This window comes from Ahaetulla prasina, chromosome 3 (genome assembly GCF_028640845.1).
Source record: "Ahaetulla prasina isolate Xishuangbanna chromosome 3, ASM2864084v1, whole genome shotgun sequence".
NCBI lineage: Eukaryota > Metazoa > Chordata > Lepidosauria > Squamata > Colubridae > Ahaetulla > Ahaetulla prasina.
In genome coordinates, this window is record NC_080541.1 from 70,114,560 (window position 1) to 70,186,648 (window position 72,089).

Consider the following 72,089-nt stretch of genomic DNA (forward strand, 5'->3'; position numbering starts at 1 on the left):
GAGGAAAATTTGAAAGAGATTTTTATTCAGGCCTTTGCCCAGATAGAGGAATGGAACCAGATGATTTTGAAGTTAATTTTGAAAAAATTTATCGTGTTAATTCCTGGTGGACAAGGCAGAGGTGTTTACCGAGAGATGTGGTTATTTATTTTACAAATAAGTGGATTACGTATGGAATCTTGCAAGCATTTTATAAAAATAAATTTCAAATATTAGGACAAGATATAATAATGATGAAGGAAATTCCTCCTAAAATGTTAAGAAGAAAAGAATTTGCCTTTCTGGTGGATGAGCTTAAGAAACATCAGATATATTTTAGATGGGAGGTTCCAGCAGGTTTAACACTGAATTATAAAGGAAAAAGTATTTTCTCAATACAATTTGTAAAGCACGAGATTTTTATACTAATGTATTAAAGATTGGGAATTCTTTGTTAACAGATGTTAAGTTGAATGGTGAATAGATGGTTGAAAATGTGTAAGATAGAAGAAGGGAGGAGAATGTTTAACTTTATTAAATATGATTATGGTTAATTTTTGTAAATGACTTATTGTGGATATAAATGTGTAATTTTAGGGGTACTATATGATATATTAAAGGTATAAAGGAATAGGAAGATGGAATATTGTTTAATTTTGGAGGATAGATAGTAAAATTTAGGAACTTGGATTAAATATTATATTTAAGAGATGGATGTAATGTTAATTAGAATGTAATTGTTATAATAGATATATTGTGGATGATATAGGTGTAATTTTAACAATGTTATTTGACATAAGTAAGGTAAAGTGAAGATTTTAATTATTACAATTGACACTTTGGATATTTGTAATATTATTTGTTGTATATATAAATGTTAAAGATGTGAAAAGATGGACTATTGCTTACCCTGAAGGTTGGACAGAAAAATTAAAGAAACTAAGTCGGAAATATGAACTATTTTTGAGAGATTGCTAAGGAAGAAAGACATTTTAGAAGAAACCTTGGTGAATATTGGAAGATGGAACGTTGTTTTGATATTGATTGATGAAGGTTGGATATTAAAACTACGTACTTTATTCAAGAATAAACACTAACTCAATTGGAAACTTTGGAGAATTCTAGGAGTGGAATGGTCTGATATATAATGGAGTGGAAGAAAAGTATCTTCTTTGTCTTTGGAAGGAGTGGAGGTTTTAAGGAACGACTATGGATTATGATTTGTGCTAGATTTTAATTTTGTTGTTAGTTTTATACCCTGTACTCGGTTCTCGGAAGTCCTGGGGGTGGGGAGGAAGGGAAGGGAGGGAGGGGTAGAAAATGGATTGATAGTTAATGTACAAAGATGATTGAAGATGTATAATTAATGTAAGATCGGACCTGCCTGGTTACTACTTTAGAATGAAGGGAAAGAAGGAGTAGAAGAGAGAAGGAGGAAAGAGAAGAGGAGGAGGAGGAAAGGAAGGAAGGAAGAGGGGAAGAGGGAGAAGAAAGGAATAGGGAGGAAAGAGGAGAGGATGTAGATAAGAGAGGGGGAGGATGGTTATGGAAAGTAGAAGAAGGTAAAGAAGGAGAGTAAAAGGAAAAGGAAGGGGGTGGTGACCAGGCGGATCCGATTAATTGTATATGAGGGTACATTAAATATGTTATTGGATATGTTATTGGATAAGAATGTCAAAATAAAACTTTTTAAAACAAAGATCATCTTAATTTTGTTTCTTTCCAATCCATTGTCCTTTTTGCAATTTCTATTTATGTTTAGGTCTTTTCTTTTATGTTTATCCTGCTTTCTTCTCCTATATAATTTTACTCATTTGCCTTACTTTATGTGGAAAAAAATTCTGGCTCATTTTCAGTACTTTTTGTTTCTTACTTTAAAAATGGCAATCTTTTAGGGCACTATATTCCATGACAAATTAAAACAGATAAAACAAATATGAGAACATTGATAATTTTCCTGAATCCAAATCCTGACTATAGTAAATTACCTGACCTATAGCAAATCCCACCAAAGTAATGTAAATTATATCAAGACTATAATTTATCTAATTTTTAAAAGCACATGACACCACCTCTTGGCTCTGCTGTTTATTAGTGAGGGATGCTGCCAATATTGGCTTGCTCTGATGAACACTTTAAAAACCACACCGATATATGTTTGCATTCCTCTTCAGTTCAAAATTTGTCAGAGAAGAAAGGCATTAAACCTGTCACCTCAGATAAAGATCAGATGTTTGATTTCAAACAGAAGAAAGCAAACATTCTACAGAGGATTCTGTTAACTCCTTGAGTGCTTTCACTGAATTTCTGGGTAGCAGTAAGCATACAAAGCTACTTTGGAAGTTCCCTGTAAGTTTTCAGGACCACCTGGTTGATGAATTTTCTTTACAGACAACGGCAGAAGTAAGATTAAAAAAAAAAAAGAAGGGCAAATAAAAAAAAATCTTATGGTTGTATCAACTTTGGAAACAAGGTTGGATACTTGTTTATGACATGGATGTCAACTTTTGGCTCTGCCTTTTTGTAACAGGTTGTCTCGGTGGCACCAAAGGAGTGAGCTGCTCTACAATCTACTTCATCGTAATAAAAGAACAAGGGAATTGCAGAAATGCTTTGGTCATATCTCAGGCTACATGAAGCATAGATTTTGTGCCTGTTCCATGCTTTGTGATTCCCTGTCAGAAAAGTCCACACTGCACTGCTGAAAATGCAAACTGAAATTTCTAATTTGAAAATACAGTGTCCACCTTGCCTACCTGCAAAGTATATGTCATCTGACACATACAACTATAGGAAGAGGTATAGCTTCAGTTTTGGCTTGAAAAAGCTTCACCTTCCAAAACTCAGATGTAGTTTCATTAGAAAAATCAAACTTCTGTTTGGTTTACATGACATGGTTGCATGGGTAGCTACAGTATAATGAATATTATTTAAAAAAAAGAAAGAAAGAAAATAGAGAAACCATCATGCTGGGATATGTCAATCTTTAACTTTTGGATCATATTAGCCAAGTTTGCAGAGTCCTTCAATGATTCTGAGCAAGACTTCTAAAAGATACAGCTGGTCGAAGTTTGTTTACCTTATTAGGATTCAGGATGCTAATCACAAACTATAAATACACTTACATATTATGCAGCCAATCACAAGCTATAAATACACCATATATTAAGACAGTTGGGTCAGATCTTTATAATTTGCAATATGTTACTGGAAGCAATCCAGTTTTTCAAATGTCCATAATGTGAGATTTTTCAACAGTATAATATTGATTAAGATGGGGTAGTACTATTATTAGTTATTGTTGTTGTTGTTGTTAATATTATTATTATTATTATTATTATTATTATTATTATTATTATTATTATTCATCTTTCTATTCTTTAATTATTTATTTAGATTTTTATCCTGCCTTTTGTTTTACACATACAACTTTCAGTACTCAAGAGTGGCAGGAACGCAAAATCTTAATTAAATGGAGCTGGCTTTTATGACCTGGATAGTAATTTTCTATATATAAAGGCCATGAGTCTTTTGTGCCATAAGGCAATTATTTTTATGAACAATGACATCATTCTCAAAAAGGGTGAAAACTAGATTTAATTTATCAAACTTTAATTAAAATGTAAAATAGCTAAAATTATTAATTTGCAAGTATGCTCTTATATTTACTCACATAAAGATTCTAATGGTGTAGCAACTTTCGGAGTCACTCTGAAAGTTGCTGGTGTTGTTATATGAAGTGGACAAACATAATTTCAACAAATATGTCTAAAGTATTTCAATTGCTTTCACATTAATTGGGCATGCATAAGGTTGCTTGTAACCCCCTCCATATAATTTCAATTTGTGATTTTGACCTTTGAAAAAAATCTAACCTATTCTATCTACCGGTATCTATCTATTTATCTGTCTGTCTGTCTATCTATCTATCTATCTATCTATCTATCTATCTATCTATCTATCTATCTATCATCTACCCATCTCTCTCTCTCCTCTCATCTAATATTTAAAATTTATAAGGCCACCCACTACAATGGTTCTACATTTCTCTTGATCAGAGTTAAAATGATATTGTAGGAGCAGGCGCTATCAAATTTTGTGTATGCAATGAGAAAGCACGTTTTTCAACATAAGGAAAATATCTCAAGGTAAGTGCTTCACAAAATCAAGCCACTATATTGAAGTGATGATGTGGCTATAATAGGAAATGTGATTTATCATCTTATTGAAAGCAATCTGAAATGGATAGTTCAGATTTTAGTGATTATGGCAAAGGCTGCTTGGAATCCAGCTGTGTTTATGGCAATCCAGTGTAACCTAATACACAGTCACTTTGACATAGGCAAGCTGTGAGACTTAATTACATTGGAATTGTTTAATGGATCTCAATACAGACTCAATACATGATGAATGCTCAAACAAGAATGATCTGTTGTTAGATTCCCCATATTGCCACTCATTATTTAACATGGAACAGTTTAGCAATTTTTATTGCATTCTTTTTTTGTCGCCATTGAATGATCAGATTGGTGGGTTTGATTAGTAGTTTCATAAGAAATAAACTTCTAGTTACTATGTAAATGCTTAATATATGTATGCATGTATCTATGTATGCATGTTTCTGCTCATGTTTCTTGGGAGTCTTTCATTTATTAGCCTTCTAATCTATTTTCTGCTTCCTGTTTCTGTGGCAGCAGATGGCATTGTCTCCATAAGTCTCTCTGTTGCCTTGTAAATACATTATTGCATAGGAACATTAAAGGGCAGGAGATGACCATATGGTATGTCATTGCAGGCTGCCCTTTAAGACCCAAATACCAAATTGTCATTTTTAACACCCTAGTTCTTGATAATAGATGTGTAATGTGATTTCTGGCATACATTGGGGTATGTGGAAAAAGCTAGAGAAACCGATTAACAGCTGGTATCTTGGTGCAGTTCCAGACACTCCTGTACTTAGTGCCATTACACTGAGCTGAAAGGGTCAGCCTTGGTGTGGCTTTCCAGTGGTGCTTCGCAGCAAACGCCTGATACACTTTTATTGGTTGTATTAGTGAAGTCTGCAAAAACATTTACTTAGGTTTGGAAAGCCAAAACTTTGGAAGGAATAATTAGGGTTTCCCTGTGGGTCTTCTCGTTTAAATTCAGATCTTTTAAAAAGGCACTAAATACCTGAGACTGAAGGGTGGAAGATGAGGTCTGAATTCCAAATAGAGCAGAGCAGAACAGAACAGAACAGAATAGAATTCTTTATTGGCCAAGTGTGATTGGACATACAAGGAATTTGTCTTTGATGCATATGCTCTCAGTGTACATAAAAAGACAAGATACACTCATCAAGAATCACAAGGCAAAACACCCAGTGACAGTCATATGGTACATTAAGCAATCAAATCATACTAGGAAACAATCAATATCAATATAAATGGCAAGGATTTACAAGTTACAGTCATGCAGTCATAAGTGGGTAAAGGTAAAGGTGCCCCTTGCACAAATGTGCTAGTTGTTCCCGGCTCTGGGAACATTTCAAAGCTGAAGAGCCAGCACTGTCCGAAGACATCTCCGTGGTCATGTGGCCGGCATGACTCAATGCCAAAGGCACACGGAACGCTGTTACCTTCCCACCAAAGGTGGTCCCTATTTTTCTACTTGCATTTCTTACGTGCTTTTGAACTGCTAGGTTGGCAGAAGCTGGGACAAGTAACGGGTGCTCACCCCGTTACACGGCAGCACTAGGGATTCGAACCGCTGAACTCCCGACCTTTTGATCAGCAAGCTCATTCTAAAAGCTGGACAGGTGCTCCTAAGAGTGTAGGCTTGGCTAGAAATATTCTGTTCTTTAAGTTCTCTCTTATTGAAAAGTGTGTCCCTTTTATTTTATTTTCCTCTTTTTCTAAATGAAAAGGACATTTTGTCATTCCCCCCTTCCCCGCCCAGTTCTATCCTTTTAATTTGTCCTCCAGGTCCAATCTTTTCTTTCTTTCTGCTGGCTCCAGTTCCTTTATCTGTCCTTTCTATGGAATTTCAGCTCCATTTTTTAAAAAATGTATCTTTCTGAGTTTAGGTTTCCAATTTCATTAATAAACCAAGGGCTTAATGTGATCTATCACTTCGCTTTGTTTCTTGGGTCCTGTTAGGATAGTTATCTGCTAAGTCTACCAGAATGGTATTCACAGAATCTGACATATTGTTCCTCAGAACATTTTCCTAGATAAGTAAAGATGTCATCCCACTCCTCAATATTATGTAGAAGATCATGGCCTCCTAACAAATCTAACGGCCCCAGAAGTTAAAATAAAGCTCTGTGTGTGTGCGCGCACATGCGTGCGTGCGCCAGAGGTGGGATTCACTTATCTTCCCTACCGGTTCACAAATGTGAGTGCACTGGCACCACCTCTCCATGTGCGCACAGCCTTCTGCGCATGCACAGTAGTTGTGCATTACGTCCGGGCGGGTGGGCGGGGCCTCCCGCAGTTGCTGCTACCAGTTCGCACGATCTGGAGAGAACTGGCTGAATCCCACCACTGGTGCGCACGCACACATGCACACACATGCATTTGGAAGTCACTTTATATTTCTGTTTAAAAGAATTTAGGGAAATAAAGACAAAAGAATCCTAGTTTATCTGTTTCTCTCCTCTCCTCATGTCCTTATCTCAGGCACAAAATAATATTTTTTTAAAAAAAACACAGCAACAACTGTTGTTTACTTTGGTCCACCTCTAACACCAAATAGCAGCAGTCCTGATCCTGCACAAGGTCTAACTCTGCCCACTCTCAAAAGCAATTTGAATCTACACGCACTTGTTCCTCTTCCTCCTTAGGTATAAGACTTGATTGTACTGATTGCTACTCACTATTTTCTAGGTAAAGGCTTCTCTGTTGTCTTCCTTCTAACCCCAATGTGTGAGAAAAATACAGCTCCCACATCATGTTACTTCTGGCAAATTAAAAGGAAATGTGGGGAACAAATGAAATATATTCTGGAATGCCACTCTCTGACCTCATAGCATATTTCCATCTTGAGATGGACTATTTCACAAGAGATAAAGAAACTCAAACTTTACTTTTAAAAAATTGTAAGTTAAAAAGTAAAGTTTTAAGTAAAACTTATAATAGCAAAATATAGTATAGCATCCTTATGATTTATATTGATATTGATTGTTTCCTGATTGCTTATTTGTACCCTATGACTATCATTAAGTGTTGTACCTTATGTTTCTTGATGAACATATCTTTGCTTTTATGTACACTGAGAGCTTATGCACCAAGACAAATTCCTTGTGTGTCCAATCACACTTGGCCAATAAAAATTCTATTCTATTCTATTCTATTCTATTCTATTCTATTCTATTCTATTCTATTCTATTCTATTCTAAGAGGTAACAATAAAGTTATTCAAAACATAGACCACAATTTAAAAAGGATATCCGACATTAAAAAAAAATCTAAAGGAAAATAAGATTGATCAGTGATACTAGTCCACTCCTAATTTTAGAGGAACCTTTGATACAAAGAAACTCCAAGTAATGTGAAACACATAAACCCTGACTTTGTACAGAGAGTATAAATAATAGTGACAAAATGTGAGACTTAAAGCACAAAGTAAAAATACAACCTTAAGCAATATTTCTAGTTAAATTTGTTACTTAGTTCTTAAAATGATTTAATAGCTGACGTTGGTCCCCACTAGCTTTATTGGACACTTTCCAAGCTTTTATAAATTTAATAGAGGCCCAGAAGCCTTGACACACAGTTTTTGCCCCTGGTATTTCAAAAAGAGTAAAAGCCATTCCACTTTTGGTGTGTGTGTGTGTGTGTGTGTGTGTGTGTGTAGAGTAAGAGAGGGATTGCCTTTTGTTGTGTACTAAAGAAAGTATATCATTATCATGAAGATATTTATGGTAATGTTATTTGGGGATCACCTTGGGAGCCTGGAGAAGAGCTGCAGACTAGATAAAGATATCTCCATTAACAGAAGCAGAGGAGACTTGGGAAGAAGGGACCCTCCCTAGTTTTCAAAATAGTAAAAAGGAAAGGAGGGGAATCCCAAAGATGCTTTTTCAAGAGCCAACTGGACTTTCTAGTTTTTTTCTTCAAAGACATTTCAAAGAGCCGAGGTGGCGCAGTGGTTCGAGTGCAGTACTGGCTACTTCAGCTGACTGCTAACTGCTGTTCAAATCTCACCAGGCTCAAGGTTGACTCAGCCTTCCATTCTTCCGAGGTGGGTAAAATGAGGACCCAGATTGTTGGGGACAATATGCTGACTCTTTAAACTGCTTAAAGAGGGTTGTAAAAGCACTATGAAGCAGTATATAAATCTAACTGCTATTGCTATTGCTTCTCATTCAGAGCTCATAAACCAGTGGTTCTCAACCTTTATAGTGCTGCGACCCCATTAATACAATTCCCCACGATGTGGCGACCCCGTTAATACAATTCCCCACGATGTGGCGACACCAACCATAAAATTATTTTTGTTTTGAATTTATCGCGCCTGAAGTTGTATTGGCTAGTGATCTGAATTGCTTGCGATTGCCTTGAGGACAGAGGCATTAAAGCGGAGACTCCTTCCCTATTAAGTTTATCATGCCTGAAGCCAGATTAGGCTAGTGATTGGGAGTGATTGCAGCAGGCTTGAGAGGGAGACATCAGAGCAAAGATTTCTCTCTTTTTTAATTCATGGCGCCTGAAGCCGAATTCGGCTAGCTATTTGAAGAGCCTGCAGCTGGCTTGTGGAGTCAACCATTGGAGCACGATTCTTTGACTCGCAAGTATACTTCCCATATTTCTGATGGTCTTAGGCGACCCCTGGCAAATCGTCATTCGACCCCCAACGGGGTCCCGACCCACAGATTGAGAACCACTGTCATAGACAGATATAATCTAACCTCTCTCTATATATATAATAACTCCAAGCAGCGAGCCTATTTAACGCATCTTCCTCTTCATGTTTTTTCCACTACAGCAACCCTGTGAGGTGAGTTGGGCTAAGAGAGAGAGTGACTGCTCGAAGGTTATTCTTCTTCCTGTCATTTTTAATTCCATTTTCAAATCAGCTTTGATTTTGTCAGGTAAAATGTATTTCTTTTCCATAACATTTTAAACTATTTTCTATTTATAGAGGCCTGCATTCTTAAAATTAACTTCTGGGTCCACTGTTAAAAAAGAATATCCTTCGATATGTCCAATGGTAAAATATTTTCCTTTATTCTGTAATTGTAAGTTGAGTTTGAGTTTTTTTCCCTTTAATGGTAGTCTTTAGTTCTTTCTAGTTCCCCCTAATGTTCACTTTTAATTTTTTTTTTTTAGTATTATCCCATAGGAAGGGTTCTTATAATTAATTCCAAAATCTTATTTCAAATTTATCACTTCCATAAAAACTTAATGAACACTGACATTTTAATCACCTATTTGCTGTTTATCTGAATAAATAAATAAGTTCTTAAACTTGTAGTTAAAACTTATTTTGTTAAAGATTGTAGGAAACATCTCTAGTGCTGTCAGATTTCTTGATCCAATGATTTCTAATAGCTTAAAAGTAGTTAACAAGCACTTTCCAAAAGCAATTAAAAAAGGACCAGTGGTGGGATTCACAATTTTTTACTAACGGTACTGTGGGCATGGCGTAGCGGGCATGGCATGGCTTGGTGGGTGTGGCACAGGAAGGATACTGTAAAATCTCCATTCCTTCCCCAATCCAGGGGAAGGTTACTGCAAAATCCTCATTTCCTCCTGATCAACTGGGACTCGGGAGGCAGAGAATAGATGGGGGCAGGGCCAGTCAGAGGTGGTATTTACCAGTTCTCTAAACTACTCAAAATTTCCACTACCAGTTCTCCAGAACTGGTCAGAACCTGCTGAATACCACCTCTGAAAAGGACATATACAAATTTAGTGTCCTTTCAAAGACACCAACTGTAATTTGAGCAACATGGCTATTCCCACATCTCTGGACCTCTTAACCTCTTGGAAACCACTGTCTTGCAGTTTCCTCATGAGAAATAGCTTTCTGGAGCATTTCTTCTTATACAGAGAGTAATGATTAAAAATCTCAGTTTACTCTCTGGCTCTTCATTCTAACATAGTCATCAGATTTGCTTTTGCAGAGCCATTTTAAATCCAGCCTTTCCTCCCTCCCGTCAATCCAGGTTTATCCTCATTGTAATCACTTTAGCCACATCCTACAGTAATAGTTTCTATTAATATTTCTCAGATAGATGAAATTATAGATTTCTTTAAATTTTTCATTTATAATTGCTTCCTTTCTTTATTTCTTTATTTAATTTTGTCATAACAATATACACAAGCAAAACAAGCATAACACAAAAGATTATATAATATATAAACATATATATGAGGAGAAACAAGGTAGTATAAGCACATATATATATAGGGGAAGAAACAATAGGACAGGAACGGTAGGCACATTTGTGCTCTTATGCATGCCCCTTAGAGTCCTCTTAGGAATGGGGTAAGGTCAACAGTGGATAGATTTTTAATAAAACTTTTGGGGTTATGAGAAGAGACCACAAAGTCAGGTAATGCATTCCAAGCATAGATAATTCTGTTACAGAAATCGTGTTTTCTGCAATCTAAACTGGTGCGGTTGACATTAAGTTTAAATCTGTTGGTAGCTCTTATGTTATTGTAGTTGAAACTGAAGTAGTCATTGGTAGGAAGGACATTACAACGGATGATTCTATGAGCTAAACCTTCTCTGCAAAACTTTAATCTTTAGATAATTATTTTAAGCTCTCGCTCTTTTGACCACAGTATTTTTTGTCTTCTCCCCCCCCCACCATATATATTTACCACATATGATCAGATGGAACTTGAAATTGTAACTTCATCTAAGTTCAAGATTTCCCAGATGATATTTTTATCATCTTGTCACCTTCATCAAAAGTTTTCCTATGAAATTCTTAGCTTCAACTTTATTTCTGTTCTGACAATTAGTTATGGCTCCATCCTCAACAGTTTTGTTCCTCAGAGTATAAAAAAGCAATCATAGCAATGGTGATCCAATCACATAGCCAAGATCCATGCTTGAAGACTGTATTGAGACAAACTGGAATGAAACACTTTTAAATTCTTCAGGATTCTTTCTCAGGTATAACTAGGAACATAAAAATGTTCCAGAGAAATAGTTACATTATTTTAGGCATCAAGTCTACACTTTAAAGTCAGTCCAGGGTGGAATTTGTAGTCTAAATGCATTTCTTAGTGAGAGATATTTTGCACTACATATGGTATCTATCTGGGATGAATAAAAATTATTGTTCATGCCAAGTTTTTTTTTGTTTGCTATTAAGAATTCTGATTAAAAATCTCATTCAAGTTAAACTTATAAAGTTTGACGAGAAGAGAAAGAAAAGAAAAGAAAAAAGCTGCAAGGAAGAATTTAAAAAGAAATATTGAAGAAAGCAAGAAAGAAAAAGTAAGAATATATTAAACAGAAAAGAAATATATAAAGAAGTGACTTCCAACCTTCCAACCATCACAAAAATAAACAAACTTTGTGACTCTTAACCCCTTTAAGGGTACAATCTCTTTATTCCAGGCAATTCAAGTAATTATATAGGTTTATTGTGTGCTAAAGCGCTCTACAAGAATCTGAACTACTAATAGTCAAAGTAAGTAGGCGGTAGATAAGAGTCAATGGAATTCAAAGTGGGTTGGACTTAGAGATTGTTAGGCACAAAGGGATTTGAGATTGATGACGCAGTTGGTCATCTTCTACATCACCTTCTCCAAAAGTCCATTGTTCATCCCAGCTCTGAAAACAGAAGGCTATTAGTAACTATGTTGTGGTTAATGTAATGGATGTCTTCCCCTTGCAGGAAATAGTAGTTTGATCATTTTATCAATTGCTATAGCAGAAAAAAAAATGATTCAATTCACATTGTAGTCATTTCATATTTTTCACTTGAAAGGTAATAAAATGTATGAAGCTAGTTACTGGCATATGTAAAACGGCACAATTTCTATTTAGCTTCATTCATTCCACATTTGCTGAGTTTGGAATTTTTGAAATTGAAAACCAGAGTATAAGGAACCTTGGATTGGAAACAAATGGAGACGAAAAGAAATAAATCCAAATTCAAGACTGATGTAAATCAGCCTAACTTCAGTGAACTGAGCACACTACTCTATTTAATAAACAGGGAACACTTTTGTCCTACTGCCAAATAGCATTTTAACAGGCTAATGAACCTAAATAGATAGATAACTAATCAATGAATATAATTTATTAACAATGTAATGTTCCCCCATTCTTGGCTTAGAAAATTTCCAACTAAACTCTCAAGGGGAAAGCAGATCTCTTTCAGCAGAAGTGCTAATACCAGGGCAATGCACCAAGCAGTATCCCAAAGCTATCTGGATACCTCCTGAACTGAACAGAACAGGTTATATGGTAACCTTTACCCCGAAAACAATTTTCTACTGATTTCCATAGGTCTCCTTTTGATGAAGTATCCATTATATTGTTAGCCTCTCTAGTTCTTGGACTCAAATATGCAAGTTGAAATATTTTATTCCGCTAATGGAGGAAGCTGGTCAGCATGCATTTTTTACTATTAGAAAGCCACTTATCACTATGTGTTCATATGTATATATGGTTCCGACTTTGATCCAGAGCTCATCATGAAATCCATATCTACGTCCACACTATGTATATATAAGACATAAGCATATCTATTTAACTTAATTTAAAAATTTAAACCAAACATTTATGTATTCATGACCGTAGCATCTAATACATTATTGTTGGTGCAACTGTTGTTGGTGCAACCATAGGTTTAGACTGGATTTGGAATTTTTGTCCACCTATTAAGTCCTTCCCAAGGATCTGGAATAGGCAGAAGTTGTTGTTTAATAATATTAAAAGATATGGTTGCAGGATGTAAGCTGTTCCAAGTAAAGCTGCCTTTTGCAATTGACTGAGGGTGAATTTGTCAATGCCGATAGTATTTAAGTGATGCTCCAGTGGTTTTGGGATTGTTCACAAGAGACCTACCACTTTTAGCACTATCTATGCTTTCTTTTGCCATAGTCATTCTATTTGTATTTACAGTTTTTTGTATTTTGTGATCTGCCCCCCCAATTCTTTTTTATTCTGCTTTCTGCTGTGTCCACTATTCAGACATTTTTATCGACAGTTGTTAAATCTGGGGTTATTATGTAGAAGGTGCTTGTCTGTTTGAATTCTAAAGTCCCAGATCATTTTGGCTTCTTAATTTTGTGCTCTCACCGGTTTTTGCTTGCAGGAAAATGGCATTTCTTGCAGATACTCCAGTGCATCCTTGTTGTCACTGGGCCATGCCGTTGTTTGTGGTCAGTTTGTGTGATCTTCTTGCAGCAACTAATTGTTCACTCTTTCTTCAGCTTCTTTGCAGAGGTGGTATTTGCTGTCTGTTGCTGTCTTCTCAGGTCTGGCATTGGATGCATTTGTTCTTAAGTCTTGGTCTTGTGCAGCTAAAACTAGTCCCTATGCCTCTTTCTTCAATTTCCTTGCTGTTAGCCCCTGTCTGGTCTTGTTATTATCTGTTTTGCTTTCTATTTTTTGTAATGCATTGGCCATGTAAAATATTTGCCTTACCATGTTATGTGTCTTCTATTCTTCATTTGAACTTTCTTGTAAGCTAGTTTGGTCTCTCCAGTATCCATTAAGCTTCGGTGAATTTATTAAACTGCAGTATTAACTAGTAAAAAAAAAAAAAAAAAGGAAAAAACGGATGAGGACCAAAATGATATACAACAATAATCCAATAAAATAAAATACAAGGTAAAGGTAAAGATTCCCCTCACACATATGTGCTAGTCGTTCCTGACTCTAGGGGGCGGGGCTCATCTCTGTTTCAAAGCCGAAGAACCAGCGCTGTCCAAAGACATCTCAGTGGTCATGTGGCCGGCATGAATAAAATAATCAATGCCCTTTTGCTAATTATAATTCTCAAATAAAATCACTGAGATGTTTCATTAATGTATCATTAATGCTTTACAACTGACAATGATATTATATAGACTGAATATTCTGCCCCTTGCAACTACAGGTAGTCCTTGACTTACAACCACAATTGCGCCCCAATTTCCCACTGAGAAACATGACGCTTGTTAATTGAGTTTTGCTCCATTTTACGGTCTTTCCTGCCACAGTTGCTAAGTGAATCAGTGCAGTTGTTCAGTTAGCAATGTGGTTGTTAAATGAATCTGGCTTCCCCGTTGACTTTGCTTGTCAGAAGGTCGCAAAACGGAATCACCTGAGCCAGGTATACTGCAACAGTCATAAATATGAGTCAGTTGCCAGGCATTTGACTTCTAATCATGGGGATTCTGCAACAGTTGTAAGTGTGCAAAATGGTCATAAATCACTTTTTCAGTGGTGTTGTAAACTTCAAACGGTCACTAAATGAACCAAAAAGTTGAGAACTTCCTGTATTGAAACACCTCTAAAAAGCTTCAGCAGTCCTGCCTAATTCACTCATCTGAACAGATGCGACATCCTTGAAATAGATCACAAAATACTAATACAGTCACATGAACAAGATTTTGAAGCAAGAAGTGCTTCAAATGCAAGAAGAACATAGTAATCTATTATTGGCCTTTAAAAGGATGTCACCTACAGGTAATTGCTCTGAAAGAAAGAAATTTCAAAAACAGGTTGCAATGTGAAATTGATGAACCAGATATATTCAGTGTTTCCTTCTCTTTATCATGCTTAGCCTTTTTGTGTATTGTAAAGCCCATTGGTGCAAAAATAACTTGTGTTCTCACTCAACTATTGATTTATAAACAGGCATTGTTAATAAGGAAACTATCTTTGTATTTTGCATGAATTCTTATTTATTTATTTATTTATTTATTTATTTATTTATTTATTTAGTCACACAGTATATATAAACATAAGCATGAAATAATTGTACAATATATAAGCATATATATGAGTATGAGTATGTAATGACTATGTTAATTGGATATAATGAAAGGAAACAATAGGACAGGAACGGTAGGCACGTTTGTGAATGGGGTGAGGTCAATGGTAGATAGTTTTTGGTTGAAGTTTTGGGGATTTTGGGAAGAGACCACAGAGTCAGGTAGTGTATTCCAAGCATTAACAACTCTGTTACTGAAGTCATATTTTCTGCAATCAAGATTGGAGCGGTTAACATTAAGCTTAAATCTATTGTGTGCTCGTGTATTGTTGTAATTGAAGCTGAAGAAGTCTTTGACAGGAAGGACATTGTAATAGATGATTCTATGAGTTAAACTCAGGTCATGTCGAAGGCGTCGTAGTTCTAAATTTTTTAAACCCAGGATTTCAAGTCTGGTGGCATAAGGTATTTTGTTGTATTCAGAGGAGTGGGGAACTCTTCTTGTAAAATTTTTCTGGACATGTTCAATTGTATTGATGTCAGATATGTGGTATGGGTTCCAAATAGTCGAATTTACAATCAGGTCTCTCCAATACCGGGATTATATTTCCAGGTAGCTGTTGGAAGTCTAACGTTGAAATAGTCTACAGCTCGTGAAACTTTATTCCACAAAAACTTTCCTTGCTTTTTTAAGATACCATAACTGTCTTGCTTTTCTATTTTTCTCTATGACATGAAAAATAGAGCTCTCTTGTACAACTTAAGTAAACTTGCACAGCAGGGAAACCTCACATAGATCACACATGTTCAAAGTAGGGTGTTTTTTTTTAAAAAATTAACAGCTATTATGCAACAGAAAATATTTGAGCCATTTTTAATGTGGCCTCCTCTACAATCTGCTATTTTATTGTAGCCTTGACAAATGTGTTCTGTAGCCTAGAAAAATATAGATATAAATTCAGTTAAACGAACAGAGAAGGAAAGGGACAGGGTAGCCAAAAATTAGACCAGTAAGTTCATATATTTTCAATTAAGAAATATGTTCTTTAAAATTGCAGCTTCTTAATACTTAGAAGATATTTTTAAATATTAGCCATTTAATCCTAATGATACATTAGAATTTTAAGAATGTTTCACCTAGAGTTGAATAGTTAATTTTAAGAAAAGCTGTTATTTAGCATACACATCCAGATCCATGCATTCTCTTTTTCTTATTTATATTCCAACATCTGGGACAGATGTATCTATATTATACATCTATCTATAAACTCACTTTCTTTGGAGAGGATACAAACCTTACTCTAGGCTGCAAAAATGGTCAGCGACAGGAATGGATTAAAAGAATTAAATTATATCCTGGGCTATGATGAAACATGATAGTGGCAACCAGTATTGAGTCTGTCTGTTTAGAGGTGAAAGGGTTAAAGGTTAAAGAAAGGAGGAGGATGTTTCACCAGGCTTCAGAAGATAAAAATGAAAGAAAAATGCTGAAGACAATTTTGTCTACTGGCACTATGGTGGCTATCAATTCACAAGCCTGAGACTTTTGGGACAAGCTTGGGACAAAAAATACTGTGCTTGCTGGATTGTCCTAAGTTATCAAAACGGCAACTCTTCAGAGAGTTGTCTTTTCCTGATCTTATGAGTGTTTAAGATGCATTTAGATTTTCTGCTAGTGCCCATTAAGGCAGTGGTTATATACTGGTAGTTGTTCTGACCCAGTTCCCCAAACACGACAAGCCCTCTGTAGTTGAAGCAATTATTCCTTCATTAGGAGTGTCAGGAGTCCTGGCAAAAAGCTTCTTTTTCACCTCAGGTTAACAAGTTTATCCAGCAGGGAAGATGAATAGTTGTCTGCCATATCTATTTATCTCCACCCCCTGCCTTTTATCCCCAGAGCTAGGGTGGGGCTTTGCTAGCAGTGGTGGCTCTTCCTTCCCAAGAATTGACCATGGATTTCCATTGCTCTCCTCTCCTCTCCTCTGCCTTGTTCTCATCTGTGCATCAGGCACTGGACCCAGCTGTTTTCTTCCTCATCAGCCACCTCCAGACCTGTTGACTCTCCAGCTGAGGGCTGATGGACGGCCCAGGTTCCGCCTCTCCCTCTGCCAGCTCCATTCCCGCTTCCGCCTTGGAGCTCTCAGATTGCCTTGATGCTGACCCTGACTCCCACACCTCCTCCTCATCTGATTCAGTTGCTGGAGGGACTGGCAACTGACAGGCCACAAAAGTGCTCAATTGCAATCTTCCTTGTGCATTGACTGATTGTTCAGGTTGTCTTCCTTTTAATCTGGCACTATCCAAAGCAGGTTGCGGAGTCCTATCATCCAAACCAACCATGCTTCCTTAGCAAATATATTCAATGTTTGTCAGAAAGACTTATCTGTACACTGTGCATTCACTCTTTGCCTGGAAATGGGCCTTTCTATCCCTGAATAGACCTGAAAGAACAAAACACTCCTTCAGTCAGATGCCTTCTCTGTCCTTGTGAGAGAAGAACACTGAACAATTAAAAACTCCTGACACATTCATGAAATTGGATGTATAATCCTTCATTTACATTTTGTTGAGATGTGCCCACCGGGTTTCCATGCATTCCATCAGCCGAGGGCCCAGGGTAGGGGTGGAGGGGTGGCGGTTGTGATTAAAGAGAGTCTAGAGCCGAGGGAGACCACTGTACCTCAGATAGCCGGGTGTGAATCCCTCTTTGTGAGGTGGGGTCATAGATGTCAGATGGGCTTGCTGGTCGCGTACCTGGCTCCTTGCTGTGTGACAGCTGCCCTGCCCGAGCTCCTAGAGGTGCTTGCCGGGGTGGCGGTGGAGACCCCCAGACTTTTAGTCATGGGGGACTTCAACCTGCCATCTGCCGGCTCGTCATCGACGGTAGCTCGGGAGTTCTTGGCTTCCATGACGGCCTTGGACCTGACTCAAGTAGTGGATGGCCCCACTCACATCGGGGGTGGCACACTGGACCTGATTTTTGTCTCTGGTCAGTGGTTGAGAGATCTGGACTTAAAGGAAATAGTCATTGAACCTTTGTCATGGTCAGATCACTCTCTCCTTCGCCTGGACTTTCTGACCGCTACCCAACACCGCAGGGAGACGGAACCATTACGCTGGTACCGTCCCAGGCGCCTGATGGACCCAGAGAGGTTCCGGACGGAGCTTGGGCCATTTCCTGAGGGTCTGGCTCACGGCACGGCAGAGGAACTGGCTGCAGCCTGGGAACGGGCTGCGGCCGGGGCTTTAGACCGTGTCGTGCCTTTGCGGCCTCTGACCCGGCGTAGATCCCAACCGCCCTTGGTTCTCCGAGGAGCTGAGGGGATGAAACGCCGGAGAAGACGCCTAGAGAGTTCCTGGAGGTCCAGCCGTTCAGAGGCTGATCGGACACTAGTTAGATCCTATACTAGGACCTACCTAGTGGCACTGAGGGAAGCGAGGCGTTGCTACGCCTCCTCCCTCATTGCGTCGGCAGATAACCGCCCAGCTGCCCTGTTCCGGGTGACCCGCTCCCTCCTTCACCAGGGGGAGCGGGATGACCCATTACAGGGACGTGCTGAGGAGTTTAACGGTTATCTATACGATAAAATCGTTCAGCTGAAGGACGGTCTGGACCAAGATTGCAGTGATTCGGACGAGACGTCTGAGGGCGGTCTTGGTGATGTTGTATGGGATGAGTTTGACCCTGTGACTCCCGAGGACATGGACAGGTTGCTGGGTAGATTGAATGCCACCACATGTTTACTGGACCCGTGCCCCTCCTGGCTGGTGCTGGCCACTCAGGAGGTGACACGAGGCTGGCTCCAGGGGATTACGAGTGCTTCCTTGTTGGAGGGAGTCTTCCGCCGCCTTGAAAGAGGCGGTGGTGAGGCCCTCCTCAAGAAGCCTTCCTGACCCGCTGTTTTAGGTAATTATCGCCCAGTCTCCAACCTTCGCTTCGCGGCGAAGGTTGTAGAGAGTATGGTGGCATATCAGTTCCCCCTTCACCTGGAGGAAACTGTCTATCTGGACCCGTTCCAGTCCGGCTTCCGGCCCGGTTACAGCACTGAGACGGCTTTGGTCGCGTTGGTGGATGATCTCTGGAGGGCCAGGGATAGGGGTTATTCCTCTGCCCTGGTCCTATTAGACCTCTCAGCGGCTTTTGATACCATCGACCATGGTATCCTGCTGCGCCGGTTGGGGGGATTGGGAGTGGAGGCACCGCTTATCGGTGGTTCTCCTCCTATCTCTCCGACCGTCGCAGACGGTGTTGACAGGGGCAGAGGTCGACCCGCGGCGCCTCACTTGTGGGTGCCGCAGGGTCCGATTCTCTCGCCCCTTCTGTTCAACATCTATATGAAGCCGCTGGGTGAGATCATCAGTGGCTTCGGTGTGAGGTACCAGCTGTACGCTGATGACACCCAGCTGTACTTTTCCACACCGGGCCACCCCAATGAAGCCGTCGAAGTGCTGTCCCGGTGTCTGGAAGCCGTACGGGTCTGGATGGGGAGGAACAGGCTCAAGCTCAATCCCTCCAAGACGGAGTGGCTGTGGATGCCGGCATCCCGCACAGTCAGCTGAGTCCGCGGCTGACTGTCGGGAGCGAGTCATTGGCCCCGATGGAGAGGGTGCGCAATTTGGGCGTTCTCCTGGATGAACGGCTGTCTTTTGAAGACCATTTGACGGCCGTCTCCAGGAGAGCTTTCCACCAGGTTCGCCTGGTGCGCCAATTGCGCCCCTTTCTAGACCGGGATGCCTTGTGCACAGTCACCACGCCTTGTGACGCCTCGCCTGACTACTGCAATGCTCTACATGGGGCTCCCCTTGAGGGGCATCCGGAGGCTACAGTTAGTCCAGAATGCAGCGGCGCGGGTGATTGAGGGAGCCCCTCGTGGCTCCCGAGTGACACCTATCCTGCGCCGGCTGCACTGGCTACCTGTGGCCTTCCGGGTGCGCTTCAAGGTGTTGGTGAATGTCTTTAAAGCGCTCCATGGCATAGGGCCGGGATACTTACGGGACCGCCTGCTGCTACCGAATACCTCTCACTGACCCGTGCGCTCTCACAGAGAGGGGCTCCTCAGGGTGCCATCGGCGCGACAGTGTCGTCTGGCGACACCCAGGGGAAGGGCCTTCTCTGTGGGGGCTCCCGCCCTCTGGAACGAACTCCCCCCAGGACTTCGTCAACTTCCGGACCTCCGAACCTTTCGCCGCGAGCTTAAAACCTATTTATTCATCTGCGCTGGACTGGGTTAGTGTTTTAATGGGTTTTAATGGGTTTTTAGTTCCAAATTTTAATTCTGGCCAATTTTAATAAGTTTTTTAATTGTATTTTTAATTTGTATTTATAGTATTGTATTTTTACTTGGCTGTGAACCGCCCTGAGTCCTTCGGGAGAAGGGCGGTATATAAATGTAAATAATAATAATAATAATAATATTTATTATTTTACAAAGATATCTACAGCAGTGTTGACTATCAATATCCCAACATTGACTGCAAGCCTTACAATAGCAACACAAAATAACCAATGAAGCAAAATGGATCCTCAAATTAGTTCACACCATACAGTGTCTGAAGGAATAGCGGAGTAGAGGAATGTCCTGCTATTGCCTCTTTCTTCTTTCTCCTGAAAATCTATTATCGGAATCCCAAAAAGAAATGAAGGACCGTGGAGCTGGGCTGCATGCTAGAGTAGCAGTGAAAATTATAGTTTGTTCTTATGGAGGAAGCCTCTGAAGGGTCACTGTGTCTTAGCAGGAATCTATTTATAAGGAGAAGATATCTTTGGATCTAAATCAAGGTCTTATAGCTGTAAACTAGTTCTGTAGAAGCTGTTAAACATTTTATAAATAATGCACCGGTCATACTTGTACAATATTAACCAAGAAATGTTTTATCAGCTAGATCGAATAAGAGAATATTAATGGGGTAGTTTGTGGATGCGGCTAGAAAAAAGCAAATATGGTTTGTATATTTTGAACCAGCATAAATGACTAGAACTGCGGCCCTTACTTTTGGCTATGGAGATATCCGTTGTATAAAACAGAGGAGTTACTGATTCAAATATTTCTGCTCTAGCTTTGTCAAAAGTGACCATCACTCATGCCAGTCATTCATATTGTCATAACCCTATTGTCTTTCATGTTAAAAAAAAAGCATGGAAAGTGAGCCACCAAAAATGAAAGTATTAATAAAATATACAACTGGGCCATGCCTTGCGTGGAAGATGGAATTAAAACAGAGATCCCAATTGATGAAAATAATCTTTTTTTCCCCCAAGAACACATTTCATTCAGACATCAGCAATCACTGTTTCTAAACCTGAATGGTTCTTTGGCTGCACAGTCACTCTTAATTTTCAAAACAGTCCTTCTGCTATGGCCGGTTGAGCCACAGAGGTGGATTTTCTCCTCTAGCACATTGTCTGGTTTCTATCCCCAGCTTTTCCATTGATAACCTTTATGACCTTTAAAAATTATTTATTCTCTTTGGGCAAAAGAGGTCTTGACAGCAGGACCAGCCATTGTACAAAAATATATGGAGAGAACAAGACCATGAAGCTTAGTACGTTGAATGTTCTTTGTCCTTATGCACTGGTCAAACTCAGAACATTCAAACTTGACAAAACTTGAGGAAAAATCTGACATAATTCAGTTCAATTATCTGAAGCTATACAGCATTAGGAAGAATACTATGCTATACAAAGCAAATGAGACTCAAATGATACACTTGGTTATCCAAAACTAAATTTTCCCTAATATTCCATCATATTTTTTCAGATTGCAATCTTGGATAAACATTCCTGGGCTATAGGTGAGATCAGATCTCTTTTTCAGAGGACGGAGAAAGAAGAGGAGGTCTGCCATTAAGGGATTATCCAAACTTGCATTCACTATCCAAGGAAACTCTTTAAGACCCTTGTCTTCTAACAACAAAATTCTGACAACAGGTATGGCACTTGTATTGCAAGCTGTGCTGTGGGTAATAGGAATGAGGTTGTGAATTTACAGACCCCAAAACCTTCCACATCTTAAATAGAAGAAGAAGGAGAAACAGCGGATCTTTCCATCTTAGTGTGAACCTGACGGTGCTTTAGCTACAGCAATTCATCCATCTACAGAGGTGCCTTATGAATCCTTCCTAATAGGATGGCTCTGTAAGGGGAATTAAGAACATTCAACTGTCTCATTCAATATTGAAGCAATCGTGATCTTGAGTTGGATTCAAGTCAACCGTTAAGTATTGTTTCTGTATACAGAGTCTGAACAGAACCATGGTTGCTGGATAATGACATCATCAAGATGATTGGATTGATACCTTCATTCTGCAACAACAGGGGATAGCTGGAGAACACTCTACAACTGTATGTAACAGAGTGCTTTTTTAGACTTCTGTAAGCTTGCCCTAAGTTTATAATGAAACACACAGAACTCTCTTAAACACCTAAAAAAAAAGAGGAACATCACATCTGAATAATTTGTTGTTGCTGGCTGTGTGAGCATGCTCAGTTTCATTCTGAGAAGTCTTGTGCCATCTGCTGGTCCTCAGCTGTAATTGGTAGCTGCAGATGCTTGAATTACTGCCCAGCTTGACTGTGACTTGAGGCGTTTCCTCATACTTATATTGCCAGTCTAAGTATGGGTTCCCTACTGTGTCAAGCAATTCTATTGCTGTAGACCCATAATAAAGATTTTTTAAATGTGAAAATTAGTCTTTGGTGAATAGGAATTATTTTCCTAGCTGCTGGAGATACTCAGGTAAAAGGCAGTGACATTTCACATGAGTGGGTCATTGTGTTATTGTTAACACTCAGCTATTATTGCTGCACACCCAGCAGTCGGCACAGATGTTACCCACTTTTTATCACTTAAGAACAAAGAGGTAATTATATTTAACCTTTTTCTCCCCAAGAAATCTAAACAATAAAATGTCACAATAGTGTGTTCAACAGTTAGCGATATAAATATTTATTTAAGTAGCAGCAATAATTCACTGAATGCAAAAGAGGGTCCTAACTAATTCAGAAGCTGACTTGAGCCATTGTCAAAGAGCATACTTTGAGTAGCTTACTCCCTTTCTCAGGTTAGAGCCGGAGTGAGATAAGTGTCAGATCAGATCTTTCCCAATGGGTTATTTGAAGAGATGCAGGTAGCGATCTCTGTAGACACAAATATCAGAAAAGTTAGGGAAATCTAACATCTGAGATATGTCTTGTAGATCAAGGGTAGGTAATCAGACAGGTTGCAATTCAGAGTATAAATATGTCTTGAAGATATATTACAGTTCCTATATCACCCTTTTTAATGTATTAAAGATACAGTCATGCTACTTCAAATGACCCTCACCTCCCCAGAATTAATGAAAGTCTTCCTTGGACATCTTTTGACAAATACACCCATGCTAGTTCTGTGCCAAGCTGAAGTATTTTGCTGTTGTAAGCCAGGGAATGCCATATATCAAGCATTCTGCCCAAATGCTCTCCTCCACTTTTCACACCTGTTCCTGCCATTTGTTCTTCGTTTGACAAATATTTCAGAGAAAAATAGGGGGTGGGGGCGCAAGAGTTTTGAGATTCCCAGAGCATCTCTACAGGAGGGACTGTAGGATTAGCACAAGAATCTATCACTTTTTCTATTCTTTGATGGGGTGAAGTTAACAGGCAAAACAACATTCTAGCAATCAATGCTGGCATTTTCTTTTCAAGGTTAGTTTTTCTCCCTTTCTTGATGATTAAACGCACTGGAAAGCAGCGTCAGAATTGGAATTCTGTGTTTCATTTTTGGGTTGCATATTTAACCACCTCGCTCTGAAATTCCTCTGCAAATAATGTAGTCAGTTCTGTTAGCAACAGAACTGGCAGATGTCTGGAAAGAAGGAGATGACAGCACCTCATATATTCTCTCAGTGCTGTTGATCTCCAACGATATTCCAGAAATCATTTGATAAAAACCAGACTTGGGGCAGAAGGATTCAAATGACTTGAAATAATTTACATGAAATGAGATATCAAGAGTTCTAGTGATGAAAAAAAATAAATCAAAATGGAGCTGAAATTCAGGGCTTGTTCAACTGAAATTCTATTGTTCGATTGACCTGAGGTGGTTCCTTCAGGCAGCTATTTTTAAAAGTCATAAAATTGTTAGTTACTATAGTGAACAGTTATAGTGGGAGTTATTTTTGAATAAACATGTATCTATACATACATGCTATGCTAATCATTTATGACTATTCATCTTAAATGTTCTCTTCTTGTTATTTCCTGCATGTGAAGAAAAAGGGTCATTTATTTTTCCCTTGCTGCCTAACGCTTTGCAGATTTGACGGTGATTTTGACACAGACACAGAGATAGATATGGGGAAGCGTTGCGTTATGCTCAGATAAGAATCTCCCACTCAGGTGCTCTAGGATCGGCATGGTGTATCCATCATCACTTTCTTTAATATGCTGACTTTTTTCCTGGGCTGACACTGTAACTGGACAATCCGGGGACGTGCATGTTTGAGAAGACACCAGTAGCAATGAAGCTTTGGAGCAGATGTGAGGATGCCATTGGCTGTTGCTCAGTTCAAAGGGATTTGATAGCACAGTTATGGTCAACACCGTGACATTTTTTTTAACCTCTTCCTGTAAAGGCCCCCTGTTTCTGCTGTTGTTTTCTTGCTGTTGTTATTTCCAGGGAAAAGTTGCTCATTCTGTCTCAGAGGCCAGTTGTAAACTAAGTCTGAGTAGCGACAGGCTTAGCGATACCATATTTTAAGTGGGGCCAAAATTAAAAAGACTTCCTAACCACACAATAATAGACACAATAAAAATCAGTAACTTCCACTTTGTGAGCCAACAGGCCCAGTCAACAATTAAAGGTAATTTCAGAAAATTGTTTTCATAGGACCACTATGGGTGCTGATATAATTAAAATGACTGACTGTGTAAATAGGGTGAAAATGTCTGAGGGAAAAAAAACCCCGTCTTAATATAAAGTTCAAAAACTTGAAGAAAGAAAGAAGAAATTCCTAACAAAATTAGAAGCTGAGCCAAACCTTAGGGGGTGCCAAATAATAACTGTGCCTAGACTGCCAAAATGTCTAGAACAGGCCCTGCCTAAACTATTTCATTGGGCCTTGACTCAGCTACTTCTGCAGGGAAAACAAAACCTGCTTGTTTCACTTCCAGAAAATAATTAAGAGGGAGAACATTAGAATTGAATTGCTACCTTTGATTTGATATTTCTGTTAGGTACAATAAACAACGCAGTTAAAAACCCTTTCCATACTGAAAAAGGTGAAATAGTGAGCTAGCAAATCTATGACCACTATAGTTTCTCATCATTTGCAAGAATGGTATCACCTGAAAAAGTCTTTCTTGCATGCCTTCATTGCAACTATATTGCTGTATAGGATTTGCCTTACAGTTACAAAATATATTTACAGTTATCACACTCATCACTTCTTTTCTAAGCACAACTTGCCACCTAGATACTTGGGTAATATATACCTGGAGCTAGCAATGGGCAAATCAATTTCCATTTGACCCAGTGTTGAGATTCAAATAATTTAACAACTGGTCCACCCAGGGTCAGGTTGGCTGTCGTGCGAGGCATGGCCCATCCCATTCCTCTGGTTCCATTGCATATGCAGGACGAGCCTCACACGATGGCCAACCTGACCCTGGGCAAACTGGTTGTCAAATTACCCCCTCCCCCACTGTCAAAGTGGATCCTGGATTCTGTGCTGCAATGGAGAAACAGGCAACGGAGCGGCTAGCATAAGGGAAGGAGGAAGAGCAGGGAGAAGAAAGAGGGAAAGGCACCTTCTCTTTCCCTCACACTGGCCAGTCCACTGCCCCTTTCTCCATTACAGCGCAGTGCAGTGCTTATGATCCATTTTAATAACAGGGTGTGTGCGTGCATATGTGTTAATTTAACAACTGGTTCGCCTGAACCGGTACAAACCAGCTGAATCCCATCACTGATTTATCCCACCACTGTTTCATCTTGTAATGTGTTAAAATCATCATGAAAATAAATTTACCTTTCAGATTTTACACATACTTTCCCTCAAAGCAAAGTTTTTATTCTGTTTATTCAAAGCAGCATATTATTTTTATTTTTCAAAATTGGCATTTAATAAGCAATATTTCAAAGTAGCTTTTTTTGAGCAGAAGGTTTATTGCATGGCACATTCCCAACCCCTGATCCCACGGTTTCCTCTTTGGTGTTGTGCAAGTTGAATGGAGAAAGCCTGTGTTGCTTCACATTTTAATGGAATCATTCGCAATTGAACACAAAACTAGCCTTGCCAATCAGAATCTTCAGAACTGATTAAAGCACTTTTGAAGAGCAATAAGCTTGTTGCCTTTTGCTGGAAAACAGACATCAACCAAGAAAAAAATATGTTTAAAAGATCCTAGCAGCCATCAATAAATGATTCCAGACTTCTGCACACATTCTAACTTTTCATTCACTTCTCCTTTACTATGCTATCAATAGTGCAGGGCACTGTTTTTTAATGATAGAAAGATTACCCAGAAATTCTGTCTAATAGATAGCTTGTTTGGTGACTGATATCAAATTAAGAAAATAATGTTATTTACATGAGACGCCACAAGTGATGATGTATCTACAATATCTTTCCTGCCTTGGGAAATGTAATTTCTTATCGTAAAGTAAATCTTTGAAATTAGGAAAACATTTTTGAGCATGATGCTTTCTTAAAGTAATCATCAAAGGATAGGACATCACTCACTGCATCCCATTTTGTGAATTCCAGAGTGCAGGTATCTTCAGCTCTAGGAATGGATAATATGGAATGGGGCAACTCACTACAGACAACTTGTCCTGGACAACTCACCACGCCAAGTTGTCATGAGACAACTTGCCACAGGACAATTCAAAAAATGTAAAATTTAAATTAGTTTTGACAGAATTGTGGCCCATAATAATAAAACAAAGAAGGTTAATCCAGTAATATAAGAGTTACAATAATTTTGATGAAAATGTGGTCACCAATAATAAAAGTAACTGAATGAAATGATTAATGCAGCATTGATTTGTCTCATAGCAAGTTGGCCACAGTGAGTTGGCTGCAGCAAGTTGGTCTAGACCTTGGATAACCAGCAGTCCATATCCAGGCCCCAAAACACTGTATCATCACCCTTATAGCACCTTGAGGTCAACTTGCTGAAATTCAGGAACAAAAGTTGCGAAAGGAAGGTTAGAAATGTACAAATTAGCCATGACAAAGTAAAGCATGTCTATGTCTAGCTTTGACTCCCTCCCTCCTTCAATCTTCCCTACAAATGGGTTGAAAATCTTCAGTACTTCCTTCCTGTTATAAGCATCTGCCGCAGTCCATCAATAAATAAGATGCAGCCTTGGACTTCAGAAAAGATGTAGCCCCTGCCCAACATGATCCATCACAACCCTTTGCTCTTGGCTTCTGCTCCTTTGATATTCACAGATGTAAGTAATTTCCTTGACCTAGTTAAGCAGATCAGAATAATCAATTAAGCCTTACCTTTTTTCTGTCTTGTGCCTGTGACCTCTCCTTTGTATATGTTGCTTGCTATTAGCTAATGCCACACAATCAATTTCTTTTCAGTGTAACCCTTGTAGGGCTCTACAAGATGTCCCAGTTGGAGGCCAATCCATATTTTCAATGAAACCCTCCCCACTTTAACATGCGAATGATTTCACTACGGCTCTATTATTTCTCGGAAGAAGATATTTCATTTTGCATAAAATATTCTGCATTTGACAGGGTGCCAAGATAGAACACCTCATGACGATCTTTGTGACAATCTGGCTACAGCATTAAGGTTATTAGGAACCTCAGTCCTGGGCTGAAAGAGATGCTTTCCAGCTGCTTTCCTCCCTACACCTCCTCCAACCAGCTAATTTACAGCTCTGTGACTCTTTTTGAGCTTGTCATGCCACTGACCAGAATATTATGGACATTTCTTACATGATGTAGTTTCATTCACATTAAGCTGCATGGTTCATAAGGTCGCAATATAAGAGCAACTTGAAATGTTATAACTCCAAAATTTAGTGGAGGGGAATGATAATTTAGTAATCAAGATTTTAATATTGGGGGAAAGAGCTTCTCATATCTAAATGCTCATATACTCTTGCCCGTTGTTACCTTACTAATGATTTGGATATCCATAGCATTAAAAAATATCTGCACCTGGCTTTTAATAGTATTTGAACAATTGGACCACTTCTCTTTTCTTTTCTTTTTTTCTTTCTTTTTTCTTTTGTCACTCAGAAGTGATTTCAAAGCTCTCAATCCCACCTCAGCCTACAACAAATGATGGTAAGGGGACAATAATTAATTGAATAGTTGCATAAACCTGCTATTTGTCTTTAACAAAGGCTATGGAAGAAAATATTAGTGAGACAAGCTCCCCTAATAGATGATAACTTATTTTTGAAAGTGAAAAATACTAGGACCCCAGCAGAGAGATCCCTTCTAAAAAGTCTTTTTTTGCTTGGGGTAAGTTCTTCAAGAAAGCTTCATGTGAAAATATCGGCCATATATATTTTAAGAGGTGGAAGAAAGAAAAATGGAAGGTGGAGGAAAAAGTTTAAAAAAAAAAAAAAAAAACCAAAGTACATTACTATCCCAAATTTTGCCTCAAAGTAGCAGCTTCCTTCCTCTGCCTCCATGTTTCCCTTCACTCCTTTTAAAAAACTGTGTTATTATATATATAAAGCTTTATATTATAGTTAACTTGCATTCTTTTTTGCTAGGGCTAAGAAAACGTGCTTAACTTGGACCATAAGCAGTGTGAACATGCAGGCCAAATCTCTATCTGGTCTACTGAGAAGAAAGCCACTGTTTCTTCAATATTGCTTTTTAACCCAATTTAACTCCATGTACTTCTAAATCCTATTACTTGCTTTTATTTCCAGTTATAAATACCGAAAAATTAAACAATCCTAATTTTCATCTTTATCCTTTCTTCAGGACTGCAACACTTGGCCATTGGTCTTGTATCAGAAAGCACAAATCAAGGAGTTGTATCATACTGGGCATGGCATGGATGGATGACAAGAACAAGCTTGAACAATTAAACCTGTCTTCCCATATTTAGTTGATATGCAGGATGTCCATAAATAGTATTTATTGAACCCTGAAGGAATAGATATATATTCAGTGTCCTTGCGTGGAACCTCCATCAGATTGCAGAAGGAGATGTTAAAAAGTCTCATAAGTTTTCAACCATTTTTTTAAAAAAAAATTGTAAACCATTATTATTGCGCAAAATTGTGCAATAGCACCCACCATCTGACTTCCCTATGGAAATGTCAATGAAAGTCAGAGTATCTAGCTAATCACCCTTTTACAGAAGGATCAACCTGAAGCATTCTCAAAAACACTAGATGCAGATTCCAGATGTCCAAAAATTATGCCAAACAGCAAATAAGTAAATAATGAAATATACAGAACCAGGGTGTCAAACTCGATTTCATTGAGGGCTGCATCAGGGACGTGTTTGATCTTGGGAGGCTGGGGTGGGCATGGCCAGCTCGATGTCACTTGTTGGAAGTGCCTGAGGTGGCCCGAGCGCTCTGCAAGTGAAAAGGGGCTCCCAAGCTCCGTTTTCGGCTGTGACAGCCTCGTGCAACCCTCTGCCAATGAAAATGGAGTTGGGAGTGCCACCTGCTGCCCTCATGAACTCTATTTTTGGCTGTGATGGTTTCTTGCAACTCTCTGCCAGTGAAAACAGAGCTCAGGTGGGTCGCACACAGCCTTCCCGAGCTCCATTTTCACTGGCAGAGGCACCGCGGGCCAGTCCTTTGCTGTTTCCAAGGCAGCCCTGTGGCCTGATCCAAGCACCCTGTGGGCCAGATCAGGCCCTCGAGCCTTGAGTTTGACACTCCTGATATAGACAGTTAATATTAGTCAATGACACTCAGTTCAACATGGTGGTTAAGGCAGGATAGAAACTGGGATATTCTGAGTTATAGTCTCACCTTAGGCACAAAGCCTACTGGTTTTTCCCTTATCATCATTCATTAAAACAAAATATACAACTACCTTCTACCTATGATTCCTATTTTTAAATGAACCCATAGAAACTTAGAGGACATAGTTATTTTCTCACCTACAGTTTAATTAAATATATAATTTCACTTCCCTGTATATATTCATCAACTTTATTCAACAGATCAGATCATCTTTAATCAATTCTATTAATCTTCCCCTTTTCTCTTTAGAGATATTTTTTTTCTTGTTGTACATTTCATTTTTAGTTCATGCTCCTAATACGTATTTCTCTTACATTCCAAGTCCCAATCTTCCATAATCATTACCAGGTGGCCCTTAGAGACTGATATCTGCCACCCACCATAGCTTACATCAATTCATGTTTTTCACATAAATCTTTAGTAAGCTAGAGAGATCATAGACTAAATTGCTGATCTCAGTCGTACCTGGACCACATGCAACCTTGCTGCCAACACTAAGGACGGTTCCAATCAGTTTTGGCACATTTTAATCAGTCTGAGAAAAATGCAACTGTAGAACATCTGGTAGAAATAGTAATCGCAAAATGATGAAACATGCATCGCAACGTAACAATACAAATGCCAGCACCTCATATTTGCAACCCACTGTCAGAGTTAAAACTTGAAGAAGCTTCTTGAATGAGAAGTGAAACATTTTTCAAGGAAAAAAAAGTCCAGTTGTGTTTTTTTTTTAAAGTACCTCTGCAACACTGTCAGAATCATGAAAATTATGTGGTGTGCATACGAAACACACTTAGTTTCTCTAAAACTCATCAGAGGATCCAAAACCCCATTTTATCCCAAGTGTGTTCAGTGTTCTATGCAAAATCAGATCTCTAATCTAGAGCAGAGGTCTCCAGCTTGGCAACTTTAAGCCTGGCGGACTTCAACTCCCAGAATCGCCCAGCCAGCAAACTTGGCTGGGGAATTCTGGGGGTTGAAGTCCTCCAGGCTTAAAGTTGTCAAGGTTGGAGACCTCTGATCTAGAGATTGCCTTGCAAGCCAACATAACGGTTGCTTGCATCCCACCAAAAAAGAGGCATATTCAGGGTATTGACACATACATACAAATCTACCTCTTTCTTCATATATGACCTCAACCGAGATAAAGACAATAGTTTTATGTATTTTTAAAAAGGATATCTAGATTATGAAAGCTGTTTCTATTATGCAATGGCCAGAATAATTTTCAATACTACATTATATTAATTGCTGTTGCCTGCTGCTGTATTAATCTAGTGAGCCAGAAGTCTAACTGGTGGTTTTCTGTTGACAATGGCATTCTGGCTCTATTCTACAGCACCATGTACCCTTTTCAGAAAACTAAATTATCTGCTAAATATCAAAAATACCCTGGCAACAGCAAAAGCTTCCCCTGCACTTCCTAGGAGTAGACAGTTGCAGAATTCATTGGCATGTTTAGATGGTATAAATAACACAGAAGAGAACTTCTGGAAAGAAACTAGATAGTGGGCAACATACCAAAATCTAAGCAATCAACTAGTGTCTATAGGTACAATATAGACTTTTTTTCCCCTTGATATCTTCATATTTGGATTGAGAGAAGCTGCTCTAAGAATAACTCTGATCTCCTTTTTCCAGAATGTGACATGTTGTCATTTGAAACAATGAAAGAAGTTCTTATCTCTATGGAAGCAAGTCGGTCCTTTGGTACTTCAGAAAACACTAAATATGATGCTTCAAAATTTACCAGTTATTATCATCTAGAAGTAGGGATTCCAGCATCTTCAGCCAAAGGATAAGAGATTTCCATGTGTCCGGTTGGCTCTGTGAAAAGGTCAGCTCCCCAACTATCATCTGACAGCAGTCTTTCCAGTTTACAATCCTATATAAATACATTGATCTGACAGGATGGTCCACTGAACTTAGCTGGGCTGATTTCTGAACAGATTTGTCTAGAACTGTGTATAAATGTTTGGAGGGCATGTGATATTCAAACAGTTGTAAAATGTTAGCTATGTGAAGGAAATCCCAAAGAAACTTATAGTTGCACTGTAAGAGAAAGAGTTATATTCCTAGTCTTGCAAGCCAAGAGTCCACAATTTTATATAGAAATAATAGAATAGAATAGAATAGAATAGAACAGAATAATAATAATTCCCTCAACACTGTCAAACTATTTACTAAATCTGCACTACTATTAATCTTCTCATCGTTCCAATCACCAATCTCTTTCCACTTATGACTGTATGACTGTAACTTTGTTGCTGGCAATCCTTATGATTTATATTGATATATTGACCATCATTTGTGTTGTAAATGTTGTACCTTGATGAACGTATCTTTTCTTTTATGTACACTGAGAGCATATGCACCAAGACAAATTCCTTGTGTGTCCAATCACACTTGGCCAATAAAAAATTCTATTCTATTCTATTCTATTCTATTCTATTCTATTCTATTCTATTCATAATTTGATTGTGTGTCATCAAGTCATTGTCTTAATGACAACATAGGTAAATTTTTCCATGATGATCTGTCCCTAACTTGGTCCTTCAAGTCTTTCAATAGTGCATCCATTTCCAATGTAACTGACCTCTTCACCTTGCTGCTGGCCAGCCTAGTCTTCTCTTTCCTTCCCTCCTTCCCAGCATTAGAGCCTTCTCCGAAGTGTTAGGTTTTACCATAATGTGTCAAAAGCAGAGTAATTTGAACCTGGTTATTTGTATTTCAAGTGAGAACTCTGTGTTGATTCATCTCATGATCCATTTGATTGGCTTATTGGCTGTCCATGGATTTTCCCAACCCCAACGTTCCAAAGCATCAAAAGTCTTCCTTTCTCCCTTCTTCAAAGTCCAACTTCTTCCTCCCAATTGTGTATCACATGAAAAACTATGACTTGCACAGTTCTGAGTTTCATAGATATAGATACATCCCAGCACTGGAATATCTTTTCCAAGACTTTCATTGCTACTCTACAAGTGCTGGTCTATGGCACGTTTTTGACTACTTGATCCTTTACTGTTGCATCCTAATTATTATGTTCAAGCTGTCAAAGAAATATATTTTACTATACCATTTCAATAAAAACTTGCTTTTGACTGTTCTTTTGACTTTTTTTTTATAAGTTTGTGGTCTTATTTATGATATTTTGCAAAAATGGTGAGGCTGCTTCTGAAGGAGGCTGTGAGATAATTACATTTGTAATGAATGTATTAGTGACTTTTACCTTGATTCAATCTCATCTTAAGTATTAACACTATATAAAATAAGGTAACATGGTGAATTAAACCCAGTTATAAAAGTCATGCTATCATAAGATAACTGTAGTTTGACATTTTTGCTGGTACGTTTTTATTGAAAGTTAGGAAAGAGTGATATTTTCTTATTCACCTTGAACTGAGTCAGAAATTACCAATTTTCCCTTTCCAAATCAGGCAGAACTCAGATAATTTTTTTGCATCAGTCTAGGATTTTGAAAATGACTTTTCTTTCCTTTTTCCAAAACATTTTCCTCTTTACCCTCTCAAGCTCTTTCCTTTTATATATGTGTGTGTGTGTGTGTGTGTGTGTGTGTGTGTCTTTTCTGAGGTATATGTATATATATGTATGTATATATATATATATATATATATATATATATATATATATATATATATATATATACATACATATATATATATATACATACATACATATATATATATATGTATATGTATGTATATGTATATGTATGTATGTATGTATATATATATAAACAGTCTCCACCAACCATGTACTCCATTACCAAGAAACAACCCAATCTCCTGTGAGAGGAACTGTGTAAGAATATTATTCAGATGAGTACAAACCAGTGGTGGGTTTCTACTGGTTCACCCCTATTTGGGCAAATGGGTAGTGGTGGTGGTAGGCTCCGCCCACCTGCACATCATCACGGATGCTCTCACAGAAGGTTCTGCGCATGCGCAGAAGCACCACATGTGAACTCATAGTTCCAAACTGGTAGCGAAGGTAAGTGGAACCCACTACTGGTACAAACCACTGCAGCAACCCAGAACACCAGAAAAGAAAACAGACAGCCTGTACAACATGTTCCAACAAAATGGATACTAAAGTAACTGTACCAAAAAGTGCCTGTCCACTCAATCCACTACATCACAACCAAATGAGCTATGAAAAGGATAACACTACCCTCAGAAACAACCAACAGAAAATTATAACCTCACAGCACACAAACTAACTAAATCCCTCCAAAACAAAACTCACCAAGTAAATCAAAAGACCCAACAGTCCAAGAATTAAAAAACAGGAATCATCTACCAGATAAATTCGTAAGGACTGTAACAGTCACAATGTAGTACAGTCATACAACTTGCAGAGAATATCCATGAAACCGACTAATAGTTAAATAATGAAAACTCTTAATCTCACAGCACATGGACATCAGTTGTAGTTTCAACCAGGAAAGTGTAACCTAATCTGAGATAAATCCAAAAATGCTAGGGAATTCCTGGAAGCTTGGCACTCAGACAAATCAGCCATCAATAGGCACATAGAAATAAACCATATTTACAAAGCATTCAAAAGAGACAATAAAAAGTTAATATGGAAACAAGAAACAAGGGACTAAGTCTGTCTGTTATTAACACAGCTGCTTGCAATTACTGCAAGTTCAAGTCCCACCAGGCCCAAGGTTGACTCAGCCTTCCAACCTTATAAGGTAGGTAAAATGAGGACCCAGATTGTTGGGGGCAATTAAGTTGACTTTGTATATAATATACAAATGGATGAAGACTATTGCTTAACACATTGTAAGCCGCCCTGAGCCTTCGGAGAAGGGCGGGATATAAATTCAAATTAAAAAAAAAAAAGTCCAGAACACACTTTTTCTAGCAGCCAACACCAGATAAGCAAGGATTAAACCAGGCGAATGATTTAGCAGAAAGCAATACCCTAATCAAGGAACTACCAAGGACAAAAACCACCCCCACCAAAAATGGCACAGCAAGCTACTGTATGTAAACAGGCCACAAGGCCCATACAACTTGCATTGATTATCCCAAAGGTGCTTTTTCAAAAGGCATCTGGACTTTGCCTTTTGAAAAAGCACCTTTGGAAAAACCATGACCTGGATGACGACTGAGAATCTCCATAGACATTTGCACTGGCTATGTTATCAAGTTACATAATGAAATGTCTGCTAGCAAACAACCAATCTCAGAGATGACCAAGGACTCCAATTTCCTTAAAAAACAACAACAACCTAACAAGTGGCAATGTAACCAGAACTTGGTTCGGGGAGAATTGTTGATTGTTCTGTTTATTCTCCTTTTCTTATAATATACAGTTTCAGTAGGACTTACAATAGGATAACTTTGAATCCCAAGGGTGGTTTTCATTTTTGGCATAATGTACCACTCAAGGAGAATCTAGACAAAAGTCTTCCTCTTCTTTTTTTCCATAATCCAATCTTGCTTCCTTCTTAAAAACAATTAAAGAAAAGAATAAACTTGTTCTATGAATAATGAGAAGAGATACTGTAATTAATTGTCTTCTTCGCAGGTAAGTTCATGATTTTATTTTTATTGAGATCCTGGCTTAGGAGAAGTCATTTGGCATTTGGATTGAGTAAATAGCTACCTTATCTATGAGTTCTGGTTAGGAGTAATTCAACTAGCTAAGATTAACTTATACATGCAGATATGCTATGTTTGTCACACTTTTCCTTAAAAGGCATTTGCCCTTAGATAATGGACATCTGTAATAAGAAAGCTTTCACAGGTACAGCTGTACAGTTGCTGAATAATTCTATAGATTGCATATACAGGTAAAGGTAAAGATTCCCCTCGCACATATGTACTAGTCGTTCCCGACTCTAGGGGGCGGTGCTCATCTCCATTTCAAAGCTGAAGAGCCAGCACTTTCCGAAGAGGTCTCCATGGTCATGTGGCTGGCATGACTAAATGCCAAAGGCGCACAGAATGCTGTTACCTTCCCCCCAAAGGTGGTCTCTATTTTTCTACTTGCATTTTTTACGTGCTTTCGAACTGCCAGGCTGGCAGAAGCTGGGACAAGTAATGGGAGCTCACTCCGTTACGCGGCACTAGGGATTCGAACTGCTGAACTGCCGACCTTTCGATCGACAAGCTCAGCATTTTAGCCACCACATCCCCTCTAGATTCCATATAAATTACAGCAAAAATGTCTGGGTGTCACACAGCACTTCATAAAGGAGGCTTCGAAATTGCTTTTTTTAGTTGATTAACCCCAATAAGGCTATTGTAATTAATATATATTCAAGCAATATGCAAAGAGTGATTCATTGTGTGTAAAATAGAAATGAGCAAGATATTATAAGGTGCATTTACTGCATCTGATAGTACAAGTGTAGGGCTGAAATACTTTCCTTTCATGCCACCCTAAAGTTTCTTAAAGTCCCTTTCCTGTCTGTTCTTAAATCCCAAAGCGTATGAAAGTTGGCTTTGTTTGTTCAGACGATGAACCTGATAGAACTTCATAAGTCACAAGTGGTGGAACTGATGCCAATTTAATGAATTTTGAGGTTGACTGGTTTACAGTTAGCAAAAGAGCTTCTCTCAACATTTGATATATACTAGTAACTGTATCTAATGCCTTTTCCTAATGCCTGGGGTTTAAGCATATGTACTAGCCATATGCCAAGCCAGATATTAGTGCTAGTTAGGTAAATATGCTATACTACTTACACCAGGAGTCATAAAAAAAATAAGCCACAAATGGTATCAAAGTTGCAAATAATAATACGGGTCAAATGAGCATTTGGAAGAAGGCTCAGCAAATTTCAAAGGTGGGGGGATCAACCAGTGACTTAAGTAATAGTGTTTAAAATGCATTCACTGTCTGCATCCAGCAATCAGAATTCATATTTGCATTTAGCTCTTTAAAAATTGTTTTCCTAGGGGAAAAAATAGAAATAATTCTCACTTTTCAAAAAAGAAGAATGCAAGTTTTTTGGGGAAAAAGTACGGAAAATCAAACTAACTAAATTAGTTAGCCAGATAAATAAATAAATAAGAAACACACACACACACACACATTTTTTGTTACTTGAATAGTTACCTGAATAATTAAGCAACATGACAATCACTCGGACAATGTATGTGGAGTGTTATCAGAATTCTTTGAATTAGATTTCCATATTGTAAATCTTTCTTTAACATATTACGTAATACCACCAGGGCAGGAAATATGGGGAAGTTGAGTAATTTGGCTCTTTCAACAGCAGCACACACATGTTTGATAAAGATTGGATCAAGATTATATAAAATAGTGGATGGAAACACTACTTTTTTACTTCACTGATGTACAATAACTACCCTTTGTAAAAAAAATTCCACATGCCAGATGGTAAGCAAGAAAGAGACAAAGATGGGACCAAGTCTGAAAAATGTATGTAAAAGGGCCATCTAGTTACACCATCTAGTTAGTTGTACAGAAGGTCACCATAACAAGAGTCTAGCAGAAAAACAAAATGTTGCAAAAAGTTATTGATTGCCTGCCAGTGTAAAAATGAGGATCCATCCTTTATCGTGATGTTTCCTTTTATAAACTAGCATAAAAAGAAGATAAACTTTGTATTTTGTTAGGTTTTAAGAAAACCATCATGGGAATTGTACGCAGTCAGGTAGGGCATTCTTTGACTAAAGTAGGCTCTACATGCAACTGAAAAAGATACTCCTTTATAGTATTTTAACCATCTCTTATAAAATGCCCCCAAACAGAGGCATTCAATTCATTTGCTTTCTGAATTTTATTCTTATGGCCATCATTAAAGAGAATTTGGATTGGCAGATCGTAGGTGGAAACCTGTAACACTAAACTTAAAGGTAAAGATAAAGGTTCCCCTCGCACATACGTGCTAGTCGTTGCTGACTCTAGGGGGCGGTGCTCATCTCCGCTTCAAAGCTGAAGAGCCAGTGCTGTCCGAAGACGTCTCCGTGGTCATGTGGCCGGCATGACTCAATGCCAAAGGCGCACGGAACGCTGTTACCTTCCCCCCAAAGGTGGTCCCTATTTTTCTACTTGCATTTTTTACATGCTTTCGAACTGCTAGGTTGGCAGAAGCTGGGACAAGTAACGGGAGCTCACCCCATTACGCGGCACTAAGGATTCGAACCGCTGAACTGCCGACCTTTCGATCAACAAGCTCAGCATCTTAGCCACTGAGCCACCCTAACACTAAACTTAGGTTAAGTCAAATGAACTGAATGGGCTTTACTTTGAAAGCACGGAATTAGTTTTGTGCACATGGTGGACTATAATTTGGCCACAATATTTTCAAGCTATCGTATGAAATGCAATAGCAAGAAAGACCTGTTGGACATTAGGTGATTTATTTCAGAATAAATTTGGAAAGAACTGTATTGTGTACCACAGTTCCTTTCTGTCTGGTTTTAAAGACCCACGCTTTTTGCAGAATTATATTCACTAAGCAGTTTCTCCAAGCACTTTGTAACGCCACAAGCCGTTCCGAGGTTAATGTATGACCTCCTTTGACTCTGTTCCTCAATTAATACACTGCCATTCAAAAGTTGAAAATTTCCAACTGGAATTGCTTCCTAAATTAGAACAGATGTATTTATGATTAGTCAGTAATCACTATGTGTTTCATTGCAGAAATGATGCTTCCTCCCTGATGTTTGTATGAGAAAGTCCTTATTGAAAGTGAGGTATTCAGTAGATTTTTGGGTCCTTTTGTTTTGTTTTTTTATGATTGGCTATCATTTGGAAAACCTTAGGTGGTCTATTTTTCATGTATTTGAAGTGACATGGCAAAACCATTTATTTCTGATCAAAGACAACTGCAGTGGGATGATATTTTTTTTTAAATCTATGATTTCAAAATAAGTCATGCCCTAGCAAATAAAATGCTGGGCTTGTCAACCGGAAGGTTGGAAGTTCAAGACCAAATACCGCATGACAGACTGAGCTCCTGTTCTTCTCCCTGTTCCTGTCAAGCTTTCAGTTCCTGCTGAAAGTCTGCAAATGCAAATAGATAAATAGGTACCACATGGTGGAAATGTAACTGTCTTCCATGCACCTTAGCATATACTCATGCTGGTTACATGACCATGGAAATGTCTTTGGACAACACTGGCTCCTTCAGCTAGAAAATGGATATGGGCACTGTCCCTTAGAGTCAGACATGCCTGGACAGAGGAAAACTTTATCCTTTTTTAAATTAATAACCAAAGTTATTTCAATTTACTCTCATTCTACAGAAACTTCTACAGATCAGGAATGAAACTGAAACACCCTGGAGAAATTTTGGAGATGTCTGAGTGGGCATGGAAGGGCAAAGCATTCTATTGCTTTCCACATCTTGTTAAAATAACTGGTACATTTTTGCTACAGGAAGAAGGCTAATATAATTTGGGCTCTTGCATCTGAAATGTAATTCCTTCCCGAGTCAGTGGTCTGTTGGCTTATTAAAGGGAGAAAAACCAATAATTTTGTGGGTGATAGACATAGCTGCTTTGGATGGCCCTATGATGCCTGAAGAAATGCATCAATGTTCATCGCACTAGCAATAAACTCCCAAATGTGGTATTCTAGGGTAAGCCTCATACACACAAAGACACATATGAGAAACTATGGATTTGAACAACTCGGCCATCAATACTTGAACTTGGTATCTTGGTATTTCAGTTTTTGTGGGTGAAATGGGATATGAAATTCAAAATCTACCAAGCTAATGAACTTCTTACCTTTGTTCACATGAACCAATGGAGCTTTGGAAGTAGCAAATATGTAAAAAACTTTAAGTTTTCCTGGTGGACATTCCTCTTTGATTTAGCTTCTCTCTCCCGATATACTGAGCTCTTTGAAGTTATTTATTATCATTTCCTTCCTTCCTTCCTATTTTCCTCCTATGCTCTTGGCATTTGCTTAGTCTCTTGCCCACCCCTCTCCCTAACCCCTATTATCCTCAACAACAAGGTGTGATAAATTATTCTTATGGTTAATAATTGACCCTAGCAGATAAATTTCATAGCCAAAGTAAGAGTCTATTCTTGGACATTGTTTAGCCTACTAAACAAAATTGAAGGATCAAGCCTTTTCCAATTATTTATTCAAAGTAGTATGTAATTTTTATAACTCTGAGTAAAGATTTATTTATTGAAATAAATATTGAAATATTGAATTTATTGAAATAGTAATAAACTGAAGCTATAGTAACTAGTTCTATTAAATTCGACAGACCTGAGGGAGGACAACTGTATTAGAAGTTAATAACTGAAAAATATTTACATGAGCAGTTTACTGGCTGGGTAATTTGCAATAAAATAAAAAGTTTATTTTTCTTGATGCCTAACAGAGTTTGATGTTCTATTTTCTTGTGAAACCCCAGTGGAAAACATGCTTTTACTGTGAAAGTAATACAACTAGATATCTTCACGATCTTAATAGGCAAAGTGGATTGACCTCAGTTCATTTTCATGGAGCTTAGGACAAATTGATCAATTTACTTTGTAAATAATTACCATTTGAATGTTGATTTTCCTTTCCCCTAGATTAGCACTTTAAAAAGCTTCTATCTAGGAATTTTAATTCAGTATAGCTACCCTACGACCACATATTTATATATATAGATGTCTGTGTGTGTGGGGGGGGAGAAAATATGTATAATTATAGAAGAATATACCAGTTCTGGAATTGAAGAATTATTTTGTTTTGAGGAAAACAAAGAAATAAAAATCCGGAAATAGGTATTCACCAAACAATAGGGATCAAAAATGGTTTAATGTCTTTCTTCAATTAAACTGTTCAATAACCAGCTGAACAGTTGCATTTATATTAAACAATATTTGTTCAATAGATATACACGTATCTGGCAAGCTACTCAATTCTGGAGGAGGCAACATTATGTAAAGGGTACAAATGTAATAAGAAATGGTCTCTTTTTGTAGACAGCTCTTCCTCTCTTCATTTGTCTCACTTAGTTGTAAGATCCTTTTGCTTTTCACTGTTCTTAATTATTACAATAAACTTTTTCAATGCAAGATGCAGTAAGGCTTTTCATTTTTCAGCTAACTTGTTGGAGATTAGTACTGAGAATGAGGAACTGGTCTAGAATTACCCAGTCCTCAGTGGCTCTCCTGACTCTTGAATCACTCCCTTTAATGTTATAACATGCTTGCTGTCTATTTTTATAGGTAGAATTACAGCTAATACAAAATGCGGCAGGTAGATTTTGCTGAAAATATCTTTGGTAAGATAGAATTACACTGCTTAGTCTTCCAGGCTTCCATTGTGTTTACAGATACCATTTAATTTGATAGTTTGGATCTGGATAGTCTTCCACTGTGGATCTAGAACAGCCATCTAGATTCAAGGGTGATCTCATCAGCAGCCTACAGGCTTTCTTTCCACCAGCAAGCATAAGTTAACTAAGTACAAGTAGTCCTTGATTTACAACTGTTTGTTCAGCGATCATTCAAAATTATGACAGCACTGAATGAGGAGACGACTTCCGGTGTCCGGTGGCAACGGACGTCTGGAAGGCTTCTCCTGCCTCCAGTGTCCGAATCCGGCCGCCGCCGAGGCCCTTAGGGGCCAGGTGTTCCGAAAAGGACACCTGCCGCACGGACGGCTCGCCAGGGGTCTCCCAGCCGATATACAGGACTGGGGGACCGATGCTGGCGCGCCCTAGGCTCGGCGGGATCGGAGGCCACAGGCCGCGCCATTACTTTGGTCGCCGCCTGGGCCGCTGTGCCCGTGACACCGGGCTTTGGATTTATAATTGCAGCAGCCTGGTGGTGAACAGGAACGGAGAAGAATTGAGGAATGAAGAAGGAAGGAATATCGGCAAACGTGAGTGGAGTACTCCGGAGTGCGGGGGTTTTTCCCCTGCGACTGGAAGGAGTACGAATCACTTTGGAGAGAGGAGAACTTAAAATAACAAGATTACCGGTTTTGTGGAGCTCTGGAGAGAAGAGGTGATGGAGAAATTTAGGAGGGAGGGTTTGAGGCCCCTCCTCTGGGGAACAATGGTGGCGCCCAGCTTCCGCCTTCACTATGAGAATTTTCATGACATCACTTCCCTTCGGCTTCCTGGTTGATTAACTGTACTCTGGACTCGTTGCTCCTGTGAGTGCCCCCTGGTGGATCCGGAGGAAATTATAAGGATACTGTGCTTGCCTGAGGATTTTGAAAAATTTTTTTTTTTAAATGGCAAAAGGTCAGAGACCAACTGCTGGAGAAATGGAGAGAATTCTGGAAAAGTTATCTAATATGGACAAGAAACTGGATGAAATAAGAGCAGAAATTGTGACTATCCAAAAGGATTTAAAGGATACTCAACAAGTCTCAGCAGAAAATAAGCAGAAAGTGGAAGGTCTGGAGGGTGAGATGCGGGCAGTGCAGAAAAGAGGGGAGACGACAAGCAATGCTGTGCTTGGACTACAGATGGATAAAATGTCTTATTTCCTTAGGTTTCAAAATTTGGAAGAAGTGGACCAAGAAGACTTGAGAGACGTTGTGACTAAACTGTTGGGAGAATTTCTTGGGAGAGGTGTTGATTTTATGAATTGGGACGTGGATCGAGTTTATAGAGTTAATTCACAATATGCACGCACGCATGCAGTTCCTAGAGAGGTTCATGTCAAATTTGTGAAAAGAGAGACGAGAGATGAAATTCTTAGAAAACATAGGAGTGGGGCACTGACTTATAGGGGCAGGGAGATAGCCATTCTGAGGCAGATTCCCAGACAGGTACGTGAAATGAGAAAGAAATATTACTTTTTATCAAGCAAATTGTACCAGAAGGGAGTGGGCTTCAGATGGCTGATGCCAGAGGGATTGATGATTTTCCGGGAGGGCATTACGAAAAAAATTAGTACCATTGCGGAGGCTGCGGCCTACGTGGAGGAACACAAAGCCCTCTTGGATTTAGATGATCCAGGAATTGAAGAAGGGGAGGTTATAGACCATGGGGCGGAGGCGGCTGCCGCTGTTGCGGCCCTGGAGTTGGGTCAGGCTGAACCCAGAGTTCTGAGATCCAAAACTAGGAAGTGACAAAGATATTTGGTATTGTGTTGGTTTTCCTTATTTTCTTTCGTATGATATTCTGATCATTTTTGACCCTTCTTTATTGTGTATGTAAGATTGAAACTTAGCTACTTCGTTTCACCTGCTTGCCATATGGCTGTTGTATGTGTTTAAAATTTTGAGTAAAATTCTTATCATGTATAAGAAAAATGAAAATTTACCATACCTGATATGTATTTGCATAAATCTTTTTTGACCAATAAAAACTTTTTTTATAAAAAAAAAAAAAATTATGACAGCACTGAATGAAAGGACTTATGACCACTGCCTGAAATTCTGACTATTGCAGCACTCCCATGATCAAAATTAGGGTACTTGGCAGCATATCCACCATTATGACTACAGAAGTGCTGGAACTCCACACAAACCCCATGTGGTGGGGGGGACACTTAGCTGGCTACACCTGTCCCTGCCTTCCTGGCTTCTTCCTGCCCCACCATACCCAGAAAGCCTTGGCTAGCCTTCTCCCTCAGCCAAAGAAGTTCCTGTTCCTGCCCAGCTTTGAGAAAACTTGCCGTTCTAGTGCTGAAGATTACCTTTGATAGTTTTATAGTTAAGTCTCATATCGGTTGGGTGGCCTTGTCAACCACAGCAGAGAAAGGGAAAGTTAAGTAGACCTGTGCATAGTAGGGCAGGGAAAAGATCAGGCCTCTTGTGGAGGAAGAGGTCCATGCACCACTGGCTAAGGCCTTCAGGGCATGGTGAGATGGGCTTCTTGGGAATGGAAAGGAAGGGAGGGGAACCATATATCCCAAAGCCTACCTGGGCAAGGCCTTCTGGCCCACAACAGATTTCCACAAGCTGGTGAATGCCAGGCCTCCCAAGGCCTTGCCCCCACACCTAAACAGTTGATTAATGACTCACATGGTCACTTAACAACTGCAATAGAGAGAACTGGGATTGTAATCATTGAGTAAAGCAGTCACTTGGGTATTTCAGTTACTGAACACAACGACTTACAACCAAAATTCTAAGCTCAATTGTAGTTATAAATCAAGAGTGACTGGTAGATAGAAGCAGATTTAAATGAGCAAAAGAGATGCCATAAGAAAGAATTTCAGTAATTACAGAGGTAGATGATATACCTAAGTCCTTATCCCAGCAGGGTTGGAACAAAACTTTGGCCTTATAATGCCAGTACTTGGAGTCAGAACTGAACTTCATATCTCAACACATAAGAATAACTTATTGGTTGTGAACCTTTCAATCTCTGAGGTGTTAAATAGTTCTTTATACCAAAAAAAGAAGAAGCCTATGTTTGAGTCAGAGGCTGAGAGCTTAAAGCTACTCATGCAAGCACCTAAATTCCAGGAAGTGTAGCATAAATTTTCTTTTCTGTGGGCCAGGTACAGAGGCCTTTGTTTTAGAGAAGACTGAATCTGAATTTATATGTCCTGCTTCTCTGTTATTTTCGGGTTAGACAGAAACCATGTTTGAGATCCTTCTTCCTCCAGATGAGGAATAAAGCAAAAGAAACCATTAAAAGTCTCCTTTTTCCATATGGGAAGACCTTAACCACACATAATTTAAAACCCCAGTTGAAAGCCTTGTTTCATATACATCCAGAAAATTTTAAATGTTCAAGGTATGGTCCCTTAACAGTTATTTTGCTTTCAACTGGTCACAGAGACAGTTCCATATCATCTGCTTTTTAATGCTATAACATGCTTTGTCACTCTCTAAATGTACTGTATTGTATGATGCATGTGTGTCTTTTGATCTTGTTCTTCTTGCAAAAGTGTTTTAATTGAATTTTTAATTGTTCATCGTTCTGAATGCCTCATAGGAGAGCATGTTATACATTTAGTAGGTAGCAACTGCAAGGCAAAGTTGACCCATGCTTAAGGGGGTTGTTTCAATTTCATGTTCAATTTGTTTCTGATTTTGCTTGCGGCTTTCTCTAAACTACATACAGCAACAGTAGAATGAATACTGTTTATTTGGAATACCGCTACTTTCCAAAATTAAACCATCACAATGTATCCTTCGCTCAATGTAAAACTTAATGGGTTTTTCTTTCTTTTAAATAAATAATTTAAAATATCATAAAGGGTCCATAGAACCAGCATTCTTGCAGTGTGGTCCAAGAGGACTACGATGGGAGTGACGATCCAAATATTTCTGTCATGTTAAAGGGGGGGTCAAGGCTCAAAGGTAAAAAGAATTCATAAAGCCATTATGATTAAGGGTAGATTTTTAAATGGTTTTGATAAAGGCTTGTAAAACAGCCAAGAGCAATCCTGCAATTTTAATGTTAAGTGGCTTCTGTATTGGCAAAATGCCCAAGGGCCATGTCTGGCACAGTCACTTACAAATGACTGATGGGAGATCAATACAGACAGAGTGGGAATGCAGCTTTGTCACTGGGATATGTAGTTAGTATGTGATTAGCTTTAAGTAGCACTGACTTAGATGTAGATGGGCAGTAAAGTGCTTAGCAGCTAGTCATCCTAGTGGCCATACATACACAGCAGTTCATGGAGCAAAAAGTATTCCACTTTCCGTAGACATCCAGGAGGGCACCCTGAACCTGCTTTCACTTTTAGGAAAGAGCAGCAGGAGCTTGTACTCTTGATTAAATACATCTGTTAAAGGCATCTTTCACTTTCTTTACAGGAAGAGTTACTCTAGCAGTTAGAAAAATCCACTTTCCAATCAAGCTAGCTTGCAAGAGGCTATGCAGCAGAAGCAGCTGGCTCATTTGGTTTTTCCCTGGGGGGACTAAAATAAGTACAGTACATAAGGGGTGAAATCTAAAAATTTTCCCTACCGGTTCTGTGGGCGTGGCTTGGTGGGCGTGGCAGGGGAAGGATATTGCAAAATCTCCATTCCCACCCCTCCTGGGGGAAGGATATTGCAAAGTCTCCATTCCCACCCCACTCTGGGGCCAGCCGGAGGTGGTATTTGCCGGTTCTCCAAACTACTCAAATTTTCCACTACCGGTTCTCCAGAACCTGTTAGAACCTGCTGGATTTCACCCCTGCGGTACATCCATAAGCAAAATTAGTGAATTATAAGTAAATTAAATTATTAGCAAAATAATAAGTACAAAATAAAGAACTGATAAGTACAAATATAAGCCTCAGGATTGGAGGAAAGATAACAGATTTCCTTGAAGTTTAACAGCCATAGGAATAGAATTCTTTATTCTTTATTGACCAAGTGTGATTGGACACACAAGGAATTTGTCTCCAATGTATAAGCTCTCAGTGTAGATAGAAGCAACAAGTGATAAATCATGTTCATGATCATAAAAGACAATCATCATAAATCATAAGATACAACACTCAATGGTAGTCATAGGATATGAAATAATCAACATGAACCATAATAGGATAGTAAATAAAAGCAATCAGCATAACTCATGAGATACAACAACAAAGTTATAGTCATAAGAAGCTAAGGAAACAGGCAATAGGTAATAGGAAAGAGGAAATGGATAATAGTAATAGTAATATACCCCTACTAGGTGATTTGACATCCCAGGGCATAAGACAGTATTAGTGGGAATTAGTCATTTAGCAGGGAATTAGTTATTTAGCAGAGTGGTAGCTCTAGCTTTTACATTTCTAATCCTCAGGCTTTTCATTGGTGTGCAGTATTTGGAATCAAAGTGGGCAAGGGTATTTTGGATTTGGTGTTGAGTACTCTATGTACTTGTTGGTGGTGTCGTGTCCCACTCCTCCGCTGACGGCCGGGTCAGGGAAATCTGAATCAGGCGTGCCTCTGCAGCTCTGCCAAAGTCCTAGCAAAGTCCTCAAGGCAGGCAGGAGACCAGAAAGTGACTTCAGCAAGATATGTTCGACTTTGCCTGACTCAGAGAATGCCAGAAAGCAGATCCTTTATATAGGCCTTGGGGTGTGGCTCCATGACTCAGCACTTATCCAGGCCTGCCCCTCCCTTCCTTCTGACGCCGCCGCCGCCTATCAATTCTTCTGAAGCCAGTCGGCAGCTGTTGGTAATAAGCCTCCCTCAGGCTCACATGCTGTGGGGAGGGGGAGGGGTCTAGTTGCTCCGTTTGCCTGGGCATGGAGCCAGGGCTGGGGCCGGGAAGTGCTCCCTCCTCCGCAGCCTGTCTGGGCATGGAGCCAGGGCTGGGGCCGGGAGGTGCTCCCTCCTCCACAGCCTGTCTGGGCATGGAGCCAGGGCTGGGGACGGGAGGTGCCCCATCTTCCTCAGCCTGTCTGGGCATGGAGCCAGGGCTGGGGACGGGAGGCATACTAGGACATTCCTCAGCGTTCGGAAGCAGATAAGAAGACCCCGGCTGCGGTGAGAGCGGGCAAGACACAACAGGTGGCTTGTTAAATTAGCTGTAGCTTTTCCTGAGCTTTCATAATAAGCATATGGGCTCTGGGCAGGGATGAAATTTACTTACCTTTCTTACTAATTCGGAAGTGCTAGCGAAAGTCACATTCATGCACAGACCTTCTGCACATGCGCAGAAGGTAAAAAAACACATTACTTCCTGGTTAAAACCAAGAAGTAATGACACCCGGGTGGGTGGGCAGAGCTTTGCTCCACCATCGCTACCAGATCACCGATCCACTGGTCACAATCGCTACCGGATTGCCCCTGTCTCTGGGGCATGCATGTCTGAATTAAGTTGGTAAAGAAAGGACAACAACACATGGTCTATCTGGTCACTTCCTCTTTTTTAATGTCTCCTTAACTCAAATGCATCTTTTCCTGACCTGCATGGATACTGTGTGAGCCCTAGAAAAGGTATGGCTTCTTTAAGTGCAGAGACAGTACAGTCTTGCCCATGTAAAATCTGAATCCCGCATCTCTTTACTTGCTTTTACTAATTTAGATGGTGCATGCTTGCAGCTTTATTAAAGATAGAGGAAATATCTCTTGTCTGATCTGAATTGTCAATTTGGTTTAATTGTATTGATTAAACTTGAAAGTTAATTTTGTATTTTTTTTTAAATGGTTGAATCTGAATGGTTGAAAATAATTCAGAAAACAGATTTGGGGAGTTCAGTCAAATCATTGTTTTAATCGAGAAAGAGATTCAGATTGTATTCTGTGCTCTTTTTAAGTTTTATTTGCAGTTTTCTATGTCATTCTTTACTTTTCTTTAATTACATACCTTTTTATTTCTCTTCTTCCTAAACTCATAATATTGCCTAACTTGTAGTAAAAACTCTGTTATTCTTTGTGTCCAGTCTTTCTGTAGGGCTTCATCTATTACAGCTTTCCTTTTCACGTTCTGTATTCATTTCCAAAAAATAAATAATCTGATTGTTTTTTCAATTGAACATGGCACTTATGAATTTCTTAATCTGGAGTTCAAATTAGATTTGCATAGTTCTACTGATTTTGTTATATATATGACAATACTATTATGCTATTGTTGTGCAAACTACCTTGAAAGCATTATAGCCTTAAAAAAGAATATTAATTTTAATAACAATAAATCTGCAGTCTAATCATCGTGAACTACTACAATGCATTTATAAGAATTTTCCTTACGTACAGAAAATATTTCCTGCAGTATTTCTCTTGCATTTAAAAGAAAAATATAGCAAATTGAGTAAGTATGAATTGCTTGCTCCAAAAACAAAATAGCATTGCTACTGTATATTTTATTATTGTTGCAAAGAAGGCTATGTAAAGAAAATGTTGTAAGATTCAAGCAGAATTAGAGTTTCTTGGTGGATTAAAAAATAGTTTAATCACTTTTTAAGTTTATAATTGACAAACCATTTTATATTTCCCTCCTAGTTTTCTTTTTCTTTTTAAATCTGATTTTTTTTCTTGATACAATCTAGAAGATAAGACAAAAAAAAGAGAGCAATCCCTGAGATCCATTAAAATAAATTGTACAATCTACATATATAGTAGCCACTTTTCTAGCCTTGCTTTTTAGCCAATGAATACATGGTCTTATAATGGTTGACATATTCATTGAAGCTACTGTATAACCACTAATATGTTGAGCTAGGGCAAAGATCATCCACCGAAGCTCAGTTCGACCAACTTCACAAGGTTTTGTTCAGATGGAGCCAGTACTATTCTAGTCTGCCTACAAGAAAATTGAGAACTATTAATTAATATATATATAGGTACCTATCTATGTGTTAATGATATGATTCTGAATGGCTTTCAAAAATTAAAACATGGGGAAAAAACCAATCAATTAAAATAAACTATGAATTACTCAAAATAATTACCAGAATGTCCATTTAGGTAGTATTGCTAAACAACAACAACAACAACAACCCAACAACCCTAAAACAAAGCAGCAAACTCATCAACTGACTTTCTAAAATGGAGCTTGACACTAAGCAACAATCCATATTTAGAAGAAAAATGCACAGATAGGTGGTTGTGTCCTATGCTACCTACATACATACATTACAGTTACAGTTGCTTCCCATATCGTAACCTCCTCTTCCCTCATAGACATCCTGAAGATTCATATGTAGTTCACAATGATTAAACTGCAGATTTATTGTTATTAAAATTAATATTCCTTTTTAAGGCTATAATGGAGGAAACATTTCCTAAAGGATTTATTTGCCAACACATAAAGTAATATGATTTTAGTCTTTAAAAAGGTAAGGGTTCCTTCCTGGAGACATCCCATAGTTTTGCCATTACCTTCTTCTAGATGATTTTTCTGCTCTGTGCAGACAACTTTTTAGGGATGTCCCATTTGAATGCAATCTGAGTGGTTTGAAAGCAACCTGTTGTGATCTAGGCCCAAGTAGTTATTACCAGACACAAACATATTTTATTAGAACAGCTAAGAATGAAGTAATTCTCAGCTGTTCTAATAAAATATGTTTGTTAGTCCAAATTAAGTCCAAAGCAAAGTCCTTCAGAAAAAGTCCTTCGGCCTTATCACAAACCTCTGTCTTCTTTGGCACCTTGCCAAAGGCTTTTCTTGGCAAGAACCCCATGAAGTTCAAAAACAGGAGATGCCGACAACAAACAATTGTAGCAACATTGCTTTCCTATAAAGAATCCAAGAGCCATTGTTGCTCTTTTAAGCCTTATGGGAGGGGCCAATCATCACTGGCCTTACTCCCGAGTTGTCCCTTTTGCTTTAGTTGCTCTTGCCTTCTAGCAGCTCTTTGCTTGCATGCACTACGAACAGGCTCCTCCTGTTTCTCTTCCTCTCTGCTGTCTGCCTCTGGGGGCTCTGGAGTCCGCGCAACACTCCCAGATGGCCCCATCTCTGCCTCCGATGCAAAGCCCTCATCTGGGCTTTCCCCTGACTCTGGGACTGACCCATTGTCCTCCCCAGCCTTATCACTGTCAGACTCTGCTGCCAGCTCCACAGGCTGCTGCCAGACCACAACACAACCAAGATTAAATTGAGTGGCACTTTCTTCTGAGTAAAACAGTTCTGCTATTTCTGATAATTTTCCTATCCTCTTTTTTTTTTGAAGGAAGATGATTATGGAATGGTATCTTGAGTTACTACTTTAATCCACTCTAGTAATTCTTTTGTTAATTCGTTCCTTCACTGGCTGTTATATGGTTAAAACTGTATATAAAAATCTCTTGATTAAAGCCATCAAATCTTCTATCCTCTTTGCTCTGACCTTCCATTTGTCTTTTCTCTCTCCACCACAGTTTAGTCTCACAGCGTACACACCGAAATGATTTTCCTGGTCTTCTAATCTTTCCAAGGCCATGCATATGCCAGTAATCTGCAGCCAGGGGCTATCACCTGCCATCTTAATGGGCCCTTAGTCTACAGTTAATTACAGGGAGAAATTTGGGTTTCCAACTCACACACACAAAAAAAAGGTAGCTTGTAGCTGTATGTCATAATGCTCAGAGGGTTGCTGCTACAATGATCTCCTTTTCAATGAACTTTAACATTCTTACCTACTATCCCACTTAAAATGGAAGTGACCCAGAAAAGCCCAGGGCTTAATGAAGAACATCGTAAGTATAATATTTGAGGAAAACAGCAGTATCCATATAATCACTATTACCCTCTTATTAAGCACACTATAATATACAGATCATCACCTAATTAAAACTGGACCAAAGCCACTAATGAAACTGATGTGGATCACTGGTTCTTAAAGCACTTGCCTTAAACATAAGGCTGATATCTGGAAGTCCTCACAATACAATTTCTTCTGGAATCAGTTCAGTTGTACAATATAATTAATAAGAGCAAACTCACTTCTGTTGCTGTCAATAGTGGTAGGGATGTAACCTTCATTGCGCAAAGATTTGATTTTTTTTTTAAAAAGTTGAATAATTATGCTTATGTCCGCCTGATTCCTCTGTCTTTGAAAATATTTATTCATACTAGGTTAGAAATCACATGTTCTAAATAAAGCTTCTTATATAAACCAATGGGTAAACAATCTTCACTAATATTTCTAAACTAGTCCTTGCTGCTGGTGGATTTTAATAGGATATTATTATATATAATTATAGCCAATGCAATTTTCCTAGTTGAGGAAACATTGCACCAGCCTTTTTCCTTGTAGTCATTTCCTTTCATAAGAGAAGCCAACTTTTTGGAACAGAACAGAACAGAATTCTTTATTGGCCAAGTGTGATTGGACACACAAGGAATTTGTCTTGGTGAATACACTCACAATATACATAAAAGAAAAGATACATTCATCAAGAAGCATAAGGTACAACACTTAATGATAGTCATAAGTCCACAGGGAGGCGGAGCCGATACGTTGGTTCCGCCCCAGGCGCCTGATGGACCCGGATGGGTTCCGGACGGAGCTTGGGCCATTTCCTGAGGGTCTGGCTCACGGCTCGGCTGAGGAACTTGTTGCGGCCTGGGAACGGGCCGCGGCGGGGGCCTTAGACCGTGTCGTGCCTTTGCGGCCTCTGACCCGGCGCAGGTCCCAACCGGCTCCTTGGTTCTCCGAGGAGCTGAGAGGGATGAAGCGCCGGAGAAGACGCCTAGAGAGCTCCTGGAGGTCTAGCCGTTCGGAAGCTGATCGGACACTAGTGAAGTCCTATACCAGGACTTACCTAGTGGCATTGAGGGAAGCGAGGCGTAGCTACGCCTCCTCCCTCATTGCATCGGCAGATAACCGCCCAGCCGCCCTGTTTCGGGTGACTCGCTCCCTCCTACACCAGGGGGAGCGGGATGACCTGTTGCAGGGACGTGCTGAGGAGTTTAACGGTTATCTATACGATAAAATCGTTCAGCTTCGGGATGGTCTGGACCAAGATTGCAGTGACGCGGGTGAGATGCTCGAGGGTGGTCTTGGTGACATTGTTTGGGATGAGTTTGACCCTGTGGCTCCCGAGGACATGGACAGGTTGTTGGGTAGGTTGAATGCCACCACGTGTTTACTGGACCCGTGCCCCTCTTGGCTGGTGCTGGCCACTCGAGAGGTGACACGAGGCTGGCTCCAGGCGATTACGACCGCTTCTTTGGTGGAGGGTGTCTTCCCGGCCGCCTTGAAAGAGGCGGTGGTGAGGCCCCTCCTTAAGAAGCCGTCCCTGGACCCGGCTGTTTTAGGTAATTATCGTCCGGTCTCCAACCTTCACTTCACGGCGAAGGTTGTAGAGAGTATGGTGGCATATCAATTTCCCTTGCACCTGGATGAAACTGTCTATCTAGACCCGTTCCAGTCCGGTTTTCGGCCCGGTTACAGCACGGAGAGGGCTTTGGTCGCGTTGGTGGATGATCTCTGGAGGGCCAGGGATAGGGGTTGCTCCTCTGCCCTGGTCCTATTAGACCTCTCAGTGGCCTTCGATACCATCGACCATGGTATCCTGCTGCGCCGGTTGGAGGGATTGGGAGTGGAAGGCACCGTTTATCGGTGGTTCTCCTCCTATCTCTCCGACCGGTCGCAGTCGGTGTTGACGGGGGGGCAGAGGTCGGCCCCGAGGCGCCTCACTTGTGGGGTGCCGCAGGGGTCGATCCTCTCGCCCCTTCTGTTTAACATCTACATGAAGCCGCTGGGTGAGATCATCAGTGGTTTCGGTGTAAAGTACCAGCTGTATGCGGATGACACCCAGCTGTACTTTTCTACACCGGAACACCCCAACGAAGCTCTCGAAGCGCTGTCCCGGTGCCTGGAGGCCGTACGGGTCTGGATGGGGAGAAATAGGCTCAAGCTCAATCCCTCCAAGACAGAGTGGCTGTGGATGCCGGCATCCCGGCACAGTCAGCTAAATCCGCGGCTGACCATCGGTGGCGAGTCATTGGCCCCGATGGAAAGGGTCCGCAACTTAGGCGTCCTCCTGGATGAACGGCTGTCTTTAGAAGATCATTTGACGGCCGTCTCCAGGAGAGCGTTCTACCAGGTTCGCCTGGTACGCCAGTTGCGCCCCTTTCTGGACCGGGATGCCCTATGCACGGTCACTCACGCACTCGTGACGTCTCGCCTGGATTACTGCAATGCTCTACATGGGGCTCCCCTTGAAGGGCATCCGGAGGCTGCAGTTAGTCCAGAATGCGGCTGCGCGGGTGATAGCTGGAGCCCCTCGTGGCTCCCGTATAACACCCATCCTGCGCAGACTGCACTGGCTACCTGTGGCTTTCCGGGTGCGCTTCAAGGTGCTGGTGACCACCTTTAAAGCGCTCCATGGCATTGGGCCGGGTTACTTACGGGACCGCCTACTGCTACCGAATATCTCTCACCGACCCGTGCGCTCTCACAGAGAGGGTCTCCTCAGGGTGCCGTCAGCGCGGCAATGTCGTCTGGCGACACCCAGGGGAAGGGCCTTCTCTGTGGGGGCTCCCACCCTCTGGAATGAACTACCCCCCGGACTTTGTCAGCTTTCGGACCTCCGGACCTTCCGCCGCGGGCTTAAAACATATTTATTTAACTGTGGAGGACTGAGCTAGATTTTAAATTACTGGTTTTAAATTGGGTTTTATTCTATATTTTTAATTCTAAATTAACGGGCTTTTTAGAATAAGTTTTTTAATTGTTTTTATATTGTATTTATATGTTTTTAAATGCCTGTACACCGCCCTGAGTCCTTCGGGAGATAGGGCGGTATATAAATTTGATCAATAAATAAAATCAATAAATAAATAGGGAACATTGGACCCTTTACCCATGGCAGGAGAGAAAGTTGAATACCTTTCATATACGCTGTCTCTGATGTATTTTTGGCATCACCTGGCAGGACAAAGTTCCAAATAGTGCAGTCTTGGAATGTGCTGGAATTTCTAGCATGTATACATTACTGAAACAGCAATGTCTATGCTGGCTTGGGCATGTCGTGAGAATGGCTGATGGTCGGATTCGAAAAAATCTCCTGTATGGAGAATCAGTACAGGGAAAGCGCCTCAGAGGGAGACCCCAGCTGCAATATAAGGATATCTGCAAGAGGGAACTAAAGGCCCTGGGAATGGACATTAACAACTGGGAAACCCTGACCTCCAATCGTTCAGCTTGAAGGTTAAAGACATAGCATGGCCTTCTCCAATGCAAAGATACATTTGTTTGGCAGGCTGAGGCAGAGGCAGTCCCGGAACTGGGGGCTGGGCAGGGGACAGAATGTATCTGCCCTCAGTGTGGAAGGGATTGCCACTATCAAATTGGCCTTTTTAGCTACACGAGATTTTTAGGATCTCTTTCCAGAGCACGATACCATAGTCTTTTGAGACTGAAGGATGCCAATGTTTAGGGAACAAATAAGCAATCAAATCATATTAGGAAACAGTCAATATAAATCATAAGAATACCAGTAACAAGGTTACAGTCATACAGTCATAAGTGGGAGGAGATGCGTGATAGGAACGATGAGAAGATTAATAGTAATGCAGATTTAATAACTAGTTTAACAGCATTTAGGGGATTATTTGTTTAGCAGAGTGATAGCATTCGGGAAAAAACTGTTCTTGTGTCTAGTTGTTCTGGTGTGCAGTGTTCTACTTACTTTTTTCTTTTTGTAAAACCAGAAAAACTTGTATTTTAACCACTATCAGCAAACAACTACCTTCTTTTTTATTTTGAAAACATAGTTTACTATTGTTAAGAAGCAGTACCTACCTCAGTCTTGTTATTTGATAGTACCTTTTCAGGTGAAATATATATTTCCCCATGAGGCTGTGGTGTCAGCCATCCTCAACATTTTATACAAAGGTGTCTGAAAGTACAATTGCTTGTCGTGGTGGCAAAATATGTCTTGAAAACAAAATACGTGCCTGAATGTTGAGAGGCTGAAAAGTTATTCTAAATGTAAATTCTGTTGCCTTTGGAAAAATCAGCAAGTTAGTTCTTATAAACAGTTAGAAACTACAGTACCAATAGCATATTACTGATTCTGAAAAATAGAAATAACTTCAATACAGTAGTTGAAATTAATTTTGAGGGCAAATCTGACAGAAATTATATGCTTTAAGCATATATACTTTCTGTGCAAATTTGACATAAACACCAATAACTTAATGGAATTTCTTAGTTTGAACAACTAAGGCCATAAGAACTGTTATGGTTGGTGACTATAGTAACCGCTAAATACTGAGGCTGTGAGAGAAAATTGTGGGATGAATAGAACAGCTCAAATTTTATAACATAAAATTAAATTATGTCATAGAACCAATCTAAGGAATCACCTGAAGATCACATGTGGAATTTGTAGGTGTTTGATAGGACTATGCAAGGCTGTTGAGAGATGTTTTGAAACAGATGTTGATGCCAGAAAAATCTCTCTCTATGACTCATTGAGGCAGCCACCATTTTGTAAGACTTGTATATCTGTTTTCAAGAGTGGTCAATGGGCTCTGAATTGGTATTACTTCCTTTGTTGATAGGTTTTACTGATTGATCAGTTTGGTCTCTTTTATTATAGATCTGGCATCCCCTTTCCAGCAAATTTGACATACAAAAGTCTGTGTTTGATTCTGGACAATAGGAAAGCTGACACGTCTTGGAATCATATACACTGGAGTCACACTTTCTCTTAATTGATTGATTGACTCATTCGATGTTCCAATTGTCCAGGCATTTTCAGCCTATTTTTCGAAATGTCCCATTTCATGGCCAGCCAATTCTGTTCTGTCCCATTCTCTCAATTGTAATGCTGAACCTCCAGGGCATAAACCACAATTTATTTGACTTGAAAGATGGGCTCCTATTCAAGAAAAGTCCTATAGCACTGTTGAACAGCAAGGAGCATTGTGACGAAGACAAGTCTCCTTGAATTTTGGCTGTTGGAGATGCTATCCATGACTGATGAAAGCCTCAACTAGGAATTGATTCTCTGGAGGAAACAAATTCCTTGCCTCTGTTATTTGCTGGGCCAGAGTCAAAACTTTTAGTGGTGGATTTTGCAGCCATTTTCCTAACTTTTGGTAGATGTGATGAAGGAGAGATATTACTCCTTCTGATGCTGTTTCCTGATAGCTTTCAGCATTCCCCATAGTGTAATGAAGACTGTTCCCAAGAACAGTCACCAATAAATGAAAAGGTGTCCCCATTCTCTCTTCAGTATAAAATGTCTGTGAGATGTAACTGCCTTAGATACTCTTTTACTTTTAGTTGATGATCAACCTCATGGTCAACATATTTCTTAGTGACTGCCTGAGAATACTTAATCCTTTTTGGCCAAAACCTAATCAGTAAGATCAAGCCCCAATTTCTCAAAGGTATTTCATGCTTTATGTTTTTGTCCAAATGTCTGCCAATCAGGATTATATGGATTTTCCAGGTTTTAATATAATCCGACAGATTCTTTAACCTTCTACGAGGTTTTTTGTTTTTTCTGAAGATTTGGATTTAAACCTTTTTCTAGGAGATGGGGAACATCTGGATCTGGAAACATAAAACATCTTGGTTTTTGTGCTACTCGCCTATTGTGAAGATTTTCTAGAATTTTGTAGAAGTTCTTGAGGTGGTAGATCCTCCAATTCCTGATATGCAATCATTTTCAAAAACTACTTCTATTGTAGGAACAGTTCCCATGTATCTCTCAGGAGTAACCAGCGTTATCAAGATAAGATAACACTGCTGGTTCTTCCCAGTGAAGAACTTTGGTCTGGTACCATACAATTCAATAATTCTCTTTCACTACATTATTTAAGGAGGCTTTGATAACTTGCAGAGTGGATGTTGCAAAAAACAGATCAGGTTGAATTAATTGGAACTGTCTACCAGGAAGATGCCAATCTCCAAGCATGTGCAGTGCTTCATCAATTCTCCTAATATAGCTAGTGACCCACTCAGGAGTGGGGCAGGTACTCAGGAATAGATATACTCTTAACTGGAAGCCAATCATCTTTGACTGAGGGCTGATCACCTATTTGAGCTCCACTAGCAGTTGAATAATGAGGGGATAGTGATAGATTAGAATTGATCAGCCTCAGTGCCATAATAAGACATACAACATACAACATACGACTTGGAGGCCTGGTAGATGCTGATCGATTATCTGCAATTGATATATCTATATTGTTATCCACTATAATTGTTAAAGAAGCAAATGCAGGGGCAAGCAACAACAATTCCTAATAGGATTGGGTAGCCGCAATTCAATGTTTCTCAATTAAATCTCCCTTATCAGTTGTAACTGAATTATCATGTAATATATCCCATGCCATCTGCAATGCCTCAAGAACAGGAGGAAAGAAATCATCAGGCATGAACTTGCATGTTTCAAATGCATGTTCTTTAGTAGTTTTATAGAGCAACATTTACATTGAAGAGAGAATCACACTTAAAGCACTTACAGACCAGTACAGCAAAGTCACAACAAGCCTATGGCCATAGAGGATATAGTCTGAATTGCTCCAAAAGGGAAGTGTATGAATCTAAGGGAGCTTGGGCACCCAAGGCTTAAATAGGAGAGGGGTGTAGCTACTAGCAGTATCTTTGACCTCAGGTGGCAAAAGGCAGGCAGAATGATCAGCAGGGTTGTCTTTTGATGCCACATAGTATAAGTTTTGTTTAGGCAAGTACATAGTCCATAACATGGGGAAAAATCCATGGTAAATGATCAAAGCATTTGTGCACAACAAACATACCATCAGAAAATACAACACAAGGTTGATAATGAATAACAAAGCAAACAAATCAATAGTTCTTATACACTAGATTGTTTGAATTTCATTGCAACACTATTTGATGTTCTTAAATCAACAATAGTGAGTCAATGTTTCAATAATTTTTAATAATAACTGTTTATATTATTTGGAAAATCGTACATCAGACCTATCACATATAGCATACAGAGGGATTTAGAAAAGACCATTGAAAGGAAGAAAAACCAGCAAGAAAGTTTAAATGCCCTACTAAGCATTGTATTATTTTCCAATCATACCTTTTCTTACAATCAATTTCTTTTAGAATGTTGGTGCTTTTTTCTTGATATTTTTTAGGAATACCTAGAGTCCTGACAGTAATTCGGCAGCCAATGTAATGAATGTCCTGTACAGATTCAGGCATTGATTTATCATAGTTTAGCGGGATTCCATAAGTTTGAAGACCCTGAACTGTGGCTAATAGCAGCTAGGTATTTAGGGTTTGGATGAGAGAGGATGAAGTCATCTAAATAAGTAAAACAGAATATGTTATACTTGTGACAAATACGGTCTGCAATGGCATTAGTGAAGAGAGTGAGGTTGAAGGTGATGAGACCAATCCTCATAGGACATTTCCTAAACTCGTAAACATGTGTCTCATGTGATATAAGAAGGTGAGCGGTAGACTCAGGATGATGAGGAAGATGATAAAAAGCCTCAGAGAAGTCCAAGGAGATGCAAGACATGTTCAGAGGGAGAATTCTGGACAGGCTCTTGTAGTTTGGATTTTATCTACCTCCTAGATAAAATCCAGGAACTTGTTCTAGAGATTGCAAGATGCTGTTTTTCACTACCAACAATTGCCATCACCTTTGAAAATTCTGATATATCTAAAATTTCTTCTGCCATCCCAGAATTATAAATGATTCTGTGGTTTTAGCATTTTGGCTCAACAAAGCAAAATAATTAAATTAATCTAACTCTGAGCATGTTTATAACTTCCTTATTGAACTTGAATGTGGTGAGCTGGTTTAGTTTCTTTGTTTTTTGTTTTGTTTTTGATTTCATTGAAAGCTACTTTGCAAAAATGAAGCTGCAGCTGCCAAGGAGATGATTCTTATGAACACGGAAACTAAGCAATGCTTATTATTGATCAGTAGACTCAGACATTAATGGAAATAGCTAAATTAGAAAAGATCCTTTTATAAGCTATGGCAAAGTATATTTATTTGATCCGGGCAAACTGTTATTGAATGGTGTAAAGTTTAAGTAGTTATTTTCTTTCTTTCTTTCTTTCTTTCTTTCTTTCTTTCTTTCTTTCTTTCTTTTCTTTTCTTTCTTATTTCTTTCTTTCTTTCTTTTGCAATCTTCAAGTAATTAGAAACGTACAAATATTTCTTTTACTATTTGATTATTTTTTTAAAAAAAATGTTTCTTTTGGTGTTACATATAAAGAAATGTTTCTTATCTCAGTGAGTATCCCATGCAGTCTCTTCACTATTTTTCCATTCTATTTTATTTAGGACTCAGTCACAGTTAAATTTACTTTTATACATGTTGGGGTGCTGCTTATACAGGCTTCTTTTAACAAAAATAATTAAAAAGAATGGACAACTCTAAATGTTATTAATGTATTCCAGAAACATTATTACTATCCAATTTTACTATTGGCTGGAAAAATCATACATGATACTTCTGTCTAGACAATAGGTTTTTCATAAAAAGGCATGAGTTTAAATAGTGATGAATATGCTTTTATAATACCTATGAGGTATTGCTATTTCTTGTGCATTACAACTTTACAAACATTTCTTAAAGGTAAAGGTAAAGGTTCCCCTCGCACATATGTGCTAGTCGTTCCCGACTCTAGGGGGCGGTGCTCATCTCCGTTTCAAAGCTGAAGAGCCAGCGCTGTCCAAAGACGTCTCTGTGGTCATGTGGCCGGCGTGACTAAACCCCGAAGACGCACGGAACACTGTTACCTTCCCACCAAAGATGGTCCCTATTTTTCTATTTTACATGCGTTCGAACTGTTAGGTTGGCAGAAGCTGGGACAAGTAACGGGAGCTCACTCCATTATGCGGCGCTAGGGATTCAAACCACTGAACTGACGACCTTTCTGATTGACAAGCTCAGCATCTTAGCCACTGAGCCACCATGTCCCATAAACATTTCTTACTGGAATTCAAATTCTATCACCTTCAAATTTTGGAACATGATTGTCAAGTTCAGTGATCTTTAGTCCAGTAGTAACATTAGAATCTATACTTTCCTTTAAAAAAAGGAAAAAAGGTTTTATATTCCTTAATAAAAACAAAATCAATAACTAAATATCAAACTGAATTAAATACAAAAAAAGGAAAAACAAAATTATGAAAAAAAAAGAAAATGTATGCCCAAATGAGCTCAAATTTTAATATCAATCAATCTGATCAGATTTTCTACAATGTTAATAAACAATTAATTCATATGTAGACAGTGTGTATGTGTCATCAATCCAAGCTTTTAAATTGGGGATCCTAAAATCTCAATAGCAGAATAAAGCTTCTACAGCAGGGCAACCCCTGGGCCATGGCCCATTACCAGGTCATAAACCAGGCCCCATGAGTGGTGGGCTTGCTTTAGTTATGTGAGTGGGGGGCTGGCATGTGTGCACAGGTGCATGCCGCTCAATGTGCAAGTTGAGCTGCGCGTGCATGCAGATGCGTGCAAGGCCAGCTGCATACCCACGGAGATTCGGGCTGGTCTGCTGCTCACAAAACTTGAGCTGTGGGTACCTGTGTGTGCGCTGCCCTGCTGCTTGTGGAGCCCAGTTCCCCTCTTTCCCACCCTCCGCCAGTCCACCAAGCTGCAAAGGTTGGGGACCACTATTATAGAGTAAATTTTACCACTAATAATTTGTGTTGCTTTTTCATTTTCCTGGTTATTTTTAGACACACCAGGTGAAAAATCCATTGCTTTAAGCTATTAAAAATCTGTGAAGCACTGGATGATACTCTTGATGTGACTGTTCCATCAAGTCTTCTACCACCTATGTTTCAGATTAAATGGGGATTTTTTTTTCTTCAGAAGAGCAGGGAGAGAGAGAGAGAGAGAGAGAGAGAGAGAGAGAGAGAGAGAGAGAGAGAATATCTGTAGCTCAGGGTTGAAAATGTGGACTTCCTTAATAGATGAAGGGCACTGGTGTGGGTAATAAAATATCCGCAAGCAAAAAGCCAAGCTTGGAAAGCACCAAGAATTCTACAAATGTTATTTTGAAATTCTATAAAGATTAATACTGTCGTTCAAGAGATAAGAAGGGAAAGACTAACTAGAACCTAATGCTGCTTTCTTCTCCAGATTCTCTCACTATTTTATGAAATCATCTCCGTCCAATTGATCACGTTTCTGAGAGTTTGGAATTTTGCACTTCAGATGGTAGATTGTTTAAAAAAGTCTGTCAAGGCTCGAAAACTTCCCTTTTGTTTCCACTCTGCACCTCCTGAAAAGCTCCGCATGTTCAACTTTTTCTTCTTCCAAACCTCCAAAATAAGAACAAGTTTTGACAGGAAAGTATTTGATTGATACAGCATCACACTGGCAAATTGCACCTTCCCATGGAAATTGGACTTTGCCCATCCACAAGGTGTTGATTATGCTGCACCGCCTTGTCCTATGCTGTTTCTTTCGACGTAAATTAAATATTAGAAAACTCCTCGTTGCACTTTTCTGCATAGAAAAGAAGAAGGATTTTGCACACTGGGGATGAATGTTAGAATGAAAAGAGCAGGTTTTGTGGAAATCAATCTTTCCTTTATATGCTCCCAAATTATTCTCCTAGCGGAGAGGCCTCCAGCAGCTTTGTCAGTCATGATAAAGCTATCACTCTGAGATATATTATAGGTTTCCTTTTCATGTTTTCAATAGAAAACATCCCACAGGTGTGTTTGCATTAGCAGAAATATATGAAGATTAATTACACGTCTAAGGCTTGAAATTTATAGACATCTTTTCTAGGTTTTCAGATGGTTTGAGAGGGAATGGCTTTTACCTACACACTTTTGAAGGAAAAGTGCACACAATTTAAGTCTTTTAATGAATGGAAAACTTTACCCACCCTTAAAATGTACAACTTCCCCTAAAGCTAACAAGTGAGAAAGTCAATAAATTGCTGCTGGTGCTTTTTCCACAAGTGATTTCAAGGGGAAAAGCCTGGGACAGGCAAGCAAAGTGGAAGCTGGTTTGTGATTATCGAGCGGGCCCAACTGCAGCCCATCTCCAGAACCATCACTGGACCTGGAAGCTATTTCTGCATCATTGCTTTAAACCTGAAAGGGGGCAGTTGATATACATGAACAGTTAAACAAATTCATCCATCCATTCCACCATAGCTGGAATGAACCCTAATGAGCTCCAATCAGACTAGGTCTACTTATGGTTTATTCCTTAAAATATATATTCTTAATATAGTGTCATATGTTTTTAAGAAAAATATTGTTCTTTAAAAATACTGTTCAAAACAATATTTTGAACGTTCATTTAATATTCATGTTCAGCATGAAAGCAAATTCTCTTAACCATTAAATCAAAGTAGCAGGAAGCGAGAATCCTTTAATACATGATTTCGTTTTCCTGAAAAAAAATGGACCTGAATACGATAATTATCATGCAACTCTACAAATAATTGGCTTGAAGAGAAGTAAAGCAGTCTTGCTTTTTTGTAGCTTAAAGATATATACATCAGGGTTGAAATGCTACCAGTTTGGACCAGATTGCCCAATCCAGTAGCGATGGTGGCAGGGGGTTCGGAGAACCGGTAGCAAAAATCCCTGTCCCCCCCCATCCCAGCTGAGCCACGCCATCATCACAGGATTTTTTTCTTACTTTTAAAAGCATTTTTTTCTTCGGCTGAAAAAATGCTTTTAAAAGTAAAAAAAAAGCTTCTGATGATCGTGCGCCTCAGCTGGGATCGTCAGAACCCTTTAAAAGTATTTTTAAAAAGTATTGTTAAAAATTGTTTAAAAAGTATTGTTAAAAAAATGCTTTTAAAAGGTTCTTGCGATCAGGCAACTCAGCTGGGATCATCAGAACCCTTTAAAAGCTTTTTCCATCTGGTGATCCCAGCTGAATTGCCTGATCATCACGGGCTTTTAAAAGCATTTTGTTTACAACCTTTTCAGCCGACGTTGTCAGAGGTTGTAAAAAAAATGCTTTTAAAAGTTTTTAAAAAAAGGTTGGCCATGCTCACCCACTCACATTTCCCGCCCCACCAAGCCACGCCCACAGAACCGGTAGTAACAAATTTTACATTTCATCCCTGATATACATGCATATATGGGGATACCCTGCAGGCCAAAAAAGATAAAAAATAATGTATGTCTGAGCTGATTCCATGATGTAGGTAAGATTTTTACCCCTCATTTAGACACTTATTTTGTGTGAATGTATCCATTTTCTGTCTTTGCTTTACCATAGCATTTCATAACTGTTCTTTAAAATGTATAGCAGCAATTTCAAAGGCAGGAAGCTGAATGGGAGAAGGAGGAGAGAGAAAAAAATCTAACTTGATTTAAATAACCCTCTTGACACATAGCATCCAAATAATCTACAGTAGTTCAAATGTATTGGTCTTGTTCTGGGAATTGGAATTAGCTCTAGAAAGCTTTGTGATTTACTGCTTTTCAAGGCCCAGACAAACAAATATATAACTGTACATATTATTTATATACTTCCAATTGATGCTAAAGTAGCACTTAGGAACTGAAGGATGTGCTGCAATCTAAACAAGGAAAACAAATCTCTATGCATTGTATGTCTTTGTTAATATGCAAAAACAAACACCTATCTGGTAGCAATCAAAATTGTGCAATTGTAATCTGCAAGATCCATACTTCATAAATTCCAGCCTCTGGTATGCTTACTGTACAGTTCACATTACGAGAAGCTAGATTTCAGTTCTTTTACAGCTTTTTTGAGTGAGCTATATCTTGTCTTTTTCCTAGGGGTACCTAATAGTGATAAGTCAAGCTTTTCAAATTCATTAAAAAAAAAAAAAAGGATGTTGGCAATAAGCCAGTTTTTAAAAAAAAAAAAAAAAAAGCATTGATAGAGCTTAAGAATTACAGGCAATATCTGAACAAAGACATTTGGATTTTCTGCTAAATAAGACCCATTTTCTATTTTCTGTACATTTCTAAGCTTGCCTTCTAAGGGTCAAGGCTTCAATGGTCTTCACAATGCCTCAAAGTAATTGTAACATCTTGGGCAGAGATAACAAGAATGAACTGTTTCTAATCAGTATAATACTACTGAAGTACAAATTTGGCACTTGTTTGGCACACTATTATTTGTGATGTATTGAAGGCTTCTTGTCTTAGAAGAGTGAGAAGCAGAGTTGAATATATTAGCAGGTCTGTGATTAAATTGTTCAATAGTAGAACTTACAGTCAACTGGTTTTTGGGAGAAGGAAAGGTGGAAAGAAAGAAGTAGGTGGACTGACAACTTGTTAAAAAGGCAGAGAAAGGAAAGTGAATAAAATCTGAGGCCTTCACTGCAAAATGTGTGTTTTGACCAGGGAGAATGGACTCTCCTTGATTCTCTCAAGGCCCAGAGCTGTTGGTCGGGTGAGTTGAGGGCTACTGGCACCAGTCATGAGTCTAGTTAGAATGGAAGCCTTAAAGCCAGGATCCCCAAACTTTCTGGCTCTGTGGACTGGCAGTGGGGAGGGGAGAGGGGATGGTTTCGCGCATGTGCATGTCCCCTTGCAGCTTCGTGTGTTTGCCCACTACTTGTGTAGCCCATTTCTCAATGGTCTGTGGCCCAGTATGGGCCACAGACCAAAAGTTGGAGATCCTTACCTTAGAGGCTGTTACCATAGCATAGTCACATTATAGTGAGAAAAGTATGTGGAAGAACAAAACAAAACAAAGTGGGTAGAAAGCCATTGCAGGGTTTGGACCAAAAAGTACAAAATGATGGAAGATGAGAAGAGAAAAGAAAAAAAAATTGTGAAGGAAGTTGAAGTGAGAAAGGGGATTTGCCACTCCAGCAATTAATGAAGATCAAAACCTGCAGAAGATGATGGTAAAAGACATTCTAAAGCATCCTCACAAGAAAGTGGCAAAAAGGCCATTAGAAGCCTCTTTTTGTAAACACTTTTGAGAAATTGCTATGCAGATTGTGGCGTATCATTAGGTGGAACAGCAGGGAAAACAGCAGGTAAAAGAATTTTACATGCAAAATCAGATCAGAATCCTTGATTCCTAGGAACTGAAAGTGACTTTGGCAGTTTCATATTCAATGGAGAAATTACAGTGCAAGATGCAGCTTTAGCATCCCTGGAAGTTGACCTTTTAGTCTCTGCTTAGATACCACTAGCTATGGAGAGCCAAACATCCCACAAACCCCAAGGAAGTTGACTCGCATTTATTTGCCTGCCATATGTACTCTTTCTCCTCTAGTTCAAGGCTTTGAGGCTCCTCAATCTTATTTCATATGAATTGCTTTGAAAACTTCTTCTCTGACTTGTTCTCCAGTTCTAGACACAGTGATCTAAAATTAGCCTGACCAGACAGGAATATAATGGAAATAGCCTTTATTAAGAAAGGCTTGCCATACATGGGATCTGATCACTTTTCCTTTATTAATTGAGCCCCAGATTGAATTTGAACCATACTGCTAGTCAGTGTACACTTGGGTGTACTTCAGGCTATGTATTTACTATACCAGGGGTCTCCAACCTTGGCAACTTTAAGCCTGGTGGACTTCAACTCCCAGAAAGTTACCAGAAACTCCCAGAAACTCCCATTCTGGGAGTTGAAGTCCTCCAGGCTTAAAGTTGCCAAGGTTGGAGACCCCTGTACTATACAGCATATTCTCTATTTCAAGTATCAATTGTGAAGAATCCTTACGTAATTTAAAATGTAAGCGTGAAGCTTCGCTATTATTTAGCCTCAAGGTTTTGTTTTCTTTTGTTTTGTACTCAACAAGCTTTCTTTGCTTGATTTGCTCAGACTGTCTTTTCTATGCTAAAATGTAAACTTGTAAGTCATTGCTTTTTTAAAAAAAACAAAACTACTCCTCTGCTGGACGTTTGTTTAGTCTTGCTGCAAATAAATACTTAACATATGGTATAGTTAAAATCTGTTGGAGAAAAAGAATCTATTTCAATCTCTTTATGGATGCATATGAAAGAACTATGTGAATATATTTCCTTATTCGTCTTTTATGTAGCTGAAGTTTATCTATCGATATTGGTCTTTCAATATAAAATATTAAGTGAAATTTTATCCTTAAGCAAATAAATCAAATCAAATTAGACTGGATAAAACATGAGAGAGGAAAATCCCAACAGGAATTAAAGATATCAAACATCCAGATGTTCTGAGAGGGAATTATACTGTTTGGCTTTTAAGATAGGGTATTATTATTCACCTATTCTTATAGGCCAAATTATTTTTGCCAGCAACTCATTCTCCTTACCTACAAACCTTTCAGAAGAAGAAAAAATACTGTATCTGTAAAAACTTCATTTTGGGTGGCAATTAAACATCAAGAAAATGAAATTACGTTAGCTACAAGAGGTATTTATGTCAGATTATGTAACTTCTTCATTTACAGAGGACTAAAGTTTGTCAGTACTCTCCTAAGTTTTCTTAGGATAAACTGGAGTTCATTCTGAAGAGAAAACGGATTCCAGTGTACCCTCATTCTTCAAAAACTGCAAGATTGTGGTGGTAAGCTCATGCAACAGCTGGTTTGGCATGCTGTCATCCTTCAGTCTAGCCACTAACTCTCCAAAATGAAGAAGAAAATGCATTAGTTATGATGTGAAAAGTCACAGGTGTTCAAATAACACAGGCACAACACTGAAAATCTAATAATTATTGCTATTATTATAAATTATTGGGGAAAGCAACTTACACAATTACTAATTACTGTAGAATTGGGGTTGTGCAGGAAGCACAATTTAAGGACAGCTGTATCCATAAAATGAAGTTTTGTTTTCCCCAAAGAACAGAAGCTATTTAATTACAGAATGGAGAATTTAATAACTTTGATGTGGATGTGGGAAAGAAAAGCAAAGGTTCTTGTGAACCTGTCTGTATAGAATAAAGATTCCAGGGAAGAGCCGGAGGAGAGCAGTAACAGATGTAGAAGTTGACTGAGTCTGATTTAACCAAAACAATCTTCCTGTAATGAGTGAAATTGCTGGCTCTGTTGTGCAGCAGAGCTGATAGCAGTGATCTAACTTTGATACAGACCAGCGAGTGAAATGACGTGCACAAATGTTTAGAAACCTGACAGTTGCCCAGTCTCTTTGCATCCTCCACAGATGCACCACTTCACTAGGGAAGAGAAAGCATCCATCACATATTTCAGCCAGAAGGCTGACGGGGGAAACATCGGAGAAAAGTTTTCATTGGTCTGAAAAATAAATGCCAGAATCCATGCCAAGAAAAAAAAGTTTGTATAAGTAAAGGTAGTGCAAGTTACTAGAACAAAAATAGGATAAACTATGGGGTGAAGGCAGAATTAGGGAGAGAAAGAGAACAGGAACTATAAAATTAGCATCAAGCACTGTCTTAGAAGCATATTGTTATAATGTTAGAAGGCCAAAGATATACATAACCATCTTATATAAAAATGTATGAAAGCCAAGCCATAGAAGTGAAAAATATACAATGTTCATTCATTCATTCATTTGCATCATACATTTCTTCTGTGCGGTCCAGGCAGTGGTGGGATTCAGCCAGTTCGCACCACTTCGGGAGAACCGGTTGTTAACTTTCTGAGCAGTTTGGTGAACTGGTTGTTGGAAGAAATCATTAGGGCAGAGAACCGGTTGTTAAATTATTTGAATCCCACCACTGGGTCCAGGTGATATGTATGGTATTTCCCTTAAGTTGCTAAGAATAGCTCCCTTAAGTTGCTAAGAATAGCTATGAGATACAATTGGGCTAAGGAATAGCAATAGCACTTACTTATATATTGCTTCATAGTGCTTTACAGCACTCTGTAAGTGGTTTACAGAGTCAGCATATTTCTTTTAACAATCCAGTTTCTCTTTTTACTGACTTAGAAGGATGGAAGACTGAGTCAACCTGAGCTGATCAGGATCGAACTCCTGGCAGTGGGCAGAGTTAGCCTACACTACTGCATTCTAACCACACTCTTCTACTGTAAGAAGTTGAATTTAAGTCATCTTGGTCCATGTCTAACACTTCAACTTTTAAGTACTCTTAAAATTATCAATCAGTACTTCATTCAGAAAACAATATGAAAGCACCATTTTAAAAAGTAATATTTCATAGTGTAATATTTGATATTACTATAAAATAGTAATATTTTTATGGCTTATGCACCTTCATTCCAAAGTATTCTGGTTTCCATTGGCGAGCCAACCTCACTATCTTTTAGCCAGATGACTATCTGAGTTGGATTATCAATTATTTTGCCAAGCCATTTAATCATTGCATGTCATATTACATTAGGTTAAGCATAAGCAAGGTACAATGTTTGTTCCTGGGTAAAATTTCTTGCTAAAAACTGTCAGTAGTAGCAGTAATTACCAACCCACCTTTAGTATAAATGTGGCCTCCATGAAACCGAGGTTGTGTAATGCATGCCCTCTGTCTGTTCAGCCACTGCTCTTAATTCTGACCCAGAGTTACTAGCCTGTAATTAGAAAGCTTATAATTGATTTTTAATTTAAAGCAATTACAATGGGGGCATTGCCATGCATCATTTCTACTTGAGGCATTGCAAGGCAAGTTAGGGTGAAAGGAAGCCGAGAAATTTTTGTTAGAAGTAGCTGTGAGGAATAATGGGAACTAGGACATTCCTAAAAGTAAATACTGACGGTTTTCGGTCTTGCCTTTTAAAAAATGATTTTTTTTTTGCCCCTAAAACAGTAGGATTATATTATGTTTGTCTTGTTATAACTCTGATAAAGCAAAAAAATCTGGAACAATACATGGATTAGGAGAAATTGGGACAAGGGTTCAAATAGAGGACTGTGGCAGGAGGGACCCATAAGTGTGGCATTTAGAAACTGAGGGAATTAAGTTGAATTTAGCTGTGTTTCTACAATACTACTGTAAGAGTCTGGAGGAAAAGAACCAATTTTGTAAGCCATCTCTTGGGCACAACTTATTTATTCTACATGGGTTATTCTTTAATGAGTATGGAGCTGGCAGCAACTATCTTGAGTTTTTCTTCTCTTCTACCTGCTAGTAAGTTCCAGAGCAAACATTATGGGTATTGTGCTACAGTAAATAGCACAGTATGATCACTTGTGTGTTATTACATTGACACAAAGGATCCTTTGTTTTTTTTAATTTCTTTCTAAATTTCCTACTAAGTTTTATATGCATGAGGTGGGAGGTAAATTAATTTTTGTTTTCATGAAACCCTTTGTAGTATGATATGAGATGATGGTCTTTGGTGAAACAAACAGCAATGTACATTACCGTACCACTTTTTCGCTCTCTCAATGCTTCGCCTTGCTTGCCAAAGCTAAAAAATGCTTCTGCAATGGTGCTGTCAGAGGTGTGGTAGCTCAGTGGCTTAAAAAGACACAAGAGAAGATCTATACTCAAGTCCTACCACTGCATGATGGAGTGAGCTTCTGTCACTTGCCTCAGCTCCTGCCAACCTAGCAGCATGTAAATGCAAGTAGATAAATAGGTACCACTTCAGCGGGAAGGCAACAGCGCTCCATGTTTTATTTCATGCTCTGTGCTGCAGTATGACATCATGCTGGTCACAAGACCTCAGAAATGTCTTCAGACAGCACCGGCTTAATTGCCTGGAAATGAAGATAAGCATTTCCCACTAAAGTTGGCTATGAATAGTGAGGTAAAATCCACAGGGATTCCTTTACCTTTAACAGTGCTGGGTGCCTTTTGAGATGGGTGAGCATTATGTTCTCACATACTGTTTGCCAAAACTTGGTAATTTGATAAATGCTATTTCAAACAAACAATTTTCCATAGGTCTGACCAACTGTTGACAAACCCTGATAAGGCAGGCCTTGTCAACAATGTTAATTAAACCACAGTTTTCCAACTTCGGCAAAATCCACCTAGGAAGTTTGAGAGGAAAGTGATCTTCCCAGAATAATTCTAGCAGTACCTAGCAAAGATAGAAGAGGATCCTGCTTAAGTGTTGCCTGAGAAGGGATTGGAAACAAAGCAACATGAAGCAAGTTGATTACTTCGTTTTATTATTTGAAGTGAAAAGGTAAATTTGTTTGTAAAACAGCTTGGAAGAAATTCTTTGCCCAAGTCTTCTTCAAAGCAAAACTGCCCTTCCAAGATTTGCACACCTCTCAGAGATAGTCTCAGAACATGACTGCCTGGGAGACAAAATTATTGTCACCCCAATAAATACATCAGCAGTTGACTCCCAGAATCAGTCAATGGATGTGGATAAAGCACCCATAGCAATAGCCAGCATAAATAGAGATATATCTGTTAATTGTTGCAAAAAGTACCATATGAAAGTTGCTTATCTTGATGCACAGCTCTCAGGTTTGGCCACCAGGACATTTTTAATATCCTGGCCTAATATCAGAGGTTAATTGTTATAATGACCTCTAAAGCAAATTATTCTCTCTCTCTCCCTCTCTCTCTCTCTCTCTCTCTCTCTTTCTCTTTGTATTTTTCATTAACTAGCTCTGAATTTTTGACTCTTAGCTATAATCCTGAACTGAGGGATGATGCCATGGAAATGCAAATGCTCCATTGGATATCGGGCATCTCCCTTCTTGACCACATCACAAATGACACCATTCGACAACATTTTGTGTGCACCAGTTATAGAGAAGATGAGAGAAGGTCAGTTCCGCTGGTATGGATATGTCTTGAGAGCAGCACCTTCCACTGTTGCCAAGATAGTCTACCAACTAGAAGTCAATGGCTGGTGACTTCGCAGGTGCCCAAAACAGAGATGGCAAGAGATCATCAACAAAGATTTGCAAGCCGTGGGCCTGCACCCTGGAGACGCAGCTGACCGTACAAAGTGGCATTCGATGATCTGAAAAGTAGACTCTGCACTTGTGGGAATACACTAGGAAGAAGAAGAAGAAGCTATAATCCTAAAGAAATTAGCTATCTTTGTTTATGACTAGGCCTATTTCTGATTGCTTGCATGTTTGACAATTGGAAAAATGTGATAAAAATCATATTTCTGAACTTATTGCAGTGTCCCTACATGTAGGCTTTCTCTCCTTAAGTATTGTCTCAAGTAATTTTACAAATTTTGGGTTTTTAAAAAAATCAATACAGCATGCTTCATTGCTGAAAAAAAACAGCTCATTAGTTTTGCTTCACTTTTTTTTTCTTAAAAGGCTGTGGTGAACAGGTAGCATTCAAGTAAAGCACACCCATTTCATATGAAACCTCTTACAAAAAGAGAACAAAACAACAAGGCATATTTGAGGCCTATATCACCTAGCAACTGTCTTTTGCATAATGAAGTAAAGCAAGGGTTATATACTCTGTTTCATTTGGTTTTCTGTACTATGCTTCCTTTCTCAATGAAGTGTGTGACTATGCACCCCCATTGCATTATGGGAAAGTAAATATGTAGCTCAATGAGTAATGAAAAATAAATATCATTCAAAATGAGTATGTTCATAACAATATTGTTGTTTTGGAATATAAATATGAAAATATCTCAGATTTCTTTCCAATATGTCTTTAACCATTTAATCTTCATCAATTGAGCAATCTTCTACAGTCTATTCCTTTTCAGAAAGTATTAGTTTGGATTCAACCAGGACACTAAGCCGTGTTTGACCAGGGTTTATTGGATGAACCAGAAGTTGCTGAGTTCTCAAAGGAAATATAGAACCATTAGTTACAAATCAAAATGGTTGGGGTAATAGAATATGCTGAATAAAACTAGATAAACTGTCTTATAGATTGGCATATGGTGTGGACTTATTCACAGACCTGTATTCTTTCTTTCCTTATAGCAATTTTCCCTGAAATGTTTCTTTATATTCAGGGATGTCTACTCCTAGATTAGGGGTCTCCAACCGACGTCCCTTTAAGACTTGTGGACTTCAACTCCCAGTTTGCTGGCTGAGGGACTCTGGAAGTTGAAGTCCACAAGTCTTAAAGGGACCAAAGTTGGAGACCCCTGTTTTAGCTCACTGCTTGGGAAACAGTCAGATCTCCTGAGACTGGTCTATATGACAGCAGGGTTAGGGCTGTTTGAATCTCTGGATGAATGGTCTTTGAGCGAATGGGGCCACAACACTGAAGACATGTGTCAGCT